The 59212-nt window shown below is 39.8% G+C and overlaps 4 protein-coding genes across 5 annotated transcripts; all 4 read right to left on the bottom strand.

The window, feature by feature from the left end:
* Window positions 1-10134: 10134 nt before the first annotated feature.
* On the bottom strand, window positions 10135-21508 carry LOC134151176 (keratin, type I cytoskeletal 23-like). Its single transcript, XM_062595523.1, is given in 10 exon segments — window positions 10135-10238; window positions 10974-11005; window positions 11885-12105; window positions 13375-13500; window positions 13593-13754; window positions 15459-15615; window positions 17054-17136; window positions 20894-21328; window positions 21331-21404; window positions 21407-21508. Coding segments are annotated over 10 exon segments (1428 nt in total). The 5' UTR covers window positions 21441-21508.
* Window positions 21509-26156: 4648 nt separating this feature from the next.
* Window positions 26157-32398, bottom strand: LOC134151058 (keratin, type I cytoskeletal 15-like). The gene is made up of 9 exons (XM_062595342.1): window positions 31835-32398; window positions 30957-31039; window positions 29898-30054; window positions 29259-29420; window positions 28753-28878; window positions 28392-28612; window positions 27884-27909; window positions 27316-27395; window positions 26157-26393 (listed from the first exon to the last, which is right to left on the bottom strand). The coding sequence occupies exons 1-9, from the start codon at window positions 32396-32398 to the stop codon at window positions 26157-26159; spliced, it is 1656 nt and encodes a 551-aa protein (XP_062451326.1).
* A 5689-nt stretch (window positions 32399-38087) lies between these two features.
* Window positions 38088-43349, bottom strand: LOC134151324 (keratin, type I cytoskeletal 19). The gene is made up of 8 exons (XM_062595778.1): window positions 42888-43349; window positions 40961-41043; window positions 40463-40619; window positions 40042-40203; window positions 39765-39890; window positions 39422-39642; window positions 38655-38683; window positions 38088-38125 (listed from the first exon to the last, which is right to left on the bottom strand). The coding sequence occupies exons 1-8, from the start codon at window positions 43347-43349 to the stop codon at window positions 38088-38090; spliced, it is 1278 nt and encodes a 425-aa protein (XP_062451762.1).
* An 8490-nt stretch (window positions 43350-51839) lies between these two features.
* On the bottom strand, window positions 51840-55165 carry LOC134151334 (keratin, type I cytoskeletal 17-like). Of its 2 annotated transcripts, XM_062595794.1 has the most exons (8): window positions 54695-55165; window positions 54404-54486; window positions 54061-54217; window positions 53703-53864; window positions 53171-53296; window positions 52828-53054; window positions 52180-52271; window positions 51840-51859 (listed from the first exon to the last, which is right to left on the bottom strand). In XM_062595794.1, exons 1-8 carry the CDS (start codon window positions 55163-55165, stop codon window positions 51840-51842), a joined length of 1338 nt encoding a protein of 445 aa, XP_062451778.1. The 2 variants fall into 2 exon arrangements, with proteins under 2 accessions (XP_062451778.1, XP_062451779.1); XM_062595795.1 differs by lacking the exons at window positions 51840-51859; window positions 52180-52271 and having other exon boundaries at window positions 52824-53054; window positions 54695-54897; window positions 54976-55069.
* Window positions 55166-59212: the final 4047 nt, after the last annotated feature.

Raw genomic sequence — 59212 nt, 5'->3', positions numbered from 1 at the left:
TCACACTTCCAAATGGATAAGCAGCCACATATATCAATAAAGCAGTTTGTATGTTTTGCTAAAATTACTGTCACATATTTGAAATTTACAGAAGTTAGATACTATTCAGAAATGTAAGAATAATGTAAAATATTTACATTTATATTTACATTTCAGATTGATAACAAAATAGAATGCACTGATACATAACATTTTCTAAATTTTTCTCTGACTTCACATTTCACAGTGATCTCAATCCAAATGGACATCAGGACTACGTCAGACATTTGTCTTGGCTTCTGGCTCTTTATCTCTGACTTTTATCTGCAGATGAACCTTGAACAATTGGAAGTACAGAGCAATAGTATCACATGCACTTAGGATTAAAAGATATTGGGCTGACTTTCCTAGTGTTCTTTTTCTTTTCTTCTCCAAATTATTTCCTGGCAATTTCTCTGGTCTTACCAGTTCATATATACTTCTCAAGCTAAAGGTATGCTGAAATATTAGCAAAAACACTTACTAAGATAGGAGTGGATATAATTCATGCCATAAGTGGGTTTTGTTCTTGGTTTTGGGGGGGGGAGCATTACAGTTGTTGATTGATTCAGTGTATAAAGCACCGAATCCTGTGCAAATGAACAGCGAAGGCCACCTCTACGCTGGTGAACTCAGCCAAGGCTGGGCGCGTCGAGGGGCCGCGAGCGGGGGGCTTGGCGAGGCTGGCGTCGGAGCAGCTGTGCTGCTGTCCGCCGGCGCTCCCGCCCGGCCGTGCCTCTCCAGCTACGCCCAGGCGACGTCTGGACGCGCAGTAGCTGACCCGAGCCAAGTGTGTGAGAGGGATGAGGGTAACGGGAAAGCTGCACGGGTGTCGGCGTGCCGGTGTCCGAATCTGTGGGCTGCCTCATTCACAAAATGGTTGTAACGGAGAATACTCTAAATAGCTGCTAAGAAACTTAAAAAATATTATATATTCTGATACCTGCAGTCTGGATCAGTGTTAAAGAAGCACTGCTAACACTTGCTGATGCTTTGGCCAGGCATCTTCCAGCTGAAGACTCAGTTGTGAGTACGCTACAGGGGACAATCTGGAGATACCTGCATAGCGTTTCCCTTCGGTGATGTGCACAGTCCGAGTGGTGTGTTTGCAGTGAAAATAGAACATTCAGAGCAACACTAATAATTTGTTTATTTGATGAAGAACTCTCACTTGTGTGACAGAAGTTTACTGAATAGTAGAGAGCATGTAGATAAGTAATGTGGGGGTATGATAAAATGTGCTTGCCATTTAGTATTACTCACTGTTACTAACCGGTCATGAGTAGCCATTCATGGGAGTTCAAGGAAGAGAGACCCACTCTGCTTTGCTTCTGCATTTATGCAACTTTCAAGTGTAACATATGCTTTTCTTTTGGCTGACTTAAAGATTTAAGTAAAGAAAAGTCTTTTATTTCAGGCTAATGGCCCTGTAGTGGTCCATGTTAACAGTGAACAAATCCAGTGCTGTCTTTTTATTAGTCCCTGTACTTACATTACTGATATAAATTCAGACTTTTTGTCATAAGAATTTGATTATATTATATATATACTCTTATAATACAGTTCTGAACGGATTTCCACTGTACAAAGTATACTCAAGGAAGACAGAGTTCCTTGTTAAATATTCTAACAATATTCCAGTATTCAGTATTTCTGTTTCTGAAAAATTCCCCTCCTCTTTTTAACCTATTTGTGCGAAGAAGTTACTTCCTAGATAAATGTATGTTACCTAATGGTTGTGCAATAAAGCGAAAAGTTGTAAGACAAACTTTCAAGGGAAAATAAGAGACAATTTGTTATCTGGGTATGAGCCAATAGCATATTTCAAGTTCAGATTTTTGTGCCTCAGTGCAGGCAGTCAGGCCTGTATGCATTGCTATTTCTTCTAGTCCTAATTTGGGAATCAAGAGTCTTATAGTATATTTGTCATAGAACTCTGCGGCTGATATGCTACAAGAAGATGGCTGTTTGTGATTATGTTTTATTGTTCTCCATCTGTTTTTCACTGATGTAGCCAGGAGGCAACTACCATGAATACACATGAAAAAAGGACAACTCTATAGAAAGTTTTTGATGTATTTATGGCAGGTGTGGTAAAAAGATAAAGGTTATAAAAGGATACAGTCATTTTTAAATACCTTCATTTTTTTTCCATCTATTTCCCATTAAATATTTGCATTGTGAGATGAATAAAAAAGAATACTTAGGACAATTCTCCTCCCTGAAAACAAACCATCTTCAAACCATTTGCTAGTACAAATGCTGCACCCTAGAATGCCTCTGGCTCTGAAGAGCACACAGGTGTTTTGTGTTTCACATACTGTGATCCAGGAGTAAGTACTGTGCAGCAAAACAGATCAAGAAGGCATGAGTTCATGCCTTGATCACTGAAACTGCAGGGAACAGTGACCCCTGTAATCTGCAGGAAAGTCTGTTCTTTTGCACTTGTAATTAGGCTGTGTCCCATTTTAGTCTCTTTTTTTGTGGGAGCCACTAAATGGGGATGATACGACTGATTGAAGTTCACTGGAAGGAAAGTGTTTGCTCACTATTGTCATTGCTTAGATTGTCTTAGGATAAAATTTAGGTTCTCCCACAGAACCAGTGATTGATGCTTTTTCAAGCTGCAAAAAGAACCATGACCAGATCAGACAGAGAGAAAGGATCAGATGATCTCATTAACTCACCTGGCTTTACTAAACACTTGCAGGGCAAGATCTTGCTCCGTCTTCCTCATATATATTTTTTTCCTAACTTCCATCTGTTTCTTATCTTTCATCCAAAGAAAATTTGTCTTAATCATCCAAACAGTTTACCTTATTTCTTTGCTGCTGTGAGCTTTGACCAGAGAGGTGAATTGAAAACATTACTTTAAATTGTACAGTACTTACAGAAGTGTGCCAGATCTCAGAGCGGTGCATAAGACAGTGTGTTGAATACATCCTTCCCTAACTACAGGTTGCAAATGAAAGTCAGGAGTTGCCTTTCCTGTCTTTGCAGCTCTCTTCGAATAGAATCAGATGTTAAGGTCAGCAATAACAGCTCCAGGCCATACAAGTGAAACTTCTCTCTCTCTTTTTTTTTTTTCCTCTAAAAGTATCATAAATATGACCTTTAATATAGTCTGAAAGACTACTTGGAAGGATTTTATCCTTGTAAAAATTACTGAGGTGGCAGTGGACTGAGCACGCCAGTCAGCTGGAGAATTTTACATTTTTCTCAGATGTGGCAACAACCATTGCCAATATTTGCTGAACCTTTGTGCACATGAATTTGTGGTTTGTATATCAAACATTTAAACCTAGTATAGTGCTGGGATAGTTCAGTATCCATATAAATATATTACATATTTGTATGATAACAGTAAGCAAATACAATTTTCGTGGTCTTCTGCAAATGTACGCTAATAGCACCACATAAAAGATGTATGCAGACACACTGCATTGCATACAGTTGTGTTTGTGTAGAATACTTCCCCAGCTATCTTAAACAACCCTTCTGCTTGCAGGGACCTCACTCATACCGGGCTTGGAACCCCCCAGACCAGGAGAAGCAATCCATTCCTTCTCAAGGTTATAGTCCCAGTTGTAATGGCCATGAGTTGCCTGGCAGTGGCATGACTGCAGCTTTTTGTTTGGGGACCACAACAGTAAATCATGCTTTCAGTATATTCTAGTGGCTACATGGCATCCTTTCTCCCAGGATTTATATAACCGGAGACACCCTATGCGGTCCTTGCTTTATAAGGAGACACAACCTAGAATATCATCACTCTGTTGCATCAGGCAGTGCAATATGGAGAAAGATAAGAAGGAAAACAGGGCCACAATACATCTCAGTAGTACCGTCAGGAAAGTAGTGCACCTTTCAATTCACAAATACTTCAACAGAAATTTTCAGTTAAAAATTTTTTACTTGGGCTTAGGAGTCTCAAAGAAGGCACAGATAGCAAAAGTAGTGGTTTCTGTGGTAATGCATAATCCTATCTGTCTGATTTTCATACCATTTAGAATAGAAACATATAGTGTATATAAGTATTCATCGCTAGAGGCCACCACACACCTTCTTGAAACAGCAGTCTGTACAAATTTGCATGTTATTTACTGTAACTAGAAAATCCATACTGAAACTTGAGTGTAGTTAATGAAATTCACATATGAAGTAGTAAAATTTTATATATTACTCACTTCTCTGGTCCTATATCCAGAAGAAAAAATTTTTGCTCAACTCTTGTGGCCAAATGGTTAAAATAGCATTTTTCTGCACAGTCACAAGCTGTAATTACAAGGAGCCTGGTGTTGTGTGTGTGACAGAGAGCTTGTAAGCAAGGGCAACAAGCGTTGCCTATCTTTCTACATCTTGAAAGCTGTATTTGTAAGGACAGGAATGTTCTTTATCCTTCAGAATGATGCGCCTTGCTTTCTGATTGATGCTCAAGTACCTTTAACTTTTAGATAACAAAGACTTCAGAGGTCAGTGAAGAGGTTTTGGATTTGTTTGTTTCTTTTTTGCTGCGTAGTAGCAATGTTACCGGCAGCAGAATACTAACATTCACAAAATGTCTCGGTAACTGATTTGAGACTGTTCTGTGGTGAGATTGACTAAGAAATAGAGCCTGTGCATTGAAATGGCTTCAAAAATTAGTTATTTGCCTCAGTCATGTGTTCGGAAAAGGAAGGAAAGATTTTTTTTCCCTGTATGAGTAGCTTTATAATCACAAATTTCTGTCCACTTGCAGCAGCAGCACATATTTATTCCTGTGAAATCGCTCTAGCAGGAGTTGCTTCCTCTTACAATTTGTTTGTTTTATGCATTTTATGCTTTAATTGTTTATAAGAATGATTCAGGAAGCATAAATTTGAGCCCAAAGTTAATATTCTTTCTCTAAAAGTATCAGATTATTAACTTCTATTTATTTTCTAAAGAAAGAAGTACTGTATAGTTACCACATCTCTTTTGTCAGTGTCGCAGCCCTGCACTTGGCATAATGCCACAGTCAGCTTGTTTCCATCTTCTTTTCCCTGCCTGTTCCAAATAATTATTCCTCTAAATTAAAGTTTATTCTTCTCTAATTAAATTACATTCTTCATTTTTGTTATTCTCACTAGAGCCTAATAATAGCGTATCAAAATAACTCCTTTTGATTTGTCCTTAGCATATTGGAAAGCAAAACATTTACCCTTCCAGTCCAGATAGGTATTGAAACTGTCTTTTCCACAGCTGATGTTCTGATTTTATGCCTTTAAATTTCTGATGCATATTCAAGCTTTCAAAAGACTATTTAATATGTTTAGAAGATGCAGTAATGTACCCTCTCTGCAATAGGCCACCTATAGTATTTTATTATCTATAAGCTTCTTTAATAAGGAGAGTCCAAAACTCAATTATAAATCCATTGATACTTATGTTTAATATAATATTTTTAAAAACAATTAGTTGATGCCAGTCCCTTGATGTATGGCTCAAGGAGGTCATTTTAATATAGTCATAGAATTAAAAAATGCCTTAAGAATACAGCTTCAAAAGAAACACCTGCAGAATTTTACATTGCAGAAGGAATTATGAGGAAGTGATACATAGTAAGTCAGATCCCAAATTATTTCTGATTTCACAAAGCTGAATGTACATGTAGAGTCAATAATTATGATGTTTTTGCTGCATAACTTAGGAAACATGTGTCGGGGTACAGTGCAGGCCTCTCGAGCATTGCTCTGTACTTGCTTTCTTTTTATAGATCCTTCCTTTATTGAATGATTCATACACGGGAACTGGCATCTCCCAGCAAAATTCTAGAAACCTTTATAGGTCAGGGTGTGGACATTGTGAAATGTTTTACTGGCTCTTCCACCTATTCTCTCTCTTTCAATAATAGCATGCAAACTGTGTTTTAAAGAGTGTTGTAAATGCTAGGTTTTCTCTTCTGTTACTGAGATTAACTTTTTGCAAAGCTGCCATCCATATTAACAAGGCAAAAACTTTGTATTCTAGAGAAATATGTTGTTCATAAATAAGAAATAAACTTGCTGATGTCTGGCTACATCACCAGAAAATATGTTATGATTAATAGCACAAACCATTACTCCATTACCTCATTGCAAACTTCTTCCAAAGGATCAACAATTCACTTACCAAAGCTGCTTACTGTAATATACCTTAATAAGTTTTAACATTTCTACAAGTGAAAAGAGCCATGACTCATACACGTTCTGGAGTGCATTCAAGCTGTTATAAATCATGCTAGAGGATTTAGTGCAGGACTTCCTTAAATGGCAGGTGAAACTAGAAGAAATGATTTGTGAATGCTGATGGTTTCAGCCTCCTTTTAAGTTCATATGTCTTTTAAGTTTCTGAAAGTATTGTTGAATCATAGTTACTAAGACTTAGAAATGCCATTATCTCTTACTGATATTTTTCTGCTATCCTACACCATCTACCATTATTTCTGCTTATATGAGAAGTAAAAAATGTTCATTTTGAGTGTATTATTTCTTACAATACTTCAAACTTTTAAGATTGCACTTTTATTTGGGCCTGGGTCAATCACTTCCTTGATGCTGAAATAGCACTTCTGTGTATTTTTAATATCAGTGAGGAATAAACTCCAGCTAACAGACTGTTCAAATAGTTTTAAAACAATAAAATAATAAATATGATAGTAATTTTGAAAGCAATACAACTCTCACACCCCTGAAGACTTCCTTGGTCTACAGATGCTAGAAAGGATGCTATAGGAGACATTGGTTTAAAGATTGCTCTAGTATTTCACAGTGATAAACTGAGCCTTTAGTTAAAGAGGCATTCAGGACACCGAACCAAGACTAAGAGAAAGAAATACATAAATCATCTCTTCCTTAGAGTTTCTTAAATAGTGCAAAATCAGCAAAGATACACGAGCAGAGTGTTTGTACAGAACTAATTTTATTAGTGCTGTTGACACCTGTAAATCTAAGAACATGATCGAGTTATGTGCAGGATCTTGACCAGCAGTACACAGCTGAAATGAATCAATTAAGTTATCTCCTAAGTGCAATCAGATGCAGAAGGGATTGCTGGAACTACAGAAGTCTGCGGAAGTTGTGTTATCTAAGAGCTGAGGTAAGTAGAAGCTGTGAAGTGATGAATTCTAATTCAGTCTCTGTCAGTGACTTTCCTTGCAGCACTGAGGAAGTTATGTCATCTCTCTTTTCAATTTCTCAAGCCATAAAATGGAGATGATAATAAAATCCACGCTTGTTATCTCCCTAAATTCATCTCTCAGCATGTTGTGAGAATTTAATGTTAAAAGTGCATTAAAGTGCTAGGTCATTAATACCATTGTTTATGATTTAGGGTGCAGAGCTATACTGGTACCTCTGTGAACACATGGCCTACTTATTAGGACACAAATCCTGAAAAAAATGAATAATCACTAGATTTAGTACGTTTATCAGGCGACATATGGTCACTGACAAATATCACTAGCTATTTAACAAGAAAGAAATCAGCAGTTACAGGTAGTATTCTAAAGCCATTGAAAAATCTCCAGGAGTAAGAATGTAGTGTGACTATTATTTGTATGTTTAGGAACTAATTGTTTAACTTCACGTGTTAGAAGACAGCCACTGAATCGTGATACTAGAGCCATGCATGAGCGATGATGTTAGCGTGGATTATGAGATCAATATTGTGAACTCTGCTGGTCTGGCCATTACAGATGCAGTGACATAGGGTAAGAAAAGGTTAAAATCTTCAGAGCAGTGGAGTGGAATGGGAATTCTGCAGGAGTATGTCTTAACTGCTATCATTTGGAGAATAGCTGAGTATAGCACAGGACTGCAGAGTGCACCTCGCTTCTGTGCGAGAGGGTGCTGGGACAAAACAAAGCCAATGAACTGTTCACGAATGTGAAATGAGGGTAAGCCTGCTCTATAAAATACTGCTGTTTTTTCATTTTTCTTTCTTCTTTCCTTGTAGTTTAGTATTATGAAAACCTAATGCAAAACATAAATTCTTTCCTTTGATTTAGAAATAAGGAACTAAGAAGTTTCTATAATGATTCATACTACAGCAATGCCAGTACGCTCTGTAAGACCGATAAACAAATATAGCTTCAAGTAACACAGAAAACTACTCAAGAACACCTAGACACATTCTGGCCAGGTGCTGTAAACACCAGGTCTGGCTTGTTGGATCTGGTAAGCTGTAAGGAAGGACATCGTTAATTAGACAAGAGTTACTAATCCTGTATTACAAGTTTTACCCAATTTAAAGAAACCATTAGGTAATCCATTCAGTGCTTTGGGGATCTCTTTGTGCAACAAGGGTGGAGAGTAGGGGGAGGAAAAGGGGATCGTGAACTGGTCCTAACATGCCAGTAAGAAAACATTATATCATAGAGATGGACTTAATTTTTAAGTCTGCTTTTTCTTTGGAATTTTCACTCTTTTGTGAACCTTGTTTTGCAGCAAAGCAGATAACAAGAATACCTGACGAAAATCTCTTACGAGTAGTTATGAAAGAGTACAATGACAATTTTGCTCATTAGTGTGAGACTGCCCAGAACATGCTGTTCTATATGCAGACCTTAACTTTGGAGTGCAGATCTGCACAGGCACTCACTGTGCTCCGTTTCGGTGCTTTTGCTTTGTTGTTGCTTTCCAGTCTTACTTGTATAAAAACTCCTAATGATAATTTTGTTTCTCTTACTCAGTTTTTATCATTGCATATCACTGGAAATATTCCCGTTGCTCTTAGGGTCTTCTGAGTTGGTGAAGGGGCTGATGTGAGGAAGGGGAAGAGGCTTTGGGCCTCGTTTTTAAATGCTGAAGTCCAAAAGTTCCAAACTTCAGAAACAGGTTAAAAACTAAGTAGTCTATCTCCTCACTATTAGACTTTGCTGACAAAAGACATGCTTGCAATATTTTTGATGATAAAGCGTCATGAAAATAGTATATTTTCTAAGAAAAAATAAATTCTTGGCGCTGATTATGTTTCTGGTTTGGATTTGGGGCTCTTCTCTCCCTTCCTTCTCCTCCCTCCCAAGTCATTTTTATTTGAAACCATGTTATGAGGGAGGAAGTTTTTTTTAAAAAAATGGGATTAATGAAAAATGATTGAAAAAGAACTTGTAGTTTGTTTATGAACTGTCTCCCTTTCCTACACTCATGCCTTAGTAGGTGTTGCATGTACCAGTTTATCCTAACTATAGAACTTGTCAGCTAAAACAATGAACATTAATATGAAGGCAAATAGATGAAAAGGTGTTCTGAATGAAATAGGTCACTGAGAAAGTATGGGAGTGTCTGCAAAAGTACTTCTAACCTTTAAAGGAATAAAAGTAAAGATACTTAAAGAAAATTTCTCTAAAGCTGTAAAAGAAATAAATGTTTCCAGTGTGCATATTTTAGTAAAGTGTACTTTATAACAATGCTAATAATAATGATGTTTTACATCATGACATTTAGAAGTTATATATAGGAAAGCCTAATAATCTTGCTCTTGTAAATGCCAGGTATAGTAGTGTACCACTTTGTTACTTTTGTCACCTCTTTTGTTCTTATTTATGTCCTTCCAGATTCATGTGCGCTAAAACAATAAGGCTTTTGTAGTCCCTTGGATTCAGTAACAGTTACTATGGGCTGGCACATAGTTCAGAAAAAGCAAAACCAGAAATTCCAAGTATATCAGTAGAACTAATGGAAAAGAATTTATTGGCTGCATAATATAATAATAATATAATATAATATATAAGGTATATAATAAGTGACATAAGAGCATGCAAAAAGTAGAGAGATTATTCATTTTAAATTATAATTAATTTGGAAAGCAAAAAATGAATCACAGGTGGAAATTCATGCCCTGGTGAGGTGTACATAATACACGTATTACCAGCTCAGCCATCATTTTCATTGAAAAGTTTGTCTTCAGTGTTCTGGTGACTAAAAACTTTTCAAACTAACAATATCAGCTATGTATGGCACTTTTCATTATTGGACTGCAAATCATTGCATGAAAGAGTTCGCTGTCAGTATCCCCATTTTATACACAGGGAGACCAGCATACTGCACGTAGTCACTCAGAGGATTGTCACAGGCTACACATCAGGCTTAGGAAAGCCAGTTAGCAGAAGTTTTTAATTCATGCTTGCTGGTGGATCTCATTGATGGTGGAGGATATCACCTGCCCGTTCACGCTGTCGTGTACGATGGCTTTGATCTTTCGACTGGTCAGTCCTGTGTGTTCTGAAAGAAAATGAAGGATTAATCATGCAAGAAGCAATGCTGAGAAGAGATGATGCAAAGAAAGTTTTATTTACACAATTTACCAGCTGCCCCCTCAACTGATTTATCTTTCTGTGTTTCCCTTTAAGTCAACACTTATTATTGCTCTTCGTGAAAGGTACTGCCAGAAAGTTACTCTGGCCTTGTCCAGGTCAAGGCAAATGAATAATACAGCTACATCCCAGCCAGTGCAAATCTCATTTCAGAGCAGATTAACCTGCCTGATTAAATGTCTGTAGGTCATACTCATTCCAGAGTATGAATTTCCAGACATGCAGATTTTCTTGTTGTCCTCAAGCCTTAGCACTGCAGGATGACTTCCATCTGTACAAAGTCAGCTCTCTGTGGCTTAGTAGAAGCTGTTTTAGTCACCAAATGAAGTCACTGTGGCTCCTCGTGCACCACGAAAGCTTTAGGCTTGCTCAGAGTTTTGGACAACGTGTGTCACTGGCAGGAGCTGGTCTGTAGAGCAGGCCAGAAGCTGACGGACCCAGCAGAATGTGCTCTCTGAAATGCTTCACTAAAACCACAAATCACTTAAATTATTCTGAAATGCAGCCTACCTGGGAATTAAATGTTGTATAAACCTTTCATAGTTCTTTTGTGCAAAGTCAAATTCCTTCTGAGTTAAATTTGCTTAGATATGACAAAATAATTAAAAGATTAATTATAGAGAACCAAATAAGGGACTTTTACCTTTAGTGTTTGATTCGTATTTTCTTGTTGTCCTGTAAAGATAATGAAATGGAGGCAAAATAATGAATATACTCTTTTGAAGTAGTTATTCATCCCTTTCATCTTGTGATACTCTAAGGAGACCTTATATCAATATGAAAACAAATATAAACAAACAAAGACCTTTCTGTATCATGAGAACTTCTCTTCTTCAGTAATCTCAGATACAGGTACCCTCACCTGAATCCCTCCCCTTACATTTTGATTATTGCTTCTATTGTGGAAAGTTGTGTTGTTCCTCATACATTGTGAGCTTCTCAGGTTGGTTTCATTTTGTCTTCTGAGAAATAGCTCAATACGTTGTGCCACACTGTCCCACCTCCCTCAGACTTTTAGTTTTAAATGCTGTTAATCTTCCTTTTTCTGATTTTGACATATAAGAGAATAGAAAATTGAGAAGCCCAGAGATTTCTGAATGTGGAGATTCAGACAAGACAGAATAGGGAAACCAAACAAGCCTTCAGCAGAGGGGCTTCATGATAGATTTTGTGTGCTGATTATTTATTACTGCAGATGGCTGACCAAAGATGATCTGAACTTGTGTCCAAGTTTCTTTTTGATCTAGAACTTGTTTTAAAAATATGAAATGACTGTGAGTTTTACTGAAATTGGCTTTTTTTCCTAAGATGAGTTAGGCATGGTATGGAATGAAGAATTTCTTAAGTTGTTAAGTCAATTCAGGTAATCAGAATTACTTTCTCTGTGTACTAACTGGCTAAGGCTTTTTATCGTGATCAATCACATTAAAATACCAACCGTTCATATTATGCTGTGGAACTCACAAGCTTTGATTAAACATAAACAAACAAACAAACAACGTGAATATGAGAAGTCTCTTCTCATCTATACCAGTCAGGGCAGATCTGCCTTACCCATCAACATTCCCCTCCAGCAGCAGGCGGTAAGTGGAAATTTCCTTCTCCAGACGAGTTTTGATCCCAAGAAGAACCCTATATTGGTTATTTTGATGCTTGATGTCTTGACGAACCTGGCTTAGCTCTTCCTCACATTTGGAGATGATCTGTTGCATGTTTTGAAGTGCAAGAGCATAGTAATTCCGGGTGTCGGCCAAAGTGTCTTCCAGCATGTGTTTCTGACAGAGCAGATAATACCAGTACTATTATTATTATTTACGTGGTAGGTATAATGCAGAAATGCCAGCAAATTTGATCTCTAGCCAGAAGATTATAAAATTAAGGCTGTGGTCATATAAACACTTACCCACTTGCATGACTATTCATGTAAAGACAGCAGAATCACGAAGCTGTGTTATATGCCCTTAATTATATACAAAATTTGATTCATTTATCTACTCCATACTCTTTATGTTCAGAAACAGTGCTTCTGTAATTCAGTGCGTCTTTAAGGAAGTTTTTGAATGGATTTTTGCTCTCCTCTGGCATAAGCTCTTGATAGTGGTAATCAACATTACACACAGTCTTCACAAAAACGTACAAAAATAAATGACTACAGCAATATGATACCACTTACATGTCTATTAGGCTTTTCTCAGTCAGTAAATACTATCATGAGTTTGAAAGTTGTCCCTACAAGGACAGTACAGAAATAAATCTTGAGTAAGTAAAATCTTGAAATGCTTATATTCTTTGTAGGTATAATATTGCATTTGATCGTCAAAGGTCATATTTATTTCAGAAAGGTGAAATATTTGCAGTTTGGTTCTGAGAATTTCATGGTGAATACTTGAGGGACAATTTGGCAAGACGGAAGGCTTATGAAGGGGTAAATGTATACTTGATAAAATGGTTTGCCAAAAATGTTCCTGACCTTTGATTATTTTTTAAATTGGCTTATGTCTCTTAGTGCTTTTTAAATGACACTTATATTTTGTAAATAAGTAATTTTCAAGTCTTTTGTCAGTTTTTACTTTTATTTTACAGAATTGTTCCAAACTCTCGAGGTTACAGATGTGTGAGCTTTCATCTGTAAGAGAGCTGAGCATATTCTTCAAGATTCCTCATTAACATTTTTCACAGTTCATATATTTCATGCATATGATAGGGGTTATTAATACGAAATTTGTATAACTGTGTTCTTGGATATTTTTTTTCCTTCTGTATCGTCTAGTCAGCTGTCCTTTCTCTTCTTTATCTTCTCCCCATACACTGATGTAAAGAGAGACATACCTTTTTTACATCTTGGTGATAGTTGCTCAATCTATTTTGCAGATTCTGGTAAAGTCAAATATAAATCAAATTCCAGTTTTTCACTTATACTTTAATAACTACAATAAAATCATGCTAGGTGATATGCTATGGATATACATAGAAAGTTGGTCCAAGGCAATTTTGGAGAATTTATGAAATAACAATGACGAGCCAGAGATGTCTGCAACAGATACCTTACTCATCTGTGCCTGCAGCTCGATCTCCAGGGATTGTAAAGTGCGTGTTAGATCCTTGAGCTCGTTCTCACTGCTCTGTAGCTGTTCTGGATTAGGAATTGCAGCCAGAGACATAGCTGCACTCTGTGGAGCAAAAACAAGGGGAAAGCTTACTGATTCTGCTGAGTTGCATACAGCAACAGGGATCTTCAAAATGATCAGAAAATAGCTGTTACCTGTTCTTTGTACCAATTGTCAAGGCTTCTACGGTTCTTTTCAATTATAGCTTCATAATCTTCTCTTATTTCTGCTAGAATCTTGGCTAGATCTTCTGGTGGTGCTGCGTTTACTTTTACATTGACTTTGAAGTCCTGTGAGGAGCGATGGGCATCCATATCCTACTCACAACAGAGGAGACAAGCAAGATTATTTACGAAAATGGAAACAGAGTTTCCATTCTTGTCTTCTCAAAATGTCCAGCATATTTTTTTCTTCATGATAGGATTATTGTTATATATTTTCAGTTAACACAATTTGGAAATTGTATATATGGATAATACTGTGACATGAGTTAAACCAGTAACTTACATCTGTTTCCACGGCAGAAGTGTGCTAGAGAAGTCAATAAAAAACATGTGAGAACATATTTCTTAACTACTGTTACAAAGTTTCTGGAAGCTATATAAGTAAAGAAGAAGCACTGACATTTTAAAAATATTTATCTATCTGCTAGGAAGCTAAAACCTTTCATGTAAGCCTAACAGTAATTTCATCTTTCTTACCCTCTGTGTTAATATTTATGGAACTATAACTAAGTTTACAGGAGAGTCAGTTCTGTGTAATTGTTAAGAGAAGAATTGGATTAAAACATATAACTACTGTGTAAACAACATAATTACAGAACAAGTCAAACAGGTATGGTAACATTCCTTTTGGTGTAGCATAATCTTATGCGCTAGGTACCATTTTCAAGAGCACCCAGGCAAAGTATCATTTCAGGGTATGACATCACAGCCTCTGAAATGCAGATCAGCTGGACATACTGATGTCCCTGTTGGTTGCCCTGCTTCCAACAGCTGTTTTATTATAGCTGTTCAGTTGTCTACAAAGGGATCAGCCAAATAAAGTCTCATCTACTGCTACGTAACGCTTGGATTTCTATTTTTGTTTTTGATGATCTGCAGATATGAGTAGGATGTTTGGTTCTGCATTAGGTAATAACCGAAAACAACATCAGGTCAAGCAAAATGAAAACAGCGCGTGGTCAAGCAGAAGTAAAATATGTGTGGGAATACCAGAGACCACTGTTCTATAGCTCTGTAAGAATCCAGAGCGGAAAGGTTTTTTGACAAGGATTAAATATTGTCTAATTAATTGTGCTTAGATTTTTGCAAGAATAAGTAGTTTTACTTGACTTCACCAACCATTTCTTTGGCTCCTTTGAGATTTCAAGATCTGCATTGTTCCCTCTAGCAACAAGTTTTAAATTAATATAATGTGTCTTAATATCCAGATGAATACTCAAAACTCTACCTAGCCCTGCATCTTATTTCAAGCAATGGCCAGGAACAGACACTTAAACTGGAAGTGTTTAAGAGAAGGCACTTTTAATCTGCTCCTACCTCCCTGAACTTCCAACTTTTTAAGAAAATCTTTCAAATTCAGAATTTAGGGATATTCCCAAGACCTGTCCACAGAATGATATATCCAGAGTCAAGGGCAAAGTGTACATTTAAACCTGTCAGTGAAACTCTAAAGCAACAAGTAGCATGTCCTGTTTAGCTGAAATTTCTGTGTATGTATATTTAAGTATTTCTGAGAATATTTCAGTTACATATGAAATTTATTACTAGCTACAGGTAGTTGACTAGGAGAGAGTTGGTTTGAAATACAGTAATCTGTTTTCCTTTCTGAAGTCCCAGTTTAACTGTTGAAATAGAACACAAACTTCACATCTGATCTAATTCTCATTGGTTTCTTTAGAAACATGATTGGGTTCTGAATCATCTATCCCATTTATAGATTGTGGATCTTACTCAAAGTTAATTACATGGTAGCAAAGACTTGTATGATACGATTTTAGCAAGTGGAACTTTTTTTACCTCCTCATGGTCTTTCCTCCTGAGGATGTGCTCTTCTCTCAAGCCTTCAATTTCCATTTCCAGATCTGTTGTAACGATGGTGAGATTGTCAAGCTCCCTACGCAAGTTCTCAACGTCAAACTGCACTCCCTGTCTACGGGACTTCTCTGCTTCATACCTTTATCAGGAAAAAGCAGATAAAAAATGCTTGTTGAAAACAGACCACTCGCAGCCTCCTTTATAAGTAACATCAAGGAGAAGTGGATATGCTTAAGTCCTCTTTGTAAGGAACTGAGGAGAGCAGAAAAGCAGAGAAACAAATTCTCCTTCTAAAATACATTCTTTGATAATCCTTGAATATTTTTAAAAGTAAGATGCTTTTCTTTCTTCCTCACAACTACTCCTCTATTATAAGGAAGAATGAACTTTTTCTTTTATTTATTTTCTTGTTTGCATTTTAGCATTTATTGGGTTGTAAAAGAGCTGAGAATGGGATTCTCAGAAATTTGCTAATGAAGATATCAAAACATCATCCACAATCAATGTTTTCTGTATTTTTTTTCCAAAATGATCACTTTTAAGTCTTACAGAAAGCAGGAAAAAGCTCATAAAAGTCAGTTTTAACAGATGTCTGTAACCTCTTGCAGTTTGCCAAGGTGCGACAAAGTCGGAAAAATACTGCCACATCTTCCCCTGGCCATAAGCAGCAATTTTTCTCTTCAAACTTAAAATCTTTCCCTTTATTTCATTTTTTGGAGGCTCTACTGATGTCTCTACATTCATTCAGTCAGTCAGACTCATTTCCAAAAGGGACAGTCATGTAGAATGGTCCTGTATAATATTCCAGTCTGTTGAAGCAGATGCAATTTCCTTTCTATAACACTATGGAATGACAGGCAAGGCGAGATAAGGCATACAGTGTTCAGTCTTTAAGTTTATTACCAAAGGCTGAGAGATGTTTTAATAGTTGATTGTCTGCTGAAAATAAGACAACTGTTCGTGACTTCTAAGAAGTCTAGCTTACAAAAATGTGAAACCTTTTCCTTTGCAAAAATTTGCCTGGAAGTTTACCATTAAAACATTTTGGCTTCTTTGACAGTTTGAGGACTTTCAACAGTGTACTGAGCAATGAAACTGCATACTGATAGCCAAGGAAGCACTGGCTCATTTATTGTGGCAAAGCTTCTGAGAGTCCAAAACAGAAAATACTGAAGGATAGGAGTTTCTTGTGGAGCAGGATGGAAGAGAGAACTGCAAGAAATAGAAAGATTTGGCTGGACTGGGGAAGCATATGGGGCAGAGATGGGTTAATTTGAATTCCTAGTTGATAATCTTTAAATACCTTTTGCCACAAGTATTAAGTGCCTACAGTAAAACCTGCTCTTCAGGACCTGAACTATAAGTATCATAAACAGGGTGACTCAAGATTGTTCAACACACTGCTGTGTTTTTAACATCCCTCTTTATCTTTTTTTTCTTTTGTATTTGTTCTGTAATCATTTATTGAGTATCACAAAAAAATCAGAAAAATCAGTTTCATGCTAGATTATCAAGAAAAAGGATTAATTTGCTTAGTTCTCTTTCAAACTTAATCAGGAAACCACAGAAGAGCTTACTTGAGCCTGAAGTCTTCAGATGCCATGTTAGCATTATCAATTTGTAAGAGGATACTGGCATTGGTGATCTTGCCATCCTCAATCTGCAAAACACAGAAACCAGCAACAGACTCAGCAATGTGGTAAAGTGACGGTGAATAACCTTTGCTGCTTGGGACTCCCTGCTGATTGTATGCATAGGTTTAGAACAAGCTTTTCAAAGCATCTAAATGATAGCTGAAGTCCCATGTTAAGGAGGGTAGGTGAATAACAGAAGCTTGGATTCATGATTCATTTAGATGCTTCCACAATTTTTGCCCATAACCTACCTTACTTTTCTCTTTGTCTTACTTTTCTGGAAATGATGTAGGAGGAATCATCTTATTGCTAGCCAGGTAGAGAATATGAATAATGTTACACAAATTTGATTGTACATTGTAGAATAACAGTCGCTCACTTTCTCCTTTTTTGTAAACTGATTTTGATTCTGTTTAGCATTGTTGGAAAAGCAGCCATGGTCAACTTTAGGGCAGATTTCAGTAAGAAACATTTAGTTGTGTCTGAGTGGAATACTGGAATTAATCATGTGCTAAAAACGAAGCGTGTGCATAAACAGCTTGTTGAATCTGGCTGTGATGCAAAGGGGTAACAGTGATGGCAGCAGCAAGTCGTGAGCAGGACCCCTCGTTGCATGGGTTGTCATTTTGAGAATAACACTGGCATCTAGCTGTCATGATCCATTCAATTATTCACCTGTAACTATATTGATACTTCCAGCAACATGGAGCTAATTATTCATAGTTCTGATGGTGCTTTGTGATGTTGAAACTTGCCCTAAAAAGTGCAGGAGAAAGTGCAGTGCATCATTCATTTAGTGTACTCAGCGTGCACTGAAAAACCTTTAAGTCCTTGGCAGCATGAAGTAGCTTTGATCCATAGATCTGAATATGAAAAGCTCAATATTCCATTCAAAATCTTTGAAAGTATTCTAACGCCTTATTTGTAATTAGCAGGAACTAATAATTGTGGGATGTCATATCCTTTTATACTGAAGAGGAAAAAGAAGCATGGTTGCAGTTCTAACAGCTGCCTTCACTCAGCGCTTACATGGCTTATATAGCAAAACAAGGAGAGTTATGGCCACAGAGAAATCACTTGCCATTTAGAGCACCCTTAAGTAAAACTTTCCACGCCTAAATGAATCACAAAGGAACCAGGAAATGACAGAATTGTCCTCAAGTGTCAAAAGTTGACCTGTCTTGGTAAAAAAGTAGGTGTCTGTGGAATGTATTAACTAATCGGGAAGACAGAACAAACTGTTCATTCTTAAGCAGTTACCGTCACACCTTGGGTATTGCCTTGGGACAAATCAAGGCCAGCCGAAGGGGTAAATACCCTAGGTGTACGGCTGCCTGGAGTTTGTTGTCAGAGAACCCATCCTCAGAGAATGCTGAATTTTACTATGGAAGGAGTCACTAAGAGGCGATGAGAAAGCACTATTTGAATTCTTAATTTTGCACCATTTCATAGTAGTGCAACTGAGCAACACACATATATACGTGTTTTATGACTCTTTCTGTGGAATCTGAAAGAATAAAGAATACCATAGAGCAGTTGCAGTTGTCATTGTTTTATCAACTGTTGCACAACTTTGATTGCTATACCAATCAACAGTGCTTTTGGAATGTGGACATTTATTTGTTTAGAATTACACTTTTTTTTTTTTCGGTATGTCCATCACAAATATGGCCACATGTCTAATGTCAAGTCTTAAGTAGAATCAACAAAATGACAGATAACAGAATCAAGAACTCACACTAAATACTATACTAAATATATTCAAATTACTCAAACACCTTCTTAAAACATATATATATATATTTTTTTTTAAAAAAAGACTTCCTGCACTGACTTGTTCCTCATCGTATCTTGTGTCTTAGGGCCCAACAGCATGGATCCTGTCTCCTTAAATGATTTGTAAATTAGTTTGCATATATAGCAGTGCAGGATGTTTGAGTATGACCAAATGATGTACAAGTATTTACAGGAAGATGGAGCCTAGAAACTGGGCTGGGAGTCAGAGGAACTGGCGCTGTTTTACTTCACACCTGGATTAGAAGGGAATTTGGGCCTGAGCCAGACAGCTTGCTGCATAGTCTGTCATGCTCATCCTGAATTCAGATGTACGGGGAAAAGTGTCGTCCAAAACATAGGTTCTGGATGAATTTATTTGCCTCTATAGTCACTGCATCATGGCTTTCTGGGTTATTGGATATAGGATCCTAAAGTCTGTCTAAAACTCATTTTAAGTGCTGAATTACCTAAATTTCATTTTAGGTACTGAATTACCTAAACTCCCTAGATCTCATATTTTTAACTAGTATGTTAATCTATTTATGTTTAATAATTATATGTTACAGTTTTGCTCATTTTACTGGCAGATATGGCACTAATTGTAGTAATTTGTAGAGAAAGTTAAAAATTCTAGGTTAAATCACTGAATTGTACCCTGTAAATTATCCTTTAACAGCCGCTTCTTCCGCGATGTGAACACCACGTTAAATCCCCACTGGCTGCGCGGGCCGTGAGTCCGGCAGGTGCTCGGAATCGCTGCGCAGCTGTTGGCGTGGTGAGGGTTAGAATAGGTGTTTCGGGCACAGCTCGCTCAAAAGGGAGGGCTTTGCCTCAGTCAGCGTTATGTTTCTAGTCTTCTTAAATCTTTCTGATTTATAAATTCCAAATGATTGTGGACACATTTATATTGTTGGAGAACAAGTATCTATCTCTGTATCACTTAAAAAAATAAGTGCGGAAGTGACAGGTCTGCAGATCGATGACCTTTCTTTATTCTTAAAACAGAAATAGCTGATGACAGTTCTGGCTCTCCTTGCACATCGGCTGTGGTCAGAGTGTCTCATCTTCTGCCTGGAGGCAACACATTTAGCAGTGAGGAGGGAGTTTGATCAAGTCCCTGACCTGAAATCAGCAAAAGTGCCAGATAATGCCATTTTCCAAGCCCTTTTGAAAAATAATTCTTAGGGTCTTGAGAATGCCCCGTAACCGTATTACAAGAAGGGGGTGGAAAGCTGCAATATCTCATTGTGGAATAGCTCTGCTTTTTGCCTCATATGGCTATGTAAAGTTAATTGCTCTGATTAGTCACGGAGATGGTTACAGTGCTAGGTATGTTCATTATGAATACAGATTAATATTATGCTTAAATTTGAAGACACGTGGGTTTGGGAGAAGGAAAGAGTTACTGTTGAATGTTAATATTAAGTACTGGCAAGAACCAGAAATTCTCCTTTTAATCATAGTGAAAACATCCATAAGGAATTTGTTGCTGCTGTTTTCTTAATTACAATGAAGTATTTTTCCTTGTGGTTACATAAGCTCATTGGACCTAGAACTGCTGTGGTTCCATTGTCTGCTACCGCAGGAATCAAAGAAATAAAACACATGAGTATGTCTACCGACAGCAGGCATGAAAGAAGGTAGTCTCTTCATTTTGCCTGCTTTGTAATTTGCAGAATACATGTGCAGTCAAAAGACTAAATTCTGCCAGACATAGTTGCTCAAACCACAGTTTCATGAACAGAAATGAATGCTTGGCAGCATGTAAATCTCTTTAAACCATCAATCTTTGCAGAATCTCCTTTGTCTCCTTCCAGCCTTTCTTTCTTATAGCCCATTCTGCTCCTTGTGAACACAAAGGATGTCTGTGCACAGGTCCCATAACCCCTTTCATTAGTATTTCTAACGTTTAAAAATGTTTTTTTAAATTTCCTTTAAAGACTAGCCATCAGCATAAATGAGTACCCGGTGGGTAGAATGACATAGATCCTTATAGCTCTGACTTACCTGTCTTTGCATGTCAGTGATGCTTTGCTCGTATTGGTTGAAGTCATGCCTCTTGCTGTGAGACTTTGTCTTGTGCCAGTCTAGGATGCAGCTTTCAAGCTGAGCATTAGCTGCTTCTAAGGAACGGACCTTGTCCAGATAGGCAGCCAAACGGTCATTCAAGTTTTGCATGATCTGTTTCTCATTCCCACCCAGGAAGATGCTCTCCCCATGTTGCTCGCCGAAGCCTCCCCAGGATGCCAACTGGAGGGGTCTGGCAGAGGAAAAAGAGAGGTATGTGCTGCTGGCACCACCATCTCCACTTGAAGGTCTGTAAGAGCTTCCTTGCTGGGCCAAACCACACCCTGAACTACCCCTGAGGGACCCAGAAAAAAACTGAAAAGGGCCTTGGCTGGTACTCATGTTTAGCTCAGTTATGGATCTAACCCAGTGTTTCACTGACTAGCACTCACTGAGCAGCTTCCTCGCCTTCCCTGAGCAGCTTTATGCCTTTTCCGGTGGGAGTTCCCTTCGATGAATGACTACAGCAACAAGATTGTGTCATCATGAAACGTGCTTCCTCTTGGTCAATTGTGAAGCATTTATGAGCCTGCACACACTGTTGTTATTATTTGGAATCACAGCCACATACCAGATTGCTTTCCTTTGGGTTGTTTTTTTCCTTCTTTTCATATTATAATAGTGAGGTGTGGCTAAAAGCGGTAGGTGTGGAACAGGATCAGCTCTGCCTCAGATTTTTTTTCTAATCCTGTAGTAAATACATTGTATTTTCCTGTTTGTGAGGGAAAAATACCTTTGATTGTAGAATATCTGAAGAGCTAGGGCAAGGACAGGTCTCTGAAGTCGCATGTAATTATCTGCCTCTTTTGGTTTTGTAAATCTCAGTCTTTAGAGTTATAGCAGTCTATGAATCCTGAAACACAGCATTTCCTATCAAGCAGTCATTAACGTACCTAACAGCTTTAACCTGTGTAAGACAGCGAGGCTTTAATGAAGTCATCCAAGCTCTATTACTTAATTAAAACTCCAGTCCAAAGTGAGTAAGGCTTAGCTAGTCCAAGGTTTCTTCTTCCCCTTTAGCTGCCTATTTTCCATTGAAATATTTGGGAATTAGGTACCTAACATTTTTTTTCTACCGATTTTTTTTTGTGCTTCAAGGTGCAGGTCATTTTTCAGTTTTAATAGTTATGTTGAAATAAGTAGCATTGCAGGAATTTAATGCTTTTTTTTAGTATTGATACTATTAAAACATCTGTATGTTTAAGATGTAGAAAATACTTGGAATATGAGTTTGTAACAATACTCCAAAGATTCAAATGATTAGCTGAAGTTACTGAGCCTAAAAACTGATACTGCAATCATGTGAGAATAGACTTTCTCAAAACAGCCACGTGCTGGATAAATTAAAAATAGAACTGGGCAACTGTGGCCATAGTTTAGGAATTGCGAAGGCCTCGCCAAACTAGAAAAGAAAGCAAGGACTGAGCACAAGGGTGAATGTAAGATAAATTAACATTTTGCATTTAATGGGGTTGGGTTGAGTTTAGGATTCAGTTTTAGAAATGTGGAGATATTCAGACTGTAAAAACACTAATATTGTTCAATACAGTACAATTCCAGAAAGTTTTATTTAACTAGTGAAAGAATCACAACATTAAAAACAAGATATTGTAGAACACACAAACTACAATTTTATGACAAAGTGTTTCTTCAATATAGATATTATTTTGGGAGATTTGTTCCTTTATTCTTTCCTGCTAGAGTAATTATCAATTACCCTAAGATACTGTTTTGGATTACATTTACCTCTAGTAACTGAAATGTTACTGTCAAAGCATTTATGTGTAATTGTTTTCTATGCTCTGTTATATAGGTAGCTAGATGATTGATATTGCTAAGCTTCAGTGTTTCTGTAAAGTTGAACCATTTTCAGAGAAAATATATATTTTTGTAGTTTATGCTTCTGCAAAGATCTTTTCATTCCTTTGGCAGATGGACCCATCATCTTTTTTGTAACAATGGTGAAAAGAGAAAAGGCAGCAGAAAATCTAGAATTCATTACATTTTGGCCCCTTCTTGTGATTTTCAGACCAGTATGGTAGATTAAAATTCATTCGTAGTATGTGTAAAAGCATATAATCTTAATAATACTGTCTGTGAAAAAGCTGGCAAGGGAAATCAGTCTTTTTAGAAGATTAGTAAGATCCTAGACTAATCGCACACAAAGTTTGGCACCGAGAGTTAGGCTAACTTCAGGGCAATACTTATCTCCTATAAGTCAAGTCAGGAGTTAACTCACAGTCAATGAATTTAATAAGGCTAAGGATGGCTGTAATTCTCAGCAATTCCAAACAGTTCAGATATGAACATAGTGGAGATAAGCCAGTGATTACACCCAGAATAGTGATGTAATGATCGTTGTTTTAGCGTGAATATGTGAGGTATGATGCTGAGACACTCAAAGCGAAGCAGGTCTGTGTGCTGATAAGCTGTCCTAAGTTACGAATGGTCCCCTGAGGTTATTGAGTTTACATTTTCTTTTTCATAGTAGCTCTATAGCAGGATTGATGGATATGATAGAGGAAGAAGGTTTGGGAAGAAGTGGAAAGCAGCGTGTGATAGTGATTGGGAATGGGCTCTCTAAGAAATGGTACAGCATTTTTTCCCTTTTTTCATTTTTTCAGCTCTTTCACGGGATCTTTTTACTTAGCACTGTTACTGGTTCTGAATGGTAGGGGCAGACTTATTGTGTAAAACAGAAATACATCCTCCTGTAAGAAATACGGAGAAGGCTCTTCCCCCCCCCCTTTTTTTTTTCAGTTGAAAATTTTCAGTAATATTCAGTATTGGTGCGCTTCATCTTTTCCTGGGGAGACCAAAAAAGATGCCTGCTGATCCTGATTTACTGATTTGGGCAGGATTTGAGCTCCTCCTTGTGGTTCTGTGTCAGCTCTAGTCTACTCAGCAGCTGTTGATTACTTTTTACCAATTACATTTCCATTTAGTACCTATTCTTTATTATTCCCTATACATTTAGTTGTATAGAAATGCTAACATTTTTAATTGTTTGGAGAAATTTATCAGTGAAGGTATTATTGTCCAGCAAGTACAAGATATGACTGCTACAAAATATTCTGGTAACAGGTAGCATGAACAGCTAAATTTGGGTATCAGCTCTGTGCTTGGTAGTAAGAAGAGCTTGAAGTAGCAGACAAAAATGAAGACATAACTTGAAAAGAAAAAAGATACTATGTCAAGGCAAATGATATATTCCTGTTACCTGACTAGTGATTAATTCCAGATGGAGTTTTTTAGCCTGGCAAGCTACTGTTCTATGAAATTATGTGAATGCTAACGTGAATCCTTTGTTTCACATGCAGTCACTCAGCGCAAGTCAAAACTTGGTTTGAGGCTGACAGTTTGTGAGAAAAAATAGCCTCGATCTCACTCCCCAATAGCTTCACTGAATATCATGCAATTGTGAAAAACAGAATTGTATTTTTTTTCTAGCAAGTTCTACAACAGCACATGGGAAGTGATAGGGACTCCTTTGAAGCTCAGCTTTGCCCCAGAAGTATGTCTTTGATACCAGTGGCAGATTAGTAGTTTGCCATTAATTTCGGTGGAAAAGATGCCACCTTGTATTCAAGCATAAGTGTTGAGGATCCATGGAAAAAGATCAAAAAACTTATCTGGAAACCGGATACGGGTCTTCGCTGTCAGGCTGGAGCTACAGGGCTTGTTTTTAGTCAGTTATTTTGTTCACAGCATAGAGTGAAAGTAATGATCAAGGTAAGAAAATAAAACGTTGTCAGCAGGTGGCACCATTAGATGATGGCTTCTTTGCTCTGTTTCATATAAACTGTTTTCTGTAAGCAAATCCAGCACGAGGGAACTGGGGAACGTGCAGTCCTGAGTTGCTCTGGTTGGGATGGATGGTTTTGACTGTCCCATGGCAGCCGAGCCAGCGGGCCTCGAGGCTGCCGCTTGGGTGCTGCGGCTCTGCTGCCTGGCAGCTGCAGCGAGCATCTGCTTTGGCCAGGCCACTTCTCAGAGCAGCAGGCTAAGAGCAAAGCACAAATGTAGGTAAACTGGATTGCTGTTTGTGCAAGCCACTTCTTGAATTCTCACTCCTAGCATAGGAATTACTGGTATTCTCTTTCCACTGTTTTGGTTTGAGTTTGAGGGCATCAGAATAGGAAGGTAATAGAAAATTCCAGATGAAATGTTGTGCATTTCAGATAAACTGAGATAGGTGGCAGCAGTGATCTGACAGGAGTTAGTAATGATGGAAGCCAAGTTTGCTTCACCAGAATAGTGAAGTTCGTGGAGAGATTAACAAAACAGCTTCTGCTTGCCCAAGACATTGTAATACAGCCAAACATAGACAATACAATATGTGGGACACCTTGAAAGCAAAAACCTTCGTGGATGGAATTCAGCACGTTCGAGAGAACAGATGAGATTTTTAACGGTGTAGAATTATCCCCTGCTCTCCATCATGGCAGGCAAGGATACTTAAGACTGAAGTTACTTATGTTGGGGAGCAAGGAGGAGAAGGAGCCTTCTGCCAGGCGGTACGTGGTGTAGATCCAAAGCACGAGGGCAGCGGGGAGGAGGGAACAAAATCAGCAGGCGGTGCGGTTCCAGAGCAGGAAGGAGGGCTACTCATAGCCAGGTGCTGACTGTGATTTTCCACCTTGACCAAATGGGCCTCAATCTTCTCCTACCAGCTCAGCTCTATATAATTATCTGTGCTAAAATCTCCTACTACTTTTCAAAATAAATTATAAAATACTAATTTAAACAGGACATTGTATTCATATTGTTATTTTTGGAATTGTGACACAAATTCTTTAATAACTGAAAATTGTCAGGATCTTGGTTTTGCACCTTATCAAATCGGTGGATTTCAGTATTGAAGCAACAGGAAACGGGGATGAAAGCAAGACCGTTTCTTTCACAGGCTTCAGGAAAACAATCACGGGCTGTTTCTGATGCAGTTTTGGTAAGACCTCTGCCTGCAGGGAAACTACTCCGGTCTTTACACAGGAAAATCAAATTAACTGTGTGTTTAACAGCTAGTTTATGAAGCACACACAACAAACGCCCAAATGAATAAATGCAAACGTTTCAATGCCTGAGGAGATTTATTAAGAAATTGGCAAAGGAGCTTCCTTGCGCCTGAGAAACTGGCAAAGTTTGTAGGAACCAGATCCATAACGTCAGAGGCATTTGGGAAGCAGAAATGTAGTTTGGAGCGCTACAATGCTAAAGCCATGTAGGAAAATAGAACTTTGCTAAAGAGAACGCTGCAACACCCGTAAGCATAGTGGTAGGACCACTGTATTTCCACTTCCAGGTCCTGAGAGGGTTTCATCGTCGCCTCTTGTTTGTTTTTAATAGGAGGGCAATGCTGGACTTGTTCATGGGAAGACATGTTTCTGCTGTCCTTAATCTCTTCTGTGATGGTGCAGATTTTTGTGATGGTTTGACATAGCTTCAAAGAGTTTGGAAGGAAGATTCGATTCCAGAAGTGGTACCATTTTTGTCGATACTATTCTATGGTCTACTGTACTATGGAAATAGTGCAGTGAGGGCTAGCAACACCTTTGCCAAACAGGTTAGCTTAGCAAAATACAGCATTTATGTAAATGTTTTATATGCTTCTGAAGTTGAGTTCTTAAATCTTACAAACTTCTCTCTTAAATTACAGTGGTGTAGATTTACAAACTTACTTACTGCAGAGAAAATGGCAGTGTTGCTAATACAAAAGCTACAGTAAAGATGTGTGCTGGTGGGTTTCTTCCTTACATATAGAAGCCAAAATAGTCACAGCGAGCTCTGTGTGAGCTGTTCATTTCACCCAGCCCTTGCTTAGCCCCGGCTGCTGAGCTCGGGGAACCAGCCTTTGCACCGCGGGACGCGCAGGACAGATTGTGCCTTGCCCAGGTGTCTGTTTTGGGTTACAGGAAGCAGTGCAGTAAGATGCGCAACAAAAAGAGTGTATATGGTCATGTGGATGGCACTGCCATACTGACTTAAAAAAAAACAACATAAAAGCAAATGTATTTGCACAAGCAGGAGAGAAACTTTATTATGTTCTTTCGTAAGAGTACTATATAGCTACTGACAGAAAGCAGCTCTTCATCTCTGAGCTGTAGAGCCAAAGAATCACATGAAAATGGAGAGCAGATTTAAGGAGAGACACCAAGCTGTTCCACATTATTGGATTAAATTCTTGTGATTTGTCGAAAGTAAAAGGATATTTCTGTTATCATTGTGTATACTGAATGGTTTTCTTGTTACTTTACTAGAAGTTATTTCCCAAATTCCCTCTTAAGTGTGTACTGTTTTTATAACTGGTACAGTACAGATTATCTCATTTACAAGAGGGCATTCAGTATTTCTTTTTAGGGGAATTTCTTTTCACGAGTAGAAACAACCTTTCCATCTACTGAGTCTTCCACACTGATGCGAACTCTTCCGCTGCTCAGATGTGCTGTGATAGGAGAAAGAAAGATAATTCAGGTAGGGAAAAAAATGCACTGCTAACACCCTGAAGAGCTATAGAGGGTTGGTTGGTTGTTTCCTGACAAGATTTTTTCCACCTATCAGAGAGTCTTGAAGTAAGAGAATAAAAGTTACAGAAGGAGGAGTGCACAATTTCCTCATGGAAATCTCATGTCAAAGTTGGATGTATCATATTTATGTTTTAAGACTGTATTCAGGAATTCAGGAATCTCTGGGAGATTTCCATATTTTAGAACTATATTGGGAGTTCATGTAATTGTTTTGGCAAGCTACTGATTTCAATATTTTATAATACAAAATATTATAGTTTTATCTCTAAATAGTAAGCAGTGTGGCCATAGTGGAAAGACTATGATCTGTAGCTGTGAGAAGAAATCCCAACCAAAAAAAGATGGCTCATTTAATGCTATTTTGTCAGTTTATTCCAGCCCCTCTTTACATCAAAATTTTTCTTACCGTCCTTAGGGCTCCATCCCGACATCCTGCAGAAAAAAAGAAATATTTAATTAATGACTACCACTGAACCTGTCTACTGAAACTACTGATCACTGATTTAGGAAAAATTGAGTATGAGTAGCCGTGATTTCACACTGTTCCTTTCAGTGGGTTGTTCATCAGATCTTCTGTTACTAATGTTATTGTTAAGACCTTCCCATGCGCTTTGAAGGCCCACTCTAGTTGGCCACTCCTATATACTCAATAAGAAATATGAACGTCACTCAGACCAGTTCTTGTTCTTGATATGTCTACATGGACTTTTCCTCTTGATCTGGAGGATTAGCTTGAGTAATAACTGCTCTTGGGATTTTACTGGGCATCTGTTTTGCCAGTGCACAAAAGGCTATGTATGCAATCAGTGTAATTTAATAATTGAGTCAGTTTAGCAGCCACAAATTACTACATTAGAGTATGTCATGCTATTAACCTTATCTATTTTACATAGCCGTTGTATATAGTAACATACTGAGAGTCCTGGCCCTCCAGCAGCTGGCGGTACGTGGCGATCTCCTGCTCCAGGCGGCTTTTAATGTCCATGAGCATCCGGTACTCCTGGTTCTGACGCTCCATGTCACATCGGAGTTCACTCAGTTGCTCCTCGACGCTGGTGATGAGGGCCTGAATTTGTGCTAGTTGTGCACAGTATCGTGCTTCTGTATCTTGCAAGTTGGCTTCCAGTCCAGCTTTCTAAAGCAGAGCAATAGTAGAGGAGGTTATTACGCAGATTTGTCCCACAGAGAGACAGTTTAAGGGAAGGGAGGACAGAAAGGGAGGAAGGAGAGAATGTGCTAATTTTAACTTGTGATGTGCCTACAAAAGCTCCATACCATGCTGAGCTGGGACTGAAGCTCTATCTCTAGGCCCTGGAATGTGCGTCTCAGTTCTGTGATCTCTGATTTGCCGGTCTGTATCTGTTGTGTATGGGTAGCTACTTCACGGTTCAGCTCATCAGTCTGAAAGAAAAAAAATACTGTGAAAATCAAATACAAATTGAATTGAAATTTTAAAAATGTATGTATTTTGAGAAAGAGAAGGCCCATCCTATCTTTTCCAGTATATTGCATGGAGTCTCTTTTTACTCTTCAGCATTTTGTGTATTATCTTTCTGACTCTATTGTTTCAGTTTGTCTGGGAAGAAGCAAGTGCTACTGCTGAGTACTTCTGGAATGATGCTTGTGATGCTAGTGCCAAAAAGTAGTTTAACAGAAGACGATGGACCTATGAGAACTTGGTATGCTTCTCAGTATACTTTCCCGCTTGTTGAATGCAGGGACTCTGATCAGCAAACCTGCGGTAGTAGTAATGAGGCAGTGCATCAGCTGAGTAACTATACCTGAGTGAAGAACCAGGCTTCAGCATCTTTACGATTCTTCTCTGCCAGAGCTTCATACTGTTCCCTCATTTCTGATAGTATTCTGGTCAGGTCAATTCCAGGAGCAGCATCCACTTCTACATTGACTGTTCCACTTAGCTGATTTTTATATTCTTTCATTTCCTGCATGGGAAGAAGGCAGAGAACACAGAAAAGATTATGCTCTATATTCTCATATACTTTCTACCGTGAGGAATCCGCGCATGTACTGAAGGTAGGACACACACAGAAACATTTAGCAATTTCTCTCTCTCATCACAAATACTTTTATTCTCTGTATATACACACACACATAAACACACACACACGCATGTATGTGTATATATGTATATATACACATATATACATACACACATGTATATATACATGTATTATCTCAATGGCCTGTCACATGCTTATGCATGTTTTAAAACTGAGAACTCACAGTTCTGAATAGTTTGGAATTAGACAAGTGCTTTTTAGAACACAGTTTGGATTCTTTTGAGATCACAATTTTCTCCTTAGTCATTTAGCTGTAAACCTATCATTCTGGTTTGTTTTTTCCCCAAACTGGGATCTAAGTGGAAGTAGTTTTCTCTCTGGATTGTTAAGAACTCTCACCTCCTCATGGTTCTTCTTGAGGTAGGCCAGCTCCTCCTTCAGTGTTTCAATCTGCATCTCCAGGTCAGCTCTGGCCAAAGTCAGCTCGTCCAGGACTCTGCGCAGGCCGTTGATGTCAGACTCCACGCTCTGGCGAAGGAACAACTCATTCTCGTATCTGCAGTTTTAAAAAGAAACAAGTGTTGGCACATATAAGAGTTAATATTCAGTGGAGCTATAAAACTATGAAATTTTATGCTGAATGTGGAGGGAACAGAAGGATGTAAATAAAAAAATACACTAAAAGGAAGTTTAAAGGCAATACAGATTTTTTTTCCCACTTTCAAGTATGACATTGTAAAATACATGAATTGCCATCTGATTTTATTCTAGAGGAATACAGTTTGCAATATCTAATAGTTATTATCAGTGCTGATAAAGAAGTTATCATACAGGACAGTCCATTTTCAGCATGTCTTCAGATTTGGTGTGAAGGAAAGCATAGATTGCTCAGCTCTGCCTAGCGCACTAGAGGAGAAAATACAAACCTGCAGGTACATTGCTGTAAGAAAAAACAGTTGTGCAAGTATCCTTGTCATCCTTTCAGCAGTACCTGATGGGCTGTTCTCAGTGTCCCTGAACTGGGTAACACAGAATCTTTCCTTTCTTAATTTCACATGCTGTGAGAGAGAACTGCAAGGAACAGCCATCTCATGACACCGTTCTGTTCCCTTTAAATGAAAATTCCACCCTGCCCCTGTTTCTTTTCTCGAGTGATTTAGGCTAGTAAAAATAGTCAAAAGCGTCCCCTGAAATAAGACATGAACTGTAATTTATTGTGTAAACCTCTCAGTATTTGGATACTATGTTCCATCAAGTTTCTTTTCCCATTTCTTCCTTCATCACATCAATTCTTTTGCCTGGGCTTTTTCATCATAAGTTACAGAAGACAAATAGCTGTCTGTAATTTTGAAATGTATCCTTCAGTGACTGAAGAACTTTTTTTTCTAGATAGGAAGTAGATATTAAATTTCAGAAAACAGAATGAGGGAGAATACAAATGTGTACCAGTAGACTTACTTGAGTCTGAAGTCATCTGCAGCCAGCCTGGCATTGTCAATCTCCAAAATGATTCTGGAATTGTCAATAGTAGCTGCAAGGATCTGACAGTTGGAGATACAGAAAAAGATTCCTGTGAATAAGGGTGAAATACCTCTGTTCCTGAGCATCTAGTAGGTAATTATGAACCTGGGTTGAGATTCATAAGTTAAGCATACTTTTTGCATAGCAATAACCATTTCATTTTATTATATTGCCTTTTGGTTACATTGTAATTCTTATGGCTTTTATATGAGAAAACCAAAAAAGCTAAACTCTTTTCCACATTTCAGATGCAAACTACTCAGGTATCCAGAGATACCTTTACTGTAGCCCAAGAAAGGGCAGGTATGTCTGCATGAGGTTAAATACATTGTTGCTGTTTCTGTGTGTAACCTTTAAGTCTTCTTTCTATACCAGTTCATAAGTAATAAGTAGATTAGTGAGAAGCAACCTGTACAGTTCACATTTAACATAATTGTAAAATACGTTTACGCAATACCTGATCTTATCTTTCCCCTGGAGAATTGTTTTCCTAGACTATGAGATCTACCTTTCATATTTTTACTATTTGATTACTCTATAAATATATTGATAATCCTAAATCCACTTTGCCATGTTTTGCTAACTTTTAATGCAGTCATTTTAATTTCAACAAACTTCACCTTTTCAAGATGACACATTTCTTTTTTAAGTTAAGAAAAAAAAAAAACTTTTCTGCTGGAAAGCTCATAACTACAATATATTTGGGTTTGGGGAATCAGTTTTTTGTTTGTAATTATTTTAACTGGTTTGAAAGAGCTGGAATGTGCAGTTGAGCAATTCTAGTGTATTCTTACAACTCCCTACGAATGGCATACCTTGTCCCGGAGATCTTCAATTATCTTGTAATAATGGCTGTAGTCCCGCTCTGGGCTAGTGGGAGCTTGCTTCTGATACCAGTCTCGGATTTTGACCTCCAGATCAGCATTTGCCTCTTCCAGAGCTCGTACCTTGTCCAGGTACGCAGCCAGACGGTCGTTTAGATTCTGCATAGTTATCTTTTCATTTCCAGAGAGAAGGCCATCACCTCCACCAAAGTCAAGACCTCCACCAAAGCCAGCCCCTCCACCAAAGCCAGCCCCTCCACCAAAGCCACCGGCACCCCAACCAAAGCCACTTTGTAAGGCGCTACCTCCTCCGTAGCCTCCTCCATAGCCACTACCAAAACCCGAACACAAGCCACCACCATATCCACTTCCTACGGAGGAGACATACCGAGCTGAAGAGACAGAGACACCCCTGCCACCAGATCCTCCATGTATGCTTGGAGCCCTGTAGGATCCTCCTGTTCGGATTGAGGAGAGGCGAGAGCTGCTGCTTCCACCACCCCCAAAGCCACCACCATAGGTAGAAGAAGAGCTCTGTCTGATGGAAGTAGTCATGGCAGCTGCACAGAAGGACCTAGAGTCAGTTACTCAGCTTGGTCTAGAGGAAGAGCGCAAGTGCAGTCGCTGCGCTGGTGCTTCATTTATATCTTTAGGCAGGGTGTTAGGAGACAAACCCACCCTGCAGCCCTCCCTGCGGAGATTCCCCTCCCTAGGGGTGAGGCTAATTGTGCTGACATTCCTTACAAAGGGAGCTGGCTGCACATCCCAGGGGCTAGGGCTTGTTTTTTTTACTTTTAATTAAACAAAAGGGGTGATTCAAGTTACTGTTTTTTCTTTAGGCTATAGTTCTGAAACTTGCAGTTTACATCTCTCACATTCAAGAATGGAAAAACAGAGTGAGTTGAACCACACCCACTTAGCCATTTCCAGCAACTGCCATGCCTAAAAATGAAGTTTGTTTTAAGTAAAATTCCACTTTCATTGAAAAATGTACTTCATCCCACCATTCCTTCTTTATTTTTACCCATATTCTTCTCATTAAAATTTTGAAATTGGATTTGTCATATTCTTACTCCTGTTCTTTGCTCCAATTTAATTTTTAGATTCTGGAATTTGGATTTTTAGTGAAAAAAAATGTGTAAGTCTATCATTGCTTGGGGGATAATGAACATCCATCAGTGTACAGGGACTATAATATTGAAATAATTCAGTTACAAGAATAAATGTCAGACTAAGTTCTCATTGCTTTTGGGAAACCTAAGCAAATTGGGTGTAAGATGAAACTATTCAGATAGCAATTGATGTGTATAATGCCAATAGGCACTAGGAAATGGAGTAAATTTTGGAAATCAGGTTTAAGACTCACTTCTGAGAGTGTTGTTAATCCTTCATTTAAACTGGGAATTTGAAATATTGGTCTGTTTCAATCCTAATAATTTTCTAGTGAAATTCAAAAGTCAGTAATACATAATTCTGTTAATTAGCATGATTTAATACTGCATAATTATGGGAAACCAGATTTTGGAGATGTTTACAGAACAGTTAGCTGTTTGCTTGCGCTGCCAGGCTGTGACTGTGGGGTAACCTGTCTGGGTGGATAGTGTGGCAATCGCGTGGGGTTTTGAAGACGGAGCCGGTTCTCTTTGCGCAGCAAGGTGACATTCTTCAGCTGGAAGTCACGAGCTGCAGCTGTGATACCGCAGCACAATCTAGGGGAGGAAACAGGGCTGGGAGAGGTGCGACAGAAGCAGGGACAAAGCAGAGGTGGGCAGAACATTTTCTGGTCTTTAGCTCAGAAGCACCAAATTTATTTTAAAACAGAACTTTGAAATAAAGAAAAATTATGTATTTGCTAACAAGATTAAGTTTTTTTTCATGGTTTTTGAACTATTGGTAGAAAAAGAAATTAGAATACAGCATGGGTGTTTTGAGGTAAACTGAGGATCTTACCAGTTGCAGCAATAACCTGAGGGGTTTTCTGCAGTTTACAGCTGACACTTTAATGCAATCTCAGGAAATATCCAGCCTTTTTGCTGGAAGGAAACAGGAGTGTGTGTGCTGGGAGGAAAGAGATAGCAAAAGTCTAGCTGTGATATGTGGCTTAACAACCTGCTTCTGAAAATGTCCACTTGCTCTGCAGCTGTTCAGAAAAGACAAGATATTTCAAAGTTGTGGAAACATGTTTCAAACTGAACCTGGCCCTTTGCCATAGCAATTCAGTTTTGCCATGGGGCAGATTAATATTTCTGCCTATCTTGCCAAATCTTTATATCTCCAGGAGTTCGTATTTCAGGAGACAAGTTTTGACAAACTCCTAAAGATAAAAAGAAGTTTCTTCAAGCCCTCTATAATGTAAATATGCTGAAGTGTGCGTGCTGCTAGGCTCTGTTTCACTCCAAATGGTCCCCTAATAAGCCAGGTCAAATACCCATTTTAAAAAAATCCAGTAAAACCACTTCTAGAGAACATTATAAACTTTAGCAAGGCACTTTGGGGATTTTTCATTCAGTCTTATTTCATTTAGTCTGTATAACTTCTTTGAAAACTTGCTGGTAGAATACACCTCACTGCTTTTTAAAGTGCCTTGTGCTGTATTCTAGATTGCTATCAGATGAACACACAACATAGCAGATACAAAGCTGGTTTTTTTCTTTTCTTTCTGTTGAATATTTACTGTTGGGAAAAATAAAAATAAATCAAAAAGCCAATACAGATTATTGTCTTATAACATAATTCAGAAAACTGCAGTGGTGGGGAGCTGTGGCTTTTCCAACTTTCTCTGAAGCTTCAAACTCGGATGCTGAGATTGCCTTGCCCACAATCAGGAGCCTGCAAGTGCTCCCTGACCTGAGGCTCATCCCTGCCTTCATCACCTTCTTCTCTATTTGTTCTTCCATACTAAACAACAAGCTCTAAATAGCTCCTACTGTTTCCCCATATGCTGTCAATAATATCTTCAAATCAAAGCAAGACCCAAGAAAAAGTTCCTTTGCAGCTTGCATCAGTTGTTATACTTCAGAGATACCTTCCTAATCAGAAAAAAATGTAATTTTTGAGAGTTTTCTTATAAGCATTTCTCCTGAACATTTTATTCTGGTAAAAGAAAAACGATCAATTCGTCTACATTGTTGCATTGGATGCTGAGAAATGCTTTCTGTATTTTCTGTATTCAGTCACCTTATGTTATTTATTTATATCCAACTTACCGTTTTATTACTGTCTCCAGGTTGAGCACTTCCATATCAAGCCCCACATGAACAGTATCATTTAATAATAAATCAAAATTGTTTTGATGAATCTTATTTCATATTTGAATTTGAACAAATAATTTATGAAAATTATCTGTCTAGCTCAGTTCTAGATCTAGTTATAATTCTGATTACAGGCATATTAGGCATATTTTTCGTTTTCAATATTATTTCTCCATTTTAGCCATGTTCTCTCATTTAAGGTCATTTACATTTCCCTAAATTCATGAGGTTTGGACTGCTTCAAGGTTCATAACCTCTTACGCTTTTAAATGAACTTCCCAAAGTTCTTTTTTTCTTTTCTTTCTTTCTTTTTGTGTTTTAGTTGGTACTACCTCTGTATCAGCAGAGATTTGGATCGTTCTGAGCATTGTTCATCGGGCTCTTTTCTGCAGCTGGAGCATAAAATGACCTCTGTAGAGTTGTCTTCTCATGGTCTGTGCAAGGAAACTGAAGCTTGTTGCTTGCCAAAGTAAACCAAACGCTGTATCAAGCTTATGCCTTTGTACTGCTCACACTGTCTTCATGCTAAGATTTCTTATCTAATGTCTTGACACTCTGAGCTCATGTTTGTGGTGCATAAGCTCCTTGGTTTGTCAAGCTTCCCCAGAGGTTTCTGAGGAGACGTTTCCTGACATGTCTGTGCTGTGCAAACTCTTAGTACTTCTGTTAGGGGATTAATGAAGTTGACACACTGTAGCCTCTCCTTCCATGAAGACAAAGGGTTTCATTCAAGAAGCAGCTTGTTTATCATCTCAGTCTTTTGCTGATAAAAGGATCACTCAGACATTACATAGCTTTAGAAAATCCTTTTCTTCTGAACCAAGCTCTAAATTATATTCTCTGGGTGATTTTATGTTAAATGTTTCTCCAGAAAGCTTTCATTGCCCTGTAAGTTTTGGACAAAATACTTAAAATTATAAACTAAAATTCGAATTAGGGTATCAAAGCAGAAATGATAGCATTTTCACAATTGTTTCCAATTTCTGAAGCCTCTAGTTACTTTAATTCATTCAATTCTTGGCACCTTTAAGCTCTTAAACACTTTTAAACTTTTAACTTGTTCAAGTTGTTTCTTCTAAACACAAATTTAATTTAGTCTTTGGAATTCAAAAACCAAAAATAACGTTTTGGTTGGAACATACATCTCATAAGTGTCCCTGTACCTTGTATTTTGCATTCTTGGAAAATTAGAGCTTGTTCTCAGACTCCTAATGTGCGAAGTTTGGACCAGTAATCATGTATTTTGACTGGTTTTGTGACAAGAGTTTACTGCCGGGGAATGGGGTTTTGCTGGGATTATAAAACAGACCTGGAGTTGTTTGTTGTTTGAATGGAAAGGGAGTCCAGGCCTAACTGCTCAAGGGAATAAACTGAGTATAAGATACTTATTAGAAAGTGTGTCAGCAGTTTTGCCCTGTGTTAATGCACAAGAGCCTGCTTCTCCCTTATCTTCCAAAAGCAGATTCCGTGTGCAAGGGTGTGTTTCTGATGAACGGCATGCACCTCACTTTCCTGCCTCTGGTCCCTTCTGATTCTGTACCTGGTTCACCAAAGCACCCTAGTCCAGCTGGTCTTCCCACCTTGGATTCTCCTCTGTGTGTCTGTGTTGGTTCAGACTTTTCATGACTGTGTTTTTCTGTCATCATAGTTTTTCAGTGATGCCACTGTCTAATTTGCCAGTCATGGCAAATGACCCCCAAATCTAAGCCTCGCCAGATTTCCAGAGGCTGAGCTGGGATTGTCTGTGTCAGGGCTTGAAAACTGGTGTTGACAGGTCCCCTGAGTCACGGCTGAACCAACAGCGGGCTCCGGCGTAACGCGCCTCCCTGCCATTGAGAAGGATTGCTCAACCTTTGGTCCAAAGCTTCGGGATGGTCCTTGCTAAGCAAATGTGCCATTAACTGTAAACTAGTTATGAACGAGAGAGAAATAATTTATTTAGGAGTGAAGTGATGAAGGATTTATGGCGTCTCCCTGCGAGGCTGCGGGATCGGGCTGCCTGTGCTCAGGCCGTACTGTCATTTTGATTTTGCCCTGAGGAGACTAGTTAGCCGTACGCTCTTACAGTGCTTGGAAGTGGGGATGTGCCACTTAGCTATAGCCCTGATTTGTGTTCAGCGCAAACCCTGAAAAGTTCCCTTTCCTTGCTTCTACAGTGCTGGTTGGGAATGAAATTACCAATTTGTGGGGCTGAGCTGAAAGTGTTTAATGTTTCGGATTTCAGCTGTGATGAGTATCCTTCCCATGCTTTGGGAATGAGGGTGGCTAAGGATTAGTTACCTAACTGTATGAGCTGAGGATTTTATTTTTATTTTATTAAGATCAGTGTATCAGAAGAGAAAGTGAATGAAGAAATCTCACACTAGTTTCTCACTCCAGTTTGCTTCCATAGGAATATTGCGAAACCATTTTAACACCTTTGTATTTTGCCTTAACAAAATGTTTCCCAGCCCTTCCGTATAACCGAAGCTGCGTCGCACGTCACTGTGACTGCTCTGCAGAGCCCGCAGCCGCTGTGCTTCGTAGCGTGCGTCCCGCTGCGGAGCTGAGTGCGGTTCCTCTGCGCTCCGAGCTCCCGCCGGCAAGAGGAGTCGGCCGGGGAGATCGGGGATGGAGCTGAAGCCACCCGCGTGACGCTGCGAGCGTTAACCTGCCCGGGAGGCTGGCTAGCTGCTCACTTTTTCTGATTAAAGCCAACTTGCAGTAAGGATATTGCAATAGAGAGGAAAAGGCTACGTTTGCAAGCAGCAGATCATTTTTATTAGAATAGAAACAGCAGTTCAGTACATGAAAGACTTAGAAATGACTGAAAACCTAACCTAACTCGAAACTTAATCAGCACTAAATGGACCAGTCTGCCTAAACTTTGTGTAGTCAAGATTTTTGTGTGCTTTAACATACTCCTTTCCACCAGTTTATAGTGATTCCTCTCCATTTTACTTCCTATGTGTTAGCTTTTTTCCTCCCATTTCCAGGTGACATTTTGAAGACTTTTAGTACTTTTTTCCATCTGTCAGCTTGTCTCCTTTGTCTGCAAAAATACAGAAAGAAAGGACAACACTTACTGAAGTGTAACACACACGAGAACGCTCTCTGCAATGGATTCTCAGCTCATATTCTCTCATCTCTCATTCCCTTCTCCCAGGAGTTTTCCTCTTCATAGCATTGATTTGAATCATACCTCACTTTTACTATACAGCTGACATGTAAAAGCTCAAGAAATACTTTACTTGCATGTTCGTACAATACCCCTGAGCTGGCCAAGCTCAAATTTCTTCCATCCTTTCATCTGGGGGAATGATTACTCATTTTATTATGTACTTAGCCTTTACTGTAGTGTAGTCTGAGATTTTTTTCTGATGTCTAGCATCTTTTATTGAAAATAACTTGTTAAATTCTAGCCAGAGTCATCATTTGTTACTACTTGGATTTTTTTCTGAGTCAGTGCAGCAGCCCCATCTCTAAAATTGACGCAGCTACCATAATGAATGTATTTTTTTTTTCAGAAAATAAACCTTCTTTGACTCTTCAAAATTTCTCTAAAGAGAAAGAATCCTTACCAGCAGTTGCAGAAAGGGAGCCAAACATCCTGTAAAATAAAGAGATAATGGATGAAAATAGATGTAACACATCAAATATTGGGTGGGAGAAGGATATATGAACCCAAATCTCTATCAAGTACATTTTATACATATTCAGACAAGAGATGTTCATCTCCTTGCCACCCTTTTCAGCTCAGGAGAGGGAATTGTTGAAGGAAAAATGTTTTTAACAGCAGAAGTGGGAAAAGACATTTCTGGAAAACGGGGAATAAAGGAAATCAAAACCTTTCAACTCTTACCTCATTTCTTGTTCTAGGCTATGAAATATTTTCCTCCTTGAGGCTAAATGTGAAATGATAGAGAGCTATGAGCACTTAAATGGCTATTGAAAATTAGCTAAGCTGCTCTGCATTCGGTCCTCTTCACAATATTTATTTCTGCAGTGAACCCTATGAGGAAGAACTGTTTACCTGGCAACAGGATGCTTGTGGGAATTTGATATTAACCCATGTATTTTTTAAAATGTCACTAGCTGCATTATATTCCCTAAATGCTAAGCATGTGACTAATTACTACTTTAACTGTTCATTGTGTTTAGTCTCTCGCACTGTTGTCAGTTTGTCCTTTGGTTTAGAAGCTCTTTGAGGTGCCTGCTTCACATAAATGGAAATTGTAACATTTCTCTAAATGCTCTAAAGCACACAAAAAGCTAATGGGCACCGTGGCACAGTCTTACGTCATGAGCCTAAACACAGCGGTCTTCCCCAGTGAGCCGAGTTACTTACTGGCTCTCCTGGCCTTCCAGGAGTTGGCGGTAAGTGGCAATCTCCTGCTCCAGACGAGCCTTGATGTCGATGAGGCTCTTGTATTCGTTGTTCTGGCGCTCTATATCAGCTCGGAGTTCAGCCAGCTGGGCCTCGAGGTTGCCTATCAAGGCCTGGGTCTGTGCTAGCTGGGCACTGTAACGCTCTTCCGTGTCTGCCAAGGTGTTTTCCAGTGCCGCTTTCTGGAAACAGGTTGGAGGGAAACAACAAAGCGGTTGCTGCCAGATACAGGATTGCTTATGGGAAGGGGAGTATGGACATGTTTCAGTGCGCATGTGTTTATGCAGCACGTGTTTGAACACACCATGCTAAGCTGGGACTGAAGCTCTATCTCCAGCCCTTGGACGGTGCGTCTCAGGTCAGTGACTTCAGACTTGCTGCTCTGCAGTTGCTCAGTATTAACAGCTACTTCACGGTTCAGCTCTTCAGTCTGAAACAGGGAAAACATTACATGAGCAATGTGAGGCCTCTTACTAGAGGTCATGAAGCTTTCACAGCACTTTTCAGAGTATTTTAAAAATTATTTTCTTTCTTTCATGGCTCTTGGTTAATATACCGTATATGTGTGGAGTGTTTTCTACCTTGTTGTGGAACCAGGCCTCAGCATCCTTCCTGTTCTTTTCAGCCATGTGTTCATACTGGTCTCTCATATCAGCCAGGATCTTGGACAGGTCAATGCCTGGAGCAGAGTCCACTTCAACACTGACTTGGCCAGCTATTTGCCCTCCCAAGGCACTCATTTCCTACGTTAGCATGGCAGGGGAAGACAAAAAAAGGGTACAATCATAAACTGAAAACATTTTGCACCTCCTTTCTTTCTTTAAGACCTAAAGCCTGACTGATTATCATTAAGTACTTGCCGAGGGTGTCTTTAGTTACTTAGTCTACACAGAAGTCTTTTGTTCGCTGCTGGAGAGTCCAAGGCAACCCTGAGAACTCCACATTCGCACATGGTATTTTTCTAATGTCATTTTCAGATGTGTGTCTTGTGGTTTTTCTTACCTCCTCATGGTTCTTCTTTAGGTAGGCCAACTCCTCCTTTAAGTTTTCAATCTGCAGCTCCAAGTCTGTCCTGGCCAGGGTCAGCTCATCCAGGACTCTGCGCAGGCCGTTGATGTCAGCCTCCACGCTCATGCGAAGAGCTTGCTCTGTTTCAAACCTTAAAAACAAAGCAAATAAAACTATTGCAGTTACCTGATACAGCCAGCCCACAGTGAAACGCCTTGTAAATGCATCCAGGTTTGCAGGACTGAAAACATTTAGCAAATGTTGTTCAGTATTAAAGTGTTCTGCACATGTATTACATGATATAAAATTGTCAGTAGTGCAGATGAGGCTTTCAGCAAATGCATAAAGGGTTGAACTGCAATGACAGGATCAAACTGCTGTTAATACACAGACTTTTATTGACATGTTTTTGCTTTTTCACAGCCACTACCTTGTGGCTCAACAAGGTACTCACCTGCATAAGAGACCTTTTTCCTTTCAGAAAATACTTACTTGGTTTTAAAGTCATCAGCAGCCAGCCTGGCATTATCAATCTGCAAGACGATCTTGGAGTTGTCGATAGTGGCAGCGAGGATCTACGAACAATGAGAGTGATTCATTGCTGAAGCTGGAACGGTTCTGTTACCTTCTTCCTTGATACTGAGATAGAACAGTGAAGAGCCTGTTCTGTCTGTTCACCGAATAAAAGTGTACTGTATTTGATCTCAGTACCAAAGTATCAGTGAAGTATAGCAGATATATGGCACAGATTTGCCATGATTATCATTTATGGATAGGTTCCCTTATTTTTTGTCAGGCCCATGAAGCAGCCTGTCACCATCTGAAGTCACCACAGTGCGGTGAATCTGCATGTTCTGTTAGAGGGTGAGGACTCTGGTGAGCCGGCGGCTAGGTGCAGTTTTAAGACTGAAGCAAGAGACTATTTCCTTGTAACATGCAACAGAAGCAAAGTCGGCCGAGCCTTCTTGGCAGAACTTGTTCTCATTACACGTCTTCTTGTTAGCTGTGGTGAGTGATTGCAAGGACTGTATTTTAAAATAAATGATAAGTTTGTGTATCATAAACAATATATAACCGTACTGAATTTCTATGGTCATTGAATACATTTTTATTTCCTAGACTAACCACCGTTCAATTTTTGGTAACTCTTCTAATGCACCATGAAAAACTATAAAGGAAATTTTATTTACTTAAGAGTAATCCTGGTTTACTTTTATCTATAAAACATTTCATCACCAACTTTCAGAAATCAAAAAGTCATCTAGAAAAGCAACTGGAACAGCATCTTCTGCCCCCTGACTAAAAGGAATAAAAGACAAGCAGAAAAAGGATACTAAAATGAGAGAATCTAATCCTCAGTTCTGCTTTTCTCTGGAACTCAATTTCTGAAACCAGTACAGAGTGTGAATGGGTTAAAGGAAAGTAAACTGTATGGGAGGGCTTATGAACTCCAGGCTGAACCTCACATTTTTTTTCATTTATTTACATAGTTTAGTCAGCTACTATGTATGTTTTCCAGGGTGTGTATCCTCTCAAAGTAACCCGTTATCACATACTCATAGGCTATCGGGGCAGCATAGATCCTGCATTTATATATGAGACTGATTACTTCATGTCTGCTGCTTTCTTTATCCATAAACCAAACATTTCAGTCCTCTTATTTTCATTCCTAACTCAAGGAAGTGAATTCTACAGGACTAATGTATTGAGGGTACTGAAATCCTGAAATACTCTCATCATGTTTACAAAATTGAATTGGGCTAATTTTTATTTTTACTGTTAAAGCAGTGTGTATGTGCCTGTCCAAAGTTTTGCAAGTTATGTGGCAGGTAAGAAATTGCAGAGACAGGTAGGTTGCTGTTACAGTTTGGTCTGATTTAAAAGGCTTGCTTTATACATACATACATGCATGCATTATATATATATACATATAATATACATATACATATATATGTATATACACACACACCAGTTAATTCAGAAAGTAAGTATTTTCCAGTAAATACTATCTGCTGAAGCTATTGAAACATAGAAAAAGTTCTACACAAAACTCTGCAAAATTAAGTGAATGGTGTTAGAGAATTCCTGCTGTTTGCTGGAGCATTATTTAGATATACTCCTGTCGACAGCATCCTCAAATCCACTCGTTGCTGCCTGTTAAAAGCAAGTATTATCAGGGAACTAAGCACTGAGGCATCTCAAACTGACTGCTGTATACATTCTCTTAGCTAACATTTTTGAAAGTAGATAATTCCTTACTGAACATGCTCTTTATTCGTCCCTGCTGACTCATTATGTATTCATTTCATCTTCCTGTCCTTTTCATGATCAGCTGTCCCTCCTGGCTGTTTTTCTAGTAAGGATTTGTTCTAGGTGTTTGTAAAAACTAAGCTGCTTTTTAATAAATGTTAACACCTACCTTTTCTCGAAGATCTTCGATAGTCTTATAATAAGGACTGTAATCCCGAGCAGGCCCTGGTCCTTGTTTCTGGTACCACTCTCGGATTTTAATTTCAAGATCAGAATTTGCCTCTTCCAGTGCACGTACTTTGTCCAAGTAAGATGCTAGGCGATCATTCAGATTTTGCATAGTTGTCTTTTCATTTCCTGAAAGGAGGCCATCACCACTGCCCAGACAACCACCGTATCCACCACCAAAGCCACCACTGAAGCTACTGCTGAAACTACTACCATATCCGCCACCCACACCACTTCCTAGGCCAGAAGAGACAAATCTAGCAGAAGAGACTGAGACACCTCTGCCACCAGATCCACCATGGATACTTGGGGCCCTAAAGGAACCTCCACCAAGACGGGCCGAGGAGCCACCAAGTCCCCCTGATGCGGAAGAGAGAGTTTGCCTGAAGCTGTAACTGGCCATAGTAAGAAATATCAGGGACCAGACCCAAGTTACAGTTCACGGAGCTGTGAACCTGGAACAGGAGCGTGTGTTCCTCTCCCCCACCCCACTTCTTTTATGCCTGCTGCAATGGGAGTTGTCTCTCGAATGTGTTACCTGAGCCCCGTGGAATTTATCAGCCCTAAGCCAACACAGAAATTCCTCCCATTGGTCAGCTGCTGTCAAGGGGGCTGTGTTTCTTTTCCGGATACCTGGTTACATGGGAGCCGATTCCCTCCCCACCAACCATTTCCTCTTGAAGCAGAAGGTGGGATTCAGAGAACGCATCTCCTGCTGAGGACAACATTCATGAGTCGAGAATTGTAGTTCACCTGCATGGACACAGAAGGGCTGGAAGCCCACACCTCTGTCGCAGTGTACACTGCGTCCATGGTGAAGTCACGCGATGACTTTTGTCACGTAACCTCAGGAAGGGGTTTTAATACGGAGGAATTCGGTTAGTAGACTGATAGCCTGCAAGGAGCCCAAATGGTGAACAGTACACGTAGGCCTGGGGAGAACAGCTCCCGCCTCAATTCACTCACCATTTGTTTCTTTGCTCTTCATTTCTTCTGGGTAGCAGTGGAAGAGAGGGTTGATAGAGAGCATTGCTTGTGAGAAAAAGTCTGGTTTTGTCTGGTTTTGTACAGAAATGAGAATCTTCTTCAGGGAACCATAATTGTAGCAGAAATAAGCCTTAAACTTCCTTGAGTACCTCTGGTGTGAGCCTGGCTATACATTCAGTCCTTTCATTGTTGCTGAAAGAGGAAAATAATAAGAAAAAAACATAATCACTTAATCTTCTGGTCTTTGAGATTCATGAAAATGTTATTTCTAAAATGTTTAAATCCTCTGTTATCCAAAGTGAATTTTGAAAAGAAAGTTGCTTTTGCTGTTCAAGGCTCCTCCGTGAGCGTCCCTCCCATGAGTGGATGCTTTATATTTTCTTCAGTTCTCTTTCTTTCACTTGTCCCCCCTCACTCCCCGCAACCTCTGGGCTTCCCCGGAAGATGCTGTTTTCAAAAAGGGGGAGTCAGCTGCCTCCCCAGCATTCACAGCTCTCAGGAAGCAGCCAGGCCGGATGGAAATCCTGCCACATAGAAGTGCTTCCGCTAAACAGAACTTCTGGAGCAGAAGGTGCCAGGCTGGGATATTTTAATGAGAAATTCATTAAATACCAAACTAACAGAGTAAACGTACCCCACATAAAATGCATACTCTGTATGAAGGCCTGTCTAGTCTTGATACACACATAAAAATGCATCAGATATTTTAAACAACACATTAATACTGCACCTACTTTGTACTGAGGGAAGTGTCAAACTGCAGGGCAAATATAGGGAGTGTGAAAGAATAAATACATAAACTGGAAGTTGGCCAAGACACCTGTATCAACAACTCCATTTATCCTCCAAGATTTTGTGCACAGCTAGTGCACTGCAGCCTTGCCTGCATTGTTCTAACCAAAAAATGGTTGTAACTAGATGATTAAATTTTAGTTTCATGAAAGTTCAGACCTTCCCCCCTTTTAGTGCTTAGAAAGCCTTGAACTGTCAATGAAATTAGAGCAAGTTTTCATAGTATTTACGATAGGGACACATGTCCATAGAGAGCTGCACTGAGCCACAATTTTATTTCATAGAGCTAGCAATTATTTAAATACCAGGCAGTAACGATTTTTTATCATTACTTTGTGATGGTCTAGGAAGTGTTACATATAAATGAAGAGCTCCTAGTCTCCTATTGCTGGGAAAGCTGTTAAAAAAAGTGTTAGAAAACTTTTTAGACTTCCTGGGTAAAAGTTACTTGAGCTTGCAAATGAAAATTTAGTTAATAATAGAAATTGTTCAAAATCCACAGGTTTGCCAGTGAGAGGGACTGTATCTGATCACCTTATTTACTTCCAAATGCTACAAAGAAATTATTGAGTAGAGAAGTATCTATTTCTTTATCCTGTAATTAGACATTGAAGTCCTGTTGTCCCTATATACTTTAAAAATGTATTAATTTTGCCGTAACATATAGCAGCCACTTTTCTTTCCTGATGCTGTTAGCCTCCCATACTAGCTTTCTGTGCTTCACAACTCTGCATTTATGTGGACTGACACTTACAATTCTTCCAGGTTATGTATTACTTTTTCACTTGTAATTAATGGAAATAATTTCTCTTAGTAAGAATTTAGTCGTTCTAGTCATATATGCTTTACTGTGAAAGCGTGGCTGTCTGGCTATCTTATGTAGTGTTCTTAAGGAAGTCTTAAGCATGTTTCTATAGCTATAGTTTATGTGGGTAATCTATATCCCAAAAGGAGAAAGAATCGTATCCTGGTGGAGCAGCTAGCTCGATTACAGAACTTTCTGCATCTATTTTTTAGACTGTATCAAAAAAAAAAGAATTCTGCAATGACTCAGGTACAGAATATACCATTTAATGTGTACGATAGGTGTGCTACGTATCACCTGACCGCTGCTGCAGCGCCGCGCGGCTGGGGCAGCACACCTGAGTTCTCTTTCCACGGGACTGCTGCATTCATACAACTCTCCATTTTGCACAGTAAAAATAGACAGCCTTTCTTAAGAGATACAGAGGAGAGTTCTGCGTGCCACAGACACACTGGCCATTCCTTCCTGTAGATCTGAATGTCCTGTTCAGCCTTGGGAAGGAAAAACCTGCCCAGCAGGTAACTGTTCCAAGTCCTGTGAATAGTGTCGGAGTGTTAGCGTCTGATACAGACAAAGAACAAGCGACGCGAGAACAGTTATCTTATTGTTAACACTAAAGCCTGTAGTTAGAGTGTAGAGGACGTAAGTCCATGCACTTTTCTTCACTGAACAGAAATGTGAGAGGCTCAAAGGATATATTCCAGTTTGTGTGATGCAGCAAGGGGAAAGGGACATCATTTCCTCTAGGTAGTTCTTCATTATTCCCTAGACTCCCTTGTCAGGTCCTCAAAGCAGTATATTTTGAATTTTTGCAAAACAGAATGCACATTTATGGTGTTGTGTATAATACTACACGATCTGGTTCATGAAAATCAGAGTCTGGAAGGCCTCTGTGTTCCCTGTGAAAAAATTCCCAAAGAACAGATTGCAACTTGACAGTTTGTTTGGTATTACATCTGAAAGGCAGTGTCAGGAGAGGAAGAACTGGAGAGACACTGTAATTCTTCCTTTCACATCTGCCTCCATCAGTGAAAATGTGCTCCTTGAATCTGCACGTTACATGTCGTCCTATCTTCTGCTCATCAAAACTTTGGCTGCCCCAACCTGCTGATCATGTCATACGCCTTCTTGAAAGTCGCGGCTTCGTAAGTTTTTCTCTCCTGTCTAGAATTTCTCTCTGATAACTAAGTAAACCATGATCCTCAGATTCCTGGTGCACGTGCTCTTTTTTGACAAAGGAGCGAGTGATGGCTTGTTAAGGAAAAACATTTTATCTCAGCTGCAGATGTATTTTAACAATTTGCCGCTCCGGGCAGCAGGTGTGCTCGGGGTTACCGGGCCTCGATGGGGGCGAGCACCAAAGAGAGACGCGTACCTTTAGCTGTTGCCAAAAAGCAGCCCTTTGCTATCCCGTATATACTGCCGGTTGTATTCAATATATTAAGGATCATAGGCATGAGACATTTGAATCTCTTTAACTCACTGATTGTCCTTCTGTTTTTCTTTAAACTTCTTGCGGGAAGAGCCAGTGATCTGAGGCCGTTTCTGAAATGACTGGGTTCAGTGTCTGCCTGAAGTACAATTTGTAGCTCTCTTGCTTTCGTATTCCATCATTAATTTTTTTTTTTTTTTTTTTGCAAATCCCTGCAGAGTTGGCTTTGCCACAGATTCACTAACTGTGCTAACAGATTCAAAGACAGGAATGTTTACGTGCCAGAAAAGGCAGGTTCTAGCACATACGCTCACAACTGTTACAAGTTTAAAGAGAGGGGAGAGAGAAGCAGAGCTGCGTGCTGCGCTGTTATCTTTCTCAAAATTACTGTTTTTGCAAATTAGAGGGAAAATGATTTGGTGAAAGCTTTACACTATGAGAAATGCAGATTGGTGTCCAGATTTCTGTACTGAAAGATATGAGAAAGAAAGTCACGTAAAGGCTCGGTTTGGAAAGAAGTTAAATGAGTAACATGCAGGACAACCTTCTCATTTTTATCTGGGCATCCGAGCTGAACTTGAAAGATCTGGATTCCTGTTCGCCTACAAGCATCTTCATTGATGTAATTTAATTTAATGTAATTTAATTTCTGAATGTTCCTCATTTTCTTATGATATAATATTTCAGTAGAGTGTTATGAGGAAAATACATGAAAGATCATGCCGTACTCAAATACTTCAGTAACTAAGAACAATATAAGAACTTGAAAAGGACACAAAACTGGATGTGCTGTGTACTTTTGGAAATCTCTCAAGTATTGTTTTTGTTTCCACGGAAGTGTAAATAGCTTTAAAAATCTGGAGTTGACTTATTTGTCAAACCAGAACTATAATGATAATGCACATTAGTGTGTGAAGTACCCACGGAAGAAAAATAAAATGGATTGAAAATCGTACACACTGATAATATCCCCCCTGAGCCTTCTCTTGCCCAGGCTGAACAGTCCCAGCTCTCGGCCTCTCCTCGTGTCATCCAGGCTCGAAGCATCTGGTATTTCTGATCGTCCTAGCAGTTTGCTCCAAAACATGTATGGGCAATTTGTGTGGTATCTGCGTATGTGCATTAGGTTACCTTCCTGCGCAGTATTGGCGGCTAGCTGTAATTGAGATCCAGGGTTTCCCACTGGCCTCTGACACTTCAGCTTTAAACCTTCCCATTTTAAACACTAAAATCTGTGTCTACTGTCTAGGTAATGAAATGCATTCAGCTTTAATAACTGATATAACTGTAAGAGTCTGCTGACATGGCATCTAACAACATTTTTAACAGAAAATTTTCAGCAGTTATTTAAAATCTGTGTGTGTGTGAAATCACTGTGAACTTCTTGGTATTGCCACCATGAAAGAACCTTTCAGCAGTCTGGCTGACATTAGGCTGTGGGGAAGACTTGAACTAAGATTAGAAATATCGTAAGAAAAAACGAGATTAGCAAGGCAGTAAGTAGCTCTGATCCCTGGCTGCAGTGCCGCCGGGGCAGTGCAGGCGCGGAGTGCGTGCCAGCGGAAAGGTGTTCCCCGCAGCCAGTCTTTGCCCTGTTTCTCTGAGCGTGGGTTCCTAAATAATGGGCTATTAAGAATAATTGCAAGGTGCATAAACTTCTCTTAAGGCAGTACTAAGCAAGTTATGCAAGTCAGCTGCAGTGCCCCTGAAATTGCATGTTTACCGTGTCAATCATGAAGGAGTATTTGCCCTAAGGTCTATCATAGTGTGAGAACACTTAAAGAAATTCAGAAGTTTGCTGGGATTGACACTCCAAAATGTTATGTGTAACAGGAAACTTAGTAGAAATGTGCTGCTTGCGCCACAGGAAGGATGGATTTTTCTGTAAGAATTCTTGTGCTGTCTTAACCTGACTAGTGTTATTTTTTATGATTTTGGTAGGCTAGTAAGTAGTAGGCTTGTAAAACAAGAGCTGCTACGGCTGCCTTTGGTGTGGGTCTAGACCCTGCAGGCGAGTGGCCGTCCTGATCCGGAGGGAGCGTCTCGGGGAATTCAGTCACCGCTAGTTCACGGTTCTTGCTGGGTTTCTTCTCTGTGCGGTTAGCTCTGCCTCCCTGATGTGATGTTACTCGTGGGAATGGTTATTATCATGCTCTGTTGCCCAGGCTTCATCGGACTTCCTGAAGATTTTATATTACGCAGCTGGAGATGACTATTTCCAGAATTAGAACCTCAAACACAGCTGAAGGTTGTAATGCAGAACGCTTTCGTTGCCCTTGGAAATGGGAAGAGCACGACGGGCCGGTACCACTGCAGTCCGCCCGGCAGGCCTGAGTTATAAATACACCTCCAGCTAGTTAAGCCTCATTCTAATAAAATCCTCCGCCTCTTTAATGGGTAATATCGGGTTCCCTGTCTTTCCATGACTGTCAGCTTCTGTCACTGTTAAATGAGCCAAACACAGAGACAAAACAGCTTACATGCTAATTAAAAGCATTCAAAAACAGTACACTAGGTTTAGGCTTAACCAGGATTTGCGGATTTCATATGGAATTACCTCAAAACCTTCAGAGAGCATTACATAAAACATATTTTTCCCTTTCTTGTTCTTCATAATGAATGAATTTCTATCAAATCATCATCTTTTTCCTTTTAATGTCTATCTGTTATTTTGCTTTATTGCCCCATCCAGTATTACAGTGTTACTCTTGTGAAAAATCAATCTGTTTTATTACTATATTTTCCCCTAAAAATGCCAGTTTACTTATATATTTTGTTAGAAAAAGTTTTCTTCCATTATTTTTTAGCAGCACATTTTCCTTGTTGAAAATGTGACCATGAAACATATTTTAAGCTGCATCTTTGTTTAGTTGTCACTGTTTGAACCAATAATTTGATTTCTCAGCAGGAAGGTATGATAGCCAAATAGGAAACGGTGCTGTCATGGGCAAAAGTGGCAGCAACCAGGATTTTATAATATTCTGAAAAATACATGTTGCTTCTGCAGGTGATCGGTTGGTTCCTTAACTGTGCAGACAAGATCAGAGCCTGTGGGAGGGGAAGGAAACGCTGCGGGGAGGAGAGTGATGCAGGCTTCAGGGCAGCTGTTGTGTTAGTGGAGGCAGAAGGGAGAGCAGGAGAGATTTTCTTTTCCAGCAGAATTATTTACAGAGTTTTAGGTTGTTCCTTTGTTGGCCTAGCAAAGGGCCTAGATTTGAGTTGATTTGGAGACCACGTTAAACAGTTTCTGTCACAAAGCCGATGGTATGTTGTCTGCGTTTGCCGCTAGAGGATGCTGTACAAACTGACACACCGCTCCACCAGCTTGGAAATGAGCTTACTCCTCGTAGCAAAGTAAAACATTCACGTGCCCAGAAACTGCAGATGTTTCTGCCTGATTTCAGCTCACCCCGTCGTGCTTTGATGGGCTTCGGTATTACGACGGGAAAATTATTCCCTGATGTATCTTACCTTAGAAACGCCGGCCAGCAAAGCCAAAGGAAAGCCAGCGGAGCGTGTGCTCAGCGGGCTGCGGGACAGCCTCGGCTGTCGGTTCCTCTCGTCTCCTCCACCGCCACTGCGTTAAGACTGGATTGTAACCGAGAGGCACCTCTGTGCCTTTCTAAATGGTAAATTGTTTTCTGAAAATAGGAAATTTTAGCTAACCCGAACCTGTTTGCCAGCCAAACGCAAGCGCAGTGTTGTTTGACGGGATAAAAAACGTTAGTGACTCGCGTCGGGCTCCCGGAGACCCACCCGTATTTGTCCGCTGAGTCGCTCCGCTGACATGCAGTAGACCCTGTTCAGCTGCTTTCGCAGCGCGGTGCGAGTGGCAGACTGAAACTCAGATGTGTCAGTTTTGAGTGAGCGAGTCATTTCACCGATTCTTCTTCCGCTGTCTGGCCCACATCACACTAACTGTGTTACAGCGAGTGGAACAGTTTCGGTAAGAATGGTCGAAGCTTTCCCCCGCATGCCCGTCCAGAGTACTGCACAACTCTGGAGCTGGAACCCTGTCGGTACCTGGATCTCCCAGGGCGTCGGAAGGGATAACCCTGACAGCTGAACTTCATGTTAGAAGAACTTCTCCTCCTGGCTTGTTTTGTGGCTCCAATCTTTTGCTTTTATTGAACAAGAGTAGACAGTCCTCATCTAAAAGTGGCAGAGAAGGCTGTCTGCATATGAATGATTTTTTGTTCACCCGTAGGCAAATTTACCAAAGGTTTTGTGAAATTTCAGTTTTAATTATTCTCAATAATTCTTTCAGTTCAGCTGCTGACCTGGAGATTCAGCTGCTTGCACATCCCTTGCCATGTACACTGTAAAAGGGTTTCTCCCATCCCTTTTTCTTCCCCATAGGTGTCACTCTTGTGTTCGGTATGAATATATTTCTTCTACTCCAAATAATTTTTCCAGATATCATCTGATTGAGTTAGGACAACTTTCTTTGGGACCATATTAAATAATATACACAATCTTAATTTCTATGTGAATGTCTCTCTTACTGGTTCCACCTAAATTTGAATATTCATAAAATTAATAATAAACCAGATAGCGTGTTGGACACATATTTTTCTTTGCATTGCAGAAAAGTAAAGTTTTATTAGAGAGATTGTTGTCAGCAGAAAGTAGATCACTAACTTTGATGCAGATTAATGAACATAAATTACAGTGTTTGCATAGGAAGAACAATACAAAAAGGAAGAAGCAGATAATTTTAGAAGAGTCCTAGAGAGGAGTCCTCTTAGCTTCATGAATAACTTCCGTAGAGCAGTGCATGTGTTGTGGAGGCACACGGTGAATGTGCTGTGTGTATTATCACGTAGTACACCGGGTTGGTCAGGCAGTGGCAGGTGGATCAGAGAACACCAGCGTCTTTAACACACTCTTGACTGCCCTGTGAAAGGAAAGAAGAAACCATTACTCTGTTTGATGGGGAAATCAAGTGTCTCCTGCAGCACAGATGTTTCTGATCTATCCATTCATGCAAATACCCATCTGTGTTAACAAGAAGGTGGGGAAGAAGCTTAGTCTGTTTCTGTAAGTGAAGCTAAGACACCCTGAAGTTAGAGGTTTGATACTGAATGGTTTAATGCCTGTTGCAATAACAAATATGGAAACCATACCACAGGGCATAGTATCAACAGGCAGAGCACAAAAATGGGAAAGCCATGGGCAGAGGATAAATTAGGGTCCTCTTTGGAAGGGGTTTCTTACCTGTCTTCTCACCATACTGACTATGAGAGTAGGAAGCAGAAGAATAGGAATGGGAGGATCCTCCCCCTCCTTGGACAGCCCCTTGAGACAGCCTGTGAAAGGGAAGGGATTTTAATGACTGGAACAATAATGACGTTAGCAAACAGACACACTGTGACACACTGTGCAGTGGGTATGAGAGACATCTTCTGAAATTTGGAAACAGCTCTTTTCATTTTATGGTTCCATTCTCCTCCAGCTGTAGTTTCTTTGCAAGTGGTAGTAGCAGAAATAATTAAGGACTATAAGGAAAAATACTTCTCTCCCATTCCCACTGTGATTGTTCATCCACTGAAAGAAGGAAGTACATTACAGTATGGTTGTACTTGGCGATTTCTCTCATGACATTTACTCTGTGTAATCAGGTGAAGAAGAATTGGATAAACTGTGAAAGCACATCAGTAATTGTATGCTTTACTTTTTTTTCTCTATGTTTGGTCTGCTTATTAAGCTTACAAAATATGTATTTTAATGCAGATACTGTGAAAAAAGTATTTTGTTCAGATTTCTACATCAGACTAGTAGAATATTCTACTCTGTCTTCTGCAAGTCTAGAGACAGAAAAGACTGTGATAAAATTAAGCCCTTATTTACAAACAGAATACTTACACAATGTCTTGCTGTCCCTCCTGCAGCAGTGCCCGGTACTGAGCAATCTCCTGTTCCAGGCGGGTCTTGATGCCCAGGAGCATCTTGTACTCTTGGTTCTGGCTCTCCATCTCACACCGAATACTGGCCAGCTCCTCCTCTACCGAGTTAATCTGGCCTTGGATTTGTTGCAGCAGGATGCCATAGCGAGATTCGGTTTCTGCCAAGGAGTTTTCCAGCGAGTTTTTCTGAAAGTGGGAATGCAGCAGCTTAGGACCAGAGCGCTACGTCTCCGTACCCCTGGAGGCAGTGTCCCATTCAAAGGAGGAGAGGGCCCTCAGCGATCCGATCCTGCCCCACGTACCGTGCTGAGCTGAGCCTGCAGTTCGATCTCCAGGTTCTGCATTTCGCGTCTCAGTTCGGTGAGTTGGTGGCTGCTTGTCTGGATGTCCCGACTGCTAGAGGTGACCTGCTGATTGACTTCTTCAATCTGCCAGAGTCAAAAACCAAATACCCTTCTGAGCAAGAAGGCTCCCTCACAGGGCAGATCTGCTGGCTGAGAACTAAGATAACCACAGTGCCTCTCCTTCTAATTCCATCTTGCTGGAAGACAGCCTAGTCATTGCTCCTCAGATTCTGACTTGCCACCCAGTCGTCGTACATCAGACCCAGCCTGCTCCCTTCCTGCCACTGGGAGTCCTTCCCAAACGCCTTACTCCTTGCCATTCCCTGAGCTGTGCAGGGGCAGGCTGGTGTTCCACCCAGCCGCCGCCTCTGATCACAGCAGCCAAAGGTCTCCTGTTCCTGTGAGCAGCCTGCCCAGTACTGCCTGCCCGGTACCAGAGTGCCCGTGCTTTCGCACAGAAGGAGGCTCCACTCTGTGCATTGCTACATACCTTGACTTCGTACCACTGTTCCACCTCTCTGCGATTCCTCTCAATGATCTGCTCGTATTCGTTTCTCAGGTCATTCAGTGTCTTGGTCAGATCTTCGCCGGGAGCAGCATTGACCTCCACGCTCACGTCGCCACCAGTTTGGGACTGCAGCTGCCTCATCTCCTGCAGAGAGTCCAAAGAGAGGAACAAAGAGTACAGGTCACTTCTTCAGCTAGGGACAGTGAGCCAAGCAATATGGAGGTTCAAAGGAACGACATGCACATGGCATAAGTCTGAACTGACTTGATAGGTAAACGTTAGGCACCCTGAAAGACCAGAAGAGTATTTGTTGAAGGTGCTATTTATCATTGGCTCTTACCTCTTCATGGTTTCTCTTAAGAGCAATCAGCTCATCCTTCAGGGTCTCCAGCTCTGATTCCAGAGAAGACCTAACCAGAGTCAGGTCATCCAGGAGATTTCTCAAGCCATTAATATCAGCCTCCACACTTTGACGGATGACCAGTTCGTTCTCATACCTGTGCCACACGGAGGAGAGAGAGAGGGATGGGGAGATGAGCTGACAGCTGTTGTCAACAGCCCTCCCCCTTGCTACGCCTGTGTGCCAGGAGAAGAACGTGGGGGCTCAGTCAGTCCCCTCGGGGCAGTGCCTCGTCTCGTGAGGTCCATGAGCAAGACACAAGAGACGTGCAAGGTTCACTCACTTTGTTCGGAAGTCATCGGCAGTCATCTTGCTGTTGTCGATGTCCAGAAGCAGTTTGTTGTTTTCCACAGTGGCAGAAATGATCTGCAAAAGAGTAAGTTGGAGTGGCTTCTCCTTGTGCCCAGCACACCCAGAAGAGGAAGAAAGGAGATACAAAGCTTTGGTGGGGCTTTCCTGCAGGTCCGCTAGCACCCACCATCCCCATAGAGCCACTGCCAGAGGGAAGAAAGAAGTGTTTGCAAGTGAGAATAGTGCGGAAGAGATGGAGCCTGGTTCGTCAGGGCTCCCTTACCTGGTTCTGGAGTTGTTCGATGGTCTGGTAGTAGTGGGAATAGTCCTTTGAAACACTGGGAGCTTGTTTCCTGTACCACTCCTGAATATATTGCTCAAGCTGAGCGTTTTCTTCCTCCAGTCTTCGCACTTTGTCCAGGTAAGAAGCCAGGCGCTCGTTCAGGTTCTGCATGGTGACCTTCTCACTGCCGCTCAGAAGGACATCTCCCCCAGCCATAAAGCCTCCTCCCAGGCCGCCACCAAAGCCACCTCCCAGGCCTCCACCAAAGCCACCAGCAAGACCACCAGCACACACGGGCCCTCCATAGCTAATGCTGCATGCACCTCCACCATAGCTTCCACCACCTATCACAGAGGAGGCATATCGCCTGGAGGAGACGGAGGAGCTCCTGCCACTACCGCTGCCACAGAGGCCTCCACCTCCACCACTTCTGTAAGAAGTGCTAGATGTTCTCTTGATGCTGCAGCTCATGGTGAAAGCAGTAAGTATCCAAGCCCAAGCCCAAAGCCAGCTGCACAGCTAGATGCAGAAGATCAGACTGTATCCTTTCTGTCTTTGCTGATCACTATTTATACCTTCTTGGGTGGGTGTCACCTGTTAAGCAGTCCAGCTTCCCATGAAGTTTGCCAGCCCTAGTGCTCATGACAAAAGTGATGTGCTAAGGGGAATTTCTTTGGGGATATTGGACAACCCTCCCTATAGGTATTGTGTTTGCATTGTGATTCACACAAAGCACGCACTGTAATTTCAGGTGGGTGGCTGTGTGCAGATTTTGTCTCAGATAGTATGTTGCTGGCTCCAAAGTGAGTGAGACTCATTTTAATACTTCCTCTTTGATCTTTGGAGTCGTTTTTTGTCCTGAAAAGTGATGATTAAAACACCACTTAGTTACTCTTCCTTCTTTAGTTTCAGAATTGGAGAAATATGAACTCATGCACCCTCTGTGTGAGTATGGTTTCATTGTGCCTCACAACTGCCAGCATCTGCTACTGGAAATATGGTCTCTTAAGGATTTAGGTCCTATGCTAATAAGAAAGTTAGTAGTGGGTATTGTGTTTCATGATGCTTAATGATAAATGCTAATATTCTGAGCAAGCAATGGTACTTCTCTTTACAAAATGTTTTGGTAGTGTTATATTTAGGAAGCAGTTGTATGTCCTCTATAAAGATGTATGGATCATCATGTCATCATTTAAAATCATCTGGCTTTATCCATGGGAGACATAAGGATCTAGAAAAGGCTTCCATTTGGGGGGCTTTAGATAAAAAAGGGAGGTAGTTTTAAGGTGATTTGTTTATGACTGGGATTTCATCCTCACACAGTAGAGATCCAGCTGCGATGACCCTTTAGATCCTCTTCCCTTCTGTCTTCTGTCTCTCTAACACTGCAGAGGCGCTATGGCACGGTTGCAACACTTCTGTAAGAGAACACGGTATGATGAACCTTTGTTTGGAAATGTAATTTTGCCTTTAAATGACTCTTGGAAAACTTAAATTTTAAGTGTAGAAGACGAGTGGTTTCTTTATGTGAGAGTTATGCTTTGATGGGAATTCACCTCTTTGGAAGTTATGTTACTATTTCATTTATTTGTCAGTTTTTTCATTTTATGATTTTACTCAGACATGACTTGTACTTCAGTCTGGAGCAACATTTTCACTTATCCACAATAATAATGAGCCCCATAAAAGTCACTAATGCATTTTATAATTGACTTAAGAATCGTGGAAAGTGATTTACCCTCTTTCTAGATCCCCATACCCATATTTTCAGATACACAGAATATTATTTAGTACTTCGGTCTTCGTAAGTATGATTGTTCTTTTATTAGTAGCACTCTAATTATCTACTCATCAGAACCAGTTGCTTTGCATATTTTATTGAAACTGAATCATTATTATTAAAAAATAAAAATTATTTTCTCACAGGGTGTGATTCCTTAGTCATATTTTCCTCATTATATTGTTGAAATGCTCCTTTATTCTTCCCTATGAGCTGTTTATTGCTGATTGGCATTAATGCCAGAGGTGCTGATTTTATATGTCCTTCTTGGCCTTTTTGCATCATAGCATCTGACCCAACAATTCCAACTATTTCCCAATGCTGTGATTTTATACCATCAGCAGATTCCTTTGCTTTGCCTCTTTGTCTCTGCCTCTGTTTCTCTCTCCCTCTTTTTTTTAACAACTGATCTAACTCTGCTCAGGGCTGTAAATGTATCTCAAAGGCATTTTTAGTCTTTCTGTTCTGTAATTCATGGGCATTTCCATGTCTCCTGTGGATTTTTTTGTCTACTGTGTTGTGGACACAGTGCCTTGGCCTAAGATGGCTGTTGTGAGTCTCTTTGGAACAGACACGCTGATTTATTCTACAAGCCAAAAAACCCAGGTCTCTCTAGGTGCCATTAACATTCCTAATCCTTGCAATGACAGAAGTTGAGACATTTTCTGTTGTAGAGGATTAAGCAGCTGTTCAGCTGTTGAAGAGAGTACTAAAGCTTTGAAATCATACCTTCCTTGGAAGACTTTTTGCTTACAGTGCACTCCATGAATCTATAAACCCGAAAGGTTTCTTTGAAGTAACAGTGACACAAAGCCTCTCCAAGCACTGTTTACTCACTGGTGAAACTGAATGCAGAGCCACAAACAGGTGCTCTGAACTGCCAAAGAAATCAAAAGTAGTCAGTGGTTTGCACAAAAACTAGGATACCATTGCTGAGTATAAGTCTTTAGTCACACAAGAGGGAGAGGAGTCCTCGGAAATATTTAGTAGGAATTAATTGTTCTGCAAGTGAGGTAACTTTGGGAGTACTGCTCCCATCAGCTTCATCAGGAGCTCCGTCTGTGCATTCCTCATCCTCCACCCATCACCATTCAGCGTCATCCATCTGGGAATCTCTTAATTTTATTCACAGATGAATGGATTTCATAACCCCAAATTCTGTTCTTACTTTTCTCTTAGGTGATTCATTGAGATAGAATCTTCTGCCTTGCACATCTGAAGACATAGAGAAAATCCTGCTAAATGTGAACTATTCTAATTCTCCAGTCTGAATTGTTAGTCAGTCAAATTGCTTTACACATTAAACCCCACAAAAGAAACAGTTTTGACCTTGAACACGCAGCATCCAGAGGCTCAGTTTCTGTTACTCTTTTCTTGAAGCAGCCTTTCTTGTTTCTCCTGTAATTCACATCTATTGAAAATTTCATAAATGTGCCCTGACTTCTCAAAGTACTTTTAATTCCAGTAGTCTTTCCTTCCTTTTCAAAAAAGTTGTTTTATGAGTAATTCCCAAGGTAAGAGAAGATCTTCCGATAGCGCGATCCTTTCCCTGTCTCTTCCTCTCTGCCTGCTGTAATGGGCTGTCGTTATCAGTGTCAACTAATGGAACTGTAAACTCCTCACTGTCAGAGTCCTCTTTTCTTCTAGGTCTTCTCAGAACAACAGGTAACTGAATCACCTTTTGTAAAGAATCATAGGCATGAAATGAAGTAAGTGGCAGGAGCAGACAGTAGTATCAGGATACCTGACTGAGTATAATTGCAAGGTTTCTGGAGCATCTACCAGCCTCACATGTGGCAGTGATGCATGCTGTGCTTTTGGCACAGCCATGGCATGTTCCACACGTTTTCCCCAGGAGGGTCTTTGCACTAGATTAGCTGGGGGTTAGTTCTTCATACATTAATGGTGATAGGCAAAAGAAGTTGTACTGTCATCAACAGGACTCCAGTAGTGATCTAATACTGCTACACTCACTGGTGGTTTTCACAGTGCCTGCACTCCTGTCAGTCTGACGATTTTGCATGGCTTTGGTTTTGCAGATTTAACTGAAGACTCTTTATACTGCCGTCTATTTCACAAAGTCCTTACTCTCTTAGAAATGAGTTCTGAAATTACTAGTTCTGAGATTACTGAAAGAAAACCTGACCTAAATAGTGCACTTCTAAGTTGTTTACGATGAGAAAACCTTTGATTTCATTACTCTAACAGAACAATAACCTCAGACTTAAATGTAACAGCAAATACTAGAGACTAGATTTGGTAAGATAAAGAGGGAACAACAAGCACTTGCAGTTGGATGAAAACTGGCTCATTTTGTGAATTTACTTGAGCACACAGTTATGGATTGAGACATGGCTTCACTGTCTACAGTGATCTACAGAAAGTAAAATTTGTAAAAAAAATCAGTTCTAATTTAGTATTGTACTCTCTTATCCTACTTCATTGCAAATTTTAACTTCTTAAACAACCAGAAAAATGAAATACAGAAAATATGTATAGCAGGTGAAACATATCTCCAGTTGCTCATAGGACATGGTATCAGCCGTTTGATAATGTTGACAAAAATTTGGTTCTTGGCATTATATTAGTATTTAAATTGAAAAAGCTATCAGAAAACAAAAGTTTTCTGTGCTTGACACTAAAGGAAGCATGCACATTACATTGGTAGCTTTATTGCCTAATGGAAGTTAGCAACATGTAGTTCTCCGTGATGTCAAAGTTACAGGAATACCTGATAT

This window comes from Rhea pennata, chromosome 26 (genome assembly GCF_028389875.1).
Source record: "Rhea pennata isolate bPtePen1 chromosome 26, bPtePen1.pri, whole genome shotgun sequence".
Classification (NCBI taxonomy): domain Eukaryota; kingdom Metazoa; phylum Chordata; class Aves; order Rheiformes; family Rheidae; genus Rhea; species Rhea pennata.
Note: the sequence above shows the minus strand (reverse complement) of the source record. Positions and strands in the feature narration are given on the sequence as shown.

Excerpts from the sequence above, each read along its gene's own strand:
- LOC134151058 (XM_062595342.1), bottom strand. The coding sequence starts at position 32,398 with ATGACTACTTCCATCAGACAGAGCTCTTCTTCTACCTATGGTGGTGGC. Across the intron at positions 30,055-30,956 it reads GCAGATGACTTCAGACTCAA|ATACGAGAATGAGTTGTTCC; the intron begins GTAAGTCTACTG and ends TTAAAACTGCAG. Across the intron at positions 26,394-27,315 it reads TTTCTACTCGTGAAAAGAAA|CTATGTCAAACCATCACAAA; the intron begins TTCCCCTAAAAA and ends AACTCTTTGAAG.
- LOC134151324 (XM_062595778.1), bottom strand. The coding sequence starts at position 43,349 with ATGGCCAGTTACAGCTTCAGGCAAACTCTCTCTTCCGCATCAGGGGGA. Across the intron at positions 39,643-39,764 it reads TTCAGTCCCAGCTTAGCATG|AAAGCGGCACTGGAAAACAC; the intron begins GTGTGTTCAAAC and ends ACCTGTTTCCAG. Across the intron at positions 38,126-38,654 it reads CTCCCTTTCTGCAACTGCTG|ACAAAGGAGACAAGCTGACA; the intron begins GTAAGGATTCTT and ends GTATTTTTGCAG.
- LOC134151334 (XM_062595794.1), bottom strand. The coding sequence starts at position 55,165 with ATGAGCTGCAGCATCAAGAGAACATCTAGCACTTCTTACAGAAGTGGT. Across the intron at positions 54,218-54,403 it reads GCCGATGACTTCCGAACAAA|GTATGAGAACGAACTGGTCA; the intron begins GTGAGTGAACCT and ends CGTGTGGCACAG. Across the intron at positions 51,860-52,179 it reads TCAGTATGGTGAGAAGACAG|GGCAGTCAAGAGTGTGTTAA; the intron begins GTAAGAAACCCC and ends TTCCTTTCACAG.